At 44.7% G+C, this 72,089-nt stretch overlaps 1 protein-coding gene, 1 long non-coding RNA gene and 2 pseudogenes across 2 annotated transcripts; 2 read left to right on the forward strand and 2 right to left on the reverse strand.

The window, feature by feature from the left end:
• Positions 1–20,695: 20,695 nt before the first annotated feature.
• On the reverse strand, positions 20,696–29,337 carry LOC123169777 (uncharacterized). Its single transcript, XR_006484949.1, has 3 exons — positions 28,982–29,337; positions 28,569–28,702; positions 20,696–20,755 (listed from the first exon to the last, which is right to left on the reverse strand). It is a non-coding gene; the product is annotated as an uncharacterized lncRNA (long non-coding RNA).
• Positions 29,338–35,613: 6,276 nt separating this feature from the next.
• Positions 35,614–37,650, forward strand: LOC123163757 (benzyl alcohol O-benzoyltransferase-like). The gene is made up of 3 exons (XM_044581145.1): positions 35,614–35,826; positions 35,869–36,054; positions 36,721–37,650. Exons 1-3 carry the CDS (start codon positions 35,614–35,616, stop codon positions 37,648–37,650), a joined length of 1,329 nt encoding a protein of 442 aa, XP_044437080.1.
• Positions 37,651–38,375: 725 nt separating this feature from the next.
• Positions 38,376–43,866, forward strand: LOC123170594 (benzyl alcohol O-benzoyltransferase-like; annotated as a pseudogene).
• An 8,490-nt stretch (positions 43,867–52,356) lies between these two features.
• Positions 52,357–55,196, reverse strand: LOC123170595 (RING-H2 finger protein ATL39-like; annotated as a pseudogene).
• Positions 55,197–72,089: the final 16,893 nt, after the last annotated feature.

Raw genomic sequence — 72,089 nt, forward strand, 5'->3', positions numbered from 1 at the left:
TTGTGGAGAAGACAAAAAAGGAGAAGATAGTCTCACATCAACTAGGCGTATCAACGGGCTATGGAGATGCCCATTAATAGATATCAATGTGAGTGAGTAGGGATTGCCATGCAACGGATGCACTAGAGCTATAAATGTATGAAAGCTCAACAAAGGAAACTAAGTGGATGTGCATCCAACTTGCTTGCTCACGAAGACCTAGGGCGTTTTGAGGAAGCCCATCATTGGAATATACAAGCCAAGTTTTATAATGAAAAATTCCCACTAGTATATGAAAGTGACAACATAGGAGACTCTCTATCATGAAGATCATGGTGCTACTTTGAAGCACAAGTGTGGTAAATGGATAGTAGCATTGTCCCTTCTCTCTTTTTCTCTCATTTTTTTCTTTTTCTCTTTTTTTCCTTTTTTTATTTGGCCTTTCTCTTTTTTTATTTGGCCTTTCTCTTCTTCTTATTAAGTCGGAAGTCTCATCCCGACTTGTGGGGGAATCATAGTCTCCATCATCCTTTCCTCACTTGGGACAATGCTCTAATAATGAAGATCGTCACACTTTTATTTACTTACAACTCAAGGTTACAACTCGATACTTAGAACAAAATAGGACTCTATATGAATGCCTCCGGCGGTGTACCGGGATATGCAATGAATCAAGAGTGACATGTATGAAAGAATTATGAAGGTGGCTTTGCCACAAATACGATGTCAACTACATGATCATGCAAAAGCAATATGACAATGATGATGCGTGTCATAATAAACGGAACGGTGGAAAGTTGCATGGCAATATATCTCGGAATGGCTATGGAAATGCCATAATAGGTAGGTATGGTGGCTGTTTTGAGGAAGGTATATGGTGGGTGTATGGTACCGGTGAAAGTTGCGCGGCACAAGAGAGGCTAGCAATGGTGGAAGGGTGAGAGTGCGTATAATCCATGGACTCAACATTAGTCATAAAGAACTCATATACTTATTGCAAAAATCTACAAGTCATTGAAACAAAGTACTACGCGCATGCTCCTAGGGGGATAGATTGGTAGGAAAAGACCATCGCTCGTCCCTGACCGCCACTCATAAGGAAGACAATCAATAAATACATTATGCTCCAACTTCATCACAAAGCGGTTCACCATATGTGCATGCTACGGGAATCACAAACTTCAACACAAGTATTCCTCAAATTCATAATTACTCCACTAGCATGACTCTAATATCACCATCCTCATATCTCAAAACAATTATCAAGCATCAAATTGATCATAGCATCCAATTCACTTCCTATGATAGTTTTTATTATACCCAACTTGGATGCCCATCATTCTAGGACCAATTTTATAACCATAGCAAATACCATGCTGTTCTATAAGACTCTCAAAGTAATATAAGTGAAGCATGAGAGGTCAACAATTTCTACAAAATAAAGCCACCACCGTGCTCTAAAAGATATAAGTGAAGCACTAGAGCAAAAATTATCTAGCTCAAAGGATATAAGTGAAGCACATAGAGTATTCTAATAAATTCCAAATCAAGTGCGTCTCTCCCAAAGGGTGTGTACAGCAAGGATGATTGTGGTAAACTAAAAAGCAAAGACTCATATCATACAAGACGCTCCAAGCAAAACACATATCATGTGGTGAATGAAAATATAGCTCCAAGTAAAGTTACCGATAGACGAAGATGAAAGAGGGGATGCCTTCCGGGGCATCCCCAAGTTTAGGCTTTTGGTAATCCTTGAATATCTTGGGGTTCCATGGGCATCCCCAATCTTGGGCTCTTGCCACTCCTTATTCCATAGTCCATCAAATCTTTACCCAAAACTTGAAAACTTCATAACACAAAACTCAACAGGAAATCTCATAAGCTCCGTTAGTGCAAGAAAAAAAACAAACACATAAGGTACTGTAATGAACTCATTCTTTATTTATATTGGTGTTAAACATACTATATTCCAACTTCTCTATGGTTCATACCCCCCGATACTAGCCATAGATGCACCAAAATAAGCAAACAACACACGAAAAACAGAATCTGTCAAAAACAGAACAGTCTGTAGAAATCTGTAACTTTCGAATACTTCCGGCACTCTAAAAATGCTACCAAAATAGGAAGTCCTGGGAAATTTGTCTATTGATATACTGCAAAAATAATCAACGCAAAATCACATTTCAGGGATTTATTAAAATTATTCTCGTGCGCGCAAAAGTTTCTATTTTTCAGCAGAATCAAATTAACTATCACCGTAGGTTATCCTATAGGTTCTATTTGGCACAAACACTAATTAAAACATAAAACCACATCTAAACAGAAGCTAGATGAAATATTTATTACTAAACAGAAGCAAAAAGCAAGAAACAAAAATAAAATTGGGTTGCCTCCCAACAAGCGCTATCGTTTAACGCCCCGAGCTAGGCATAAAAGCGAGAATAGATCTAAGTATTGCCATAATAATAAGATTGATCACGAAAACTCATTTCATATTCCCTACGTTCAGCAGCAAGTTTTCTTTGAGGCAAGCAAAAGTAATCAAAAGGGCTAAATTTAATGGGACAGAAGTCCCCAAGATCAATCTCGGGAGGTATGGGTTCCTCCTTTGGCCCTTCATATTGCACAACCAATTCATCATTATAAGCATTCTTTTGACAGAACTTTATGAGCCTATATTCAAGAGAGTATCCTAACTCATTGTTTCGAATAGCAAAATCATTATTAAGTTCGGAAATTCTATCAACTAGAACAGTGGTAGGAACCTTTTTTCTATGGTTTTCATTAAAAGCAACATAGTCCAAAGATTGGAAATGCATTATCTCCTCTTGATCGAAGAGGATCGCCTCTATGGGAGGACGGCCAGCGTCCACCCTATAGTGCGCAAAAATTTCTTTGGCTTCTTTTATTATAAATCTGAACTTATGTGCCAAAAAGATAGTAGCTGCGCGCTTAACAGAAGAATGCTCAATAGAAAATTCTAGGAAAATCCTTTGTATGCAAGGATGCATGTGCATAAACTGTCTTTCAAGTTCAACTATAAGCATGGCAATAGCATCCGCAAGACTACTAGTTCTATGAAGAATAGAACTACCCATAGAAGGTAAAGCACCGGCACAAGTAAAGAAATCTTGAATAACCCCTTTTCCAATAATATTACCACTACCGATTCGAAACTTTTTAGTATGTAAGATAGGGGGTTCTTCAGCAGGAGAATCAGAATTCTCCATGTTATTATTATTGTCCATATCGACGATAATCTCCCCAATTTCATTCATAACGACAGAAGATGCGAGGAGCAAGTGAAAGAGGGAGGCGAACTGAAAAGACAGGGCGAATAAAACGGCAAGGGTGAAGTGGGGGAGAGGAAAACGAGAGGCAAATGACAAATAATGTAATGCGAGGGAGATGAGTTTGTGATGGGTACTTGGTATGTCTTGACTTGAGCGAAGACCTCCCCGGCAACGGCGCCAGAAATCCTTCTTGCTACCTCTTGAGCACTGCGTTGGTTTTCCCTTGAAGAGGAAAGGGTGATACAGCAATGTAGCATAAGTATTTCCCTCAGTTGTTGAGAACCAAGGTATCAATCCAATAGGAGGCTCCTCAAAAGTCCCACGCACCTACACAAACAAACAAGAACCTCGCAACCAACACGATAAAAGGGTTGTCAATCCCTTCACGGAAACTTGCGAAAGTGAGATCTAATAGAGATAATAAGATAAGATAAATATTTTTGGTATTTTTATGATATAGATTGGAAAGTAAAAGATGCAAATAAAAGATAGATGAAAGCTTGTATGATAAAAGATAGACCCGGGGGCCATAGGTTTCACTAGTGGCTTCTCTCAAGATAGCATAAGTATTACGGTGGGTGAACAAATTACTGTCGAGCAATTGATAGAACAGTGCATAGTTATGAGATTATCTAGGCATGATCATGTATATAGGCATCACGTCCGTGACAAGTAGATCGAAATGATTCTGCATCTACTATTATTACTCCACACATCGACCGACTCCTGCCTGCATCTAGAGTATTAAGTTCATAAGAATAGAGTAACGCATTAAGAAAGATGACATGATGTAGAGGGATAAACTCAAGAAATATGATATAAACCCCATCTTTTTATCCTCGATGGCAACAATACAATACGTGCCTTGCTGCCCCTGCTGTCACTGGGAAAGGACACCGCAAGATTGAACCCAAAGCTAAGCACTTCTCCCATTGCAAGAAAGATCAATCTAGTAGGCCAAACCAAACTGATAATTTGTAGAGACTTGCAAAGATAACCAATCACACATAAAAGAATTCAGAGAAGATTCAATTATTTCTCATAGATAAACTTGATCATAAACCCACAATTCATCGGATCTCAACAAACACACCGCAAAAAGAGTTACATCGAATAGATCTCCAAGAAGATCAAGGAGAACTTTGTATTGAGATTCAAAGAGAGAGAAGAAGCCATCTAGCTAATAACTATGGACCCGAAGGTCTGTGGTAAACTACTCACAAATCATCGGAGAGGCCTTGGAGATGATGTAGAGGCCCTTCGTGGTTGAAAGGCTCCAAGATGGGATCTCGCGGATACAGAAGGTTGCGGTGGTGGAATTAGGTTTTCGTGGTGCTCCTCAATGTTTTCAGGGTACGGGAGTATATATAGGCGAAGCAGGTAGGTTGGTTGAGCCACGAGGGGCCCACGAGCGTGGGGGGCGTGCCCACCCCCTTAGGGCGCGCCGGGCACCCTCGTGGCCACCTCGTTTGTTGCTTGACGTCCACTCCAAGTCTCCTTGTTTGCATTTGTTCCAAAAAGATCGCTCCCGAAGGTTTCATCCCGTTTGGACTCCGTTTGATATTCCTTTTCTTCGAAACACTGAAATAGGCAAAAAAACAGCAATTCGGGCTGGGCCTCCAGTTAGTAGGTTAGTCCCGAAAATGATATAAAAGTATAAAGTAAAGCCCACAAATATCCAAAACGGGTAATATAATAGCATGGAACAATCAAAAGTTATAGATACATTGAAGACGTATCAAGCTATAGTCAGATTCTTCTTCAGATGAGGAAACAACTTTTGCCTTCAGGGCACAGGTTCGGCCATAGTTCGGACCATAGATATCGCACTTCTCAGATAGCTGGAACTCATGTGTGTTCAGCCTCTCAAGTATGTCAGACAGATCGAGATCTTTGAAGTTAGGACGTTCTTGAATCATTAGGGCTAAGGTGTCAAACGAGCTGTCAAGTGATCTCAGAAGCTTCTTCACGATCTCATGCTTGGTGATTTCAGTGGCGCCGAGAGCACAAAGCTCATTGGTGATATCAGTCAAGCGATCGAACGTGAGCTGGACATTTTCATTGTCATTTATCTTGAAGTGGTTGAAGAGATTGCGAAGAACATCGGTTCTTGAGTCTCTCTGAGTTGAGACACATTCGTTGACCTCGGACGGCCAGTCCCAGACCAGCTTTGTAGTTTCCAGTGCACTCACACAGCCATACTGCCCTTTGGTCAGATGACCACAGATGATGTTCTTGGCGGTTGAGTCCAATTGCGCAAATCTCTTGACATCAGCAGTGGTGACGCCTTCATTGACTTTGGGAACGCCAGTCTTGATGACATACCAGAGATCAACATCAATGGCTTCAAGATGCATGCACATCTTGTTCTTCCAGTAGGGGTAGTGAGTGCCATCAAAGACGGGGCATGCAGCGGAGACCTTGATTATCCCGGCAGTCGACATAGTTAAAAACTCCAGGTGGTTAAACCGAATCACACAGAACAAGGGAGTACCTTGCTCTGATACCAATTGAAAGTGCTAGTTATCGACTAGAGGGGGGGCGTGAATAGGCAATTTTTAAGAAAGTCTTCAAAACACGTTGGCTTTGAAGACAAACAGGTAAACTGAACCTATATAGTAAGCAGCAGAATGAAGACTACACTAGGCAAGCATTAGTCAAGCATACAATACAGTGAAAGCACGAAGACTAACTGCAGCTAGGTAGACAGGATCAGTATGGAAGATAGTACGAAGCTAAACAGATATAACTCTTCACTCAATGAAGTCAAATGAATCAGGCAGGCAAGCAATGACTTCACGAAGACAAACTGTAAAGTAAGGAGAGAAGGGGATAGAACCGGTTGCTTGGTGAAGAAAAGGATTTCGTAGACCAGTTCCAGTTGCCGTCATAACTGTACGTCTGATTAGGGAGGCTGAGATTGAACTCAGAAGACTGTGTCTTCACCTTATTCCCCTTGAGCTAAGGACACGCAGTCCTCGCCCAATCACTCTGGTAAGTCTTCGAGGTAGACTTCCAAACCTTCACAAACTTCATTCACCGGCAATCCACAATGACTCTTGGACGCTCAGAACGCGACGCCTAACTGGCTGGAGGATTCACAGTCCTCAAGTGTAACAAGTATTTAGATCACGCGGACAGAAAGACTTCAGCGATGCCTAACACTCTTTGGCTCTGGGTGTTTTGGGCTTTGTCCTCGCAAGGATCTCTCTCTCAAATGCTTCGGAGGTGTGTTGCTCTCAAACGACAAAAGCCGTGTACTAACTCTAAGCAACCACCAATTTATGGTGTAGGGGGTGGGCTATTTATAGCCAGGAGGCAACCCGACCTGTTATGTCCGAAATGACCCTGGGTCACTAAGGAACTGACACGTGTCCAATGGTCAGATTTCAAACACACGCGGCAGCTTGGCTTGGGCTACAAGCAAAGCTGACTCATCCAAATCTGGATAAGGTTTTCTCTCATTGTCTTCGCTCGAAGACATAGGATTTGGTTGAGCATCACTTCAGTCACTCTGATTTTTTTCACTTGGACCCCACTTAACAGTACGGTGGTTCCTATGACTCAATAAAGAAGAAAGAAAACTACAAAACAGCTATGTCTTCACACTCCTTAGTCTTGAAGTGAATATCTTCACATGTCATAATCTTCGTCATGAATTTCTTCACGCACCACCATTATCTTCAATGTCTTCACATATTTTTAGGGGTCATCTCTGGTAGGTAAACCGAATCAATGAGGGACTACTACCTGTGCTATCCTGCAATTCTCACAAACACATTAGTCCGTCAACCACTTTTGTTGTCAATATTCCAAAACCAACTAGGGGTGGCACTAGATGCACTTACAGAGGATCACCCCCATAGCCCACAACGGTGCTAGACTCGGGTGAACCAACAAACTCAACTCACCCGCTTCGATATTTTATCTGAGAAAACGAAGGAAAAATAAACATGACAGGCCATGGGGTTTATGTGAGCATTAGTGTACATGATCTTTAAGCTAGACTACTCTCTGCCCTACCAATCCCCCCACAAAGATAACTCTAAACTACACACGCAAACAAACACTGCGGGAATATATGACAAACGTACTTTGGCACTTCAGTCATGGAGAGTGGGCAATGTCACGACCGGTTTTCCAATAAAACATTTATTGAGAAACCGATCCCTTTAACGGACCAGTAGAGAAGAATCCTTCTTACTGGTAGACAAATTCTTGATTACAGAAATATCCAGGAGTACTAAATACAATACAAGGTTGAGCGGAGGCTGCTCAACAATTTATTACAAGCACGCCGATATTATACATAAAGACGGATATGACACAAGGGGTATGGTGGCATAACTACTGACTCGCAAAAAAAAGTGGTGGTGGATATGTCATAGTGAAGTGGGTGACATGACTCCTAAATCTTACAGCCCATCGAGCGTCGGAGTGAGGCCCGAGGACTTTTATTGTGGGTGGCGGAAGCGTATATAATACAAGTGACCAATTCCAGGATCGCACAGGACTGACTGGGACTCCTCTAGGCGTCGGACTCGCTATCAAACTCATCATCCATGAGATCGCCTTCGTCAACATCTGGCCAAATCAACAAGCCAGGTGAGTACTATGAAAGTACTCGCAAGACAGTTTGGACATAAGATATAACAAATGCAAACATGATGCACATGAGCAGATTAATAGTGCGCACTCCAAAAATAAACTTGCACTGCATGGGAAATAAAAAGGAAGTCGGGCGGTAGTCCTCCCGAAAATCCCAATGTAATACTGAAGGCCAATCGAGTGTCTGAAATGACTCCTCGAAAGGGTACGAATAATTTAACAATGCCGCAGTCGGGCGTCAGGGCGACACCACATAAAGGGCTTATAATGGAATATAAACGACAGTGCGTGCCACAGTCGGACGTCTGAGCGACATCACATAAAGGGCTTATATCAGAAGTAAATAACAAGAGTGCCACAGTCGGACGTCTGAGTGACATCACATAAAGGGCTTATATCAGAAGTAAATAACAAGAGTGCCATAGTCGGACGTCTAAGCGACATCACATAAAGGGCTTATATCAAAAGTAAATAACAAGAGTGCCACAGTCGGACGTCTGAGTGACATCACATAAAGGGCTTATATTTCATAACTCGATATTCCAGTAGCTCATGAAGTTAAATCATCTCAAGGAAATACTCAGGTACGAAATAATAAAATGGTTAGTCCATCCACAAGAATAATATTCAACCGGGTTTACCACTCAAGCTTGTTCACCGGGGATTTCCACGGAGACTGACACAGGGACTGACACTGAGACTGATATGGATACTGTTTGGATACATTGACCCAGGTCCTTGACCATGGACACGATGACTCGGAAGGTTTTGACTCTGCAGAGTTTGTACTCTTAACCACAGCCAACGGATTTCAGTAGTCACAAGGGACTAGTTCCGTTTACGGTATTTTAGGAGAAACACATCTAACCAGTACACACCCATTCCACATTCCGATGCCAGGAATCACCCTAGGCAACGTTCAAGAAAAACCTTGAGACGGGGAGGCTACAACCTCGCGTAGCATGGGATCAAATTTATATCGCGCGCTCTAAGGGGTGCCCCCCTCTCGGTCCCAACCGGAAACACCCATGCCCCCCTGACCGGATGACTGGCTTTAATCCAAGGCCATGGAACCCTCATCCCGGCCCCTCTATTTGGTGTGTACAAGGAAAGAGGTTTGCAGCTTACTAAACCGTATTCTTTGCAGAAAACATGTGGCAGTACGAAAAGGGGACGAACGGTAACGTGGCTCGGTCCACGTTAACGTCGGAGTTTAACGGTTGACATAAGACTGGCATGCTACAACAATACCATCTTACTACCTCTCATGTCATCACATGATCAGGTCATCTCCCATCAAAAGATCACATCAAACTACGAAGCACACGGGTAGTTGCCCTGCATGCAACGAAACACTCACCGATGCTCATATGCCATGCACAAACTATTCAAGCAAACATGCAAAACACCCATCATATCAAAGGTTCAAACATGCTTGCCTGGTTCGGAGAAGTCGGAGTCTAGCTCGGCGAAGTTCGCGGCTCCGTCACCTCCTCCGGTTTCTACGGTATAAAGAAACCGTATACTAACGTGAATACCGTTGCGTGCATAAAAATTATTCCAAAATTATTCCAAATAAATACTATAAAAAAACTAGACAAAAATATAAGACTGACAAAAAAAAGAATCAATCAAAAAGCATCTTTTGTTAAAAAGATATAAGGGTTTTAGTCCAAGGACTAATCTGTGATGAAACAGAAAAGATCCAGGGGCTTGTTTGAAAAAGCAGAAAACGCTTCGGTACGAAATACGCCAGCCCAGAAGGAAAACACACTCAGCCCGAAGGCGCCTTCAGAAAACGATTCGAAGGAAAAGAAAGAGAGGCTGACGGGGGGTCCCACCCATCAGGTTCAAACTCCAACAGAGCTCGCCGGCGCCCGAAGGCTGCGGTGGTCGCCGGCGTTGATCCACGGCGAGGTAGGGTGATCGGAGGGTACCTACGGGTTCAGGGTGTCCTTCCGCGTCGGTGGGTGGTGGACTTGGCCGTCGGTGAGCACCACGTCGACGGCGACCTTATCTCCGGCGGACGGTGGTTCGGGCGAGGATGGAACTCTCTGGTGGGTGCTGCAAACTCCAAATTGGTGCGCGGGTTAGAGAGGTGGATGCACTAGAGGCTACTGGCATGAGTTGAGAGGCGGGGGTGCACACGGGAGCGAATCTTGCCGGATCCCGAAGCGGGTCGAGGCGGCCGGAGTTGGGGAAGAAGACTTCCTCGAGGCCTTCCCAGTGGTTTGGCGTGGTACTTGTGGGGTGTAGGGATGGTGCGTGTTCGAGTTCGAGCTCGGGACCTCCTTTTATAGGCGATCCGAGGAGGTGGCCGTGAACGGGATAACGCCGGCGAGCAATTACGGCGAGGCAGAGGTCGGGCAGTAGGTTTAGGCAGTTTGGCATCATCGTGGTGTTCCACTGGCACCGTTCCCCCGCTAAAACCTCGGCCGGATTGGGGTAATGCTCCGGTCCTCGATGGAACGGCCGTACGGGCACAACGGCGGCAGGGAGCGCGCTCCGTGCTTCCCAGTTCACGACGACGGCTCTGCAGCATGCACAGAGGAGGGGACGGCCACGCGGTGGCCTCTGGTGGCTTGGGCGGTGCTGGACGGCTACGTCCCTCGCTGCGCCTCTCTGGCAGCCGCAGCGGGCGCTGCTGCCGCCGCGCACGGGGCGATGCACCTCGGCCAGCTCGCCGCCGACGCCCGCAACCTTCCAAGTGAACGTGCGGCGTGGTGGATAAGAAGGAGGAACAGGGCGCAAGGTGCCACTGCAGCTACTGGCGAGATCGACGAAAGTCTCTGAAGAAAACGACATCGGCTACTGAAACTGTTTCTGAACTCTGAACTTTGGCAGTAACAGTGCCCTCCAGGTGTTCGACGATATGATTTGGGCACGAGGAAATTTTTTCTGGAGCTGGGACTTGGTGAGGTGACCTCTTGATGCATCCAGAGGCTGCCTGAATTTTCTCAGATTTTTAGGAGGAGAGAACAAATGAATTTCACCAAATTTTACAAATATGGCCCAAACTTGCAGCAAGCACATTTTGAAAATTTTGAACTGGAGACCAGTGGATCTTCCTGGATCTTGGTTGAGGGTTCTAAGGACTAGCCAGGGAAATTTGTTTGGAGGAAAAACTCAAAGGAGAACTAGTGGTTCCTTTGTAAATCTCCAAGGGTCAAAATAGAGGACAGAAAAGGTTTTTGATTAGGAATAAATGGAGATAAAATCATGGGGGAGTTTAACTTGCTGGATTTGAAGTTTATCTTGACACAAAGTGGGGAGATGGCTTTTGGGAGGGGGGTTTCCACTTAGGTCATGGCAAGAGGAAATTTTGAAAGGGAAAGGATCACTCCATATGCCATAGGGCTATTTTAAAAAGAAAAGATTTTCAAAAACTTTCCCAATGAAAAACATTTGTGTTGAGTCAACACAAGATGAAAAACCTCCAAGACCAAAGATCAAGTTTTGGATGAACTCAAGGAAAAATACTTGTCATAAAAGAAATTTTTTGAAAAGGAGAGTCCTTTAGAAGAAAAATTTAAATAACCTCCTTCAAATCAAATAAAGATTTTGATAAAGCCAAATAAAATTTTTGGGTGTCACAGGCAAGCGGCAAGCCTCACGGACTACGGGTTGTCAACCTACTTTTACTCTAAATCTAAGGATGTGGTACCAATTGTTGTTCCATATTAGAGGGGAGGCGACAAACTACTAATTATAGGGTAGGCATGGAGGCTAGCGGGTGCTAGCAAGAAACTGCAACGGTGCACAAGAGAAGTCGACACGACGAGGCAATACCAACTCAACATTCAAAGGATCGGTTACTCCCGACAATGTGTTACACCATGCCTCAAAAAAGTCAAGATGAGGCATCACGTCCCCTCCGTTTAATGTTTGGTACCCAATACTATATGGACTCCTTTAACAAGAGAATCGTTGGTCACAACTTGATTACAAGGGAAAGCTCAGAGACATTGTGGAGATCGAGGAAGATGAAAAATGTAGAGAGACGGGGAACAGAAGAACAACTAACACACGCCAACCAAGCCTAGGCTGAAGCCCTTTCCATCTGGGGTTTCGTATTCTGAGTGCAGGTCGCCTGCGACGAGCAACCTGGCGCGCACCCCCTTGCTCACTGGGCGTTCATATAGGCTGGCACATTTGCTGGTTTTCTTCTTTCGTTTTTTCTCTTTTTATTTTTTATTTTTTCTTTGCTCTTTTTAGTTTTTTACTTTTTTGTGAGTTTTCTTTTTCAAATTCCAAACATTCTTTTGTTCGTCGAATTCAACAAATGTTCATCAATGTAAAAAAAAATGTTTAGCAATTCATAGAAAAAACTTGACTACAATTTCTTGTGCTCATCGGATTAAAAAATGTACATCAGAATTCAAAATTTGTACATCGAATTAAAAAAACATCATATTCAAAATTTATTTATCTTTTAAAAAATGTTCATCAAACTCAAAATGTGTTCACCCATATTTCATAAAAAAGTTCTTGAATACAATTTTTTTAATCAAGTTGAAAATATGTTCATCGAATTCAAAATTTGTTCATGAAATACAAAAAATTATCGTTATTAAAAAATGCTCATCAAAAATTGTTCATCAAAATAAATTTTTTATCAAATTCAAAATTTGTTCATCCATTTTTTATAGATGTTCTTGAATACAAATTTTCTTCATCGAGTTCAAAAAATGTTCATCAAATTCAATGAAATACAAAAAATGTTCATAATTATTAAAGAATTGTTCATCATAATAAAAAATTTCATCAAAATACAAAAAATGTTCGTTCTTTTGAAATCGCGAACATTTTTGAATTCAATAACTGTTTTTGACAATTCACAATTCATTTCTTTTTGCAATTTTGAACATTTTTGTAATGCCGAATTATTTAATATCGAGTAAAAGAAAAAAATATAATGGAAAAGTAAAAATGAAAACGAGAAAAACTGGGGTGTCCCGCATATGGGTCGGCCAAATAAGGCGCGCGGGGGCGTGCGCATTCTCGGGTCTTGGGCGCACAGGTCGCCAAATAGGACCTCCGTTTCCATCCGACCACCCTCCTCCTCCGCTGTTTCTCCTATTAATAGTTTTTTTAGGGGTGAAACCAAGTTTATTCATCAAAGTCGTGGGGTGTGCCAAACCAAACGCGGCGACCAGGACCTCTCGGAAGTGAAAACTTGGCTAAGCTATGTGCTTCATAATTAACAACACGACTCTAAAAAAAGTTACAATAAAAGGTAGATGACTTAAGGTTTATTTCAGTGATAATTGCTCCATATGTCCCCTGTGCGCTCCTGTTGATATCCGATGCGACTTGCTGACAGTCCGAAGCCACAACAACGTTTTGGATGCCCAAGTCCTCTGCAAGAGAGAGAGCCTCCTGGCAAGCTACAACTTCTAGGGTGGCTGGATCAAGAACTCCTTCGACAACTAGTGCCGAATTCCCCTTATAGTTTCCCCCTCAACTCTTCAGTATGCCACTGCTGAGCCTCCTCTTCCTGCTAAACTCCAGCATCAACATGTATCTTACAAAATCCCAAGGGTGGTTTTTTTTGCCTTTGCTGAAAACGCTACAGTAAAACTACACTTGTAACCGAGCTTCTCTGATTGTCTCTAATGATGCCTAGGTCTTCGGTGAACCTGCCAATGAAACTTTGAGTTTCTTGAGGGCTCTGGAAGATAGACTCATGAATGGCCTTGTTTAGCAGGTCCATGAACAACTGCAAAATGGGCCTGCAGAACTCCAAATGCCCTCTCGACATCCTTTTTATCTGCTTCTTGTCTTTGGGCAATGTGATCCTTTTTCTGGCCAACTAGGTTTGATATGGTGCTAACAAAGGTAGCCCATGGAGGATATATACCGTCAACGAGATAGTAGCACATGTTGTACTCATGTCTATTGACAGTATAGTGGTAATGAGGAGCTTTTCCTTCAGTCAGCCTCGCAAAACAACGGCGATCATTGCACACATTGATGTCATTGTGACACCCGGGCAAGCCAAATTCAAAGATCCTGTGATGCAACTACTTCAAGAATGATGGTGGACTTCTTAACATGACCTTGATATTGCCCTTGTAGAGCCTTGCCTTCAAACATTCAGGCTGCATTTTGTCTAGTGCATACTGTGATTGCTTACCTAACATAAACTCCTTGGTGTCATGTTAATCTCTAGGTTAAGTAGTGAACACTTTACACCTTTGTACACAAGTGGGATTGGACGGGAACTGTACAACCTTGAAACCGACTGACTATTCAAACTGTCATTTGTTGGAACAACGCAGAGAAGGCACCTCCTAGAGCAGAGCAGGTGGAGCGGCAGTTGATCCCTTCCGTTGTAGGAGAAGCTCCTTCGAGAGAAGAATTGGCATCCCCTTTTTGTTGGAGAAAAAAATTGTCATGTTAATTATCTGTAATCCAGTGCAAAAAAGTGTGTAGAACACAAAGTAGTAGATCTTAGAAATCCCTTCAGAATTACAAAGCGAGGCGGAAAACGATGACAACAGAAACTATTTTCTCGAGGCGAAAAAGTGTGTGACACATACCACGCATGCACACTAAACACCGCATGCATGCACACAAGCAGACTGGGAGTGTACACGCATGCACGTAACGTAAGCACATCATGCAAGCGTGCAGACAAGCACAAGCATAACACCTACGAACATAAAATTTCAAAAAAGAAAAGGCACGCAGCATGCGACACATGCAAGCAGCAACCATAGACACAATATAATAGGATTCTCTCTCTGTAAAAAAAATATAAAAGCGTTTAGATCACCTACGATCATCTTGTCTGTCTTAATTGGCTAGGGCTGGGGTTCGAATCCCGCAGAAAAGTTTTAGTTCCCCTTGTTAGCTGATGCTTAGTTGGTTGGACGTGTGGCGGAAATTGGTTGTTGGTTGCTGCTTAGTTGGTTGTCAGCTGATGCTTATTTCTATAGTACTCCCTCTGTAATGAATACTCCCTCCGTTCGGAATTACTTGTCACAAAAATGGATGTATCTATAACTAAAATACATCTAGATACATTTATTTCTTGGACGAGTAATTTCAAACGGAGGGAGTACTATATAGTGTACCTGGCCGGACTAAAATTATAAATCAAAGGACCATGATACAACGTGAACTATTTATTGAGTCCGTGGATGGTTGAAAATGCTGCAATTCAAAGTACAGTACCTGCTACAGTACACCAAAGGTACTGTTATTTACTAGGGTCATAGAAAGAATGTAAATGTTGATCTGCTTGCGGCTGTCATCCATCTGTGCACATACGCGTACCTGGACTGGCCAGCTGCTCCGTAGATGGCACATACACTGACAGCTGAGTCGTGAAACTGGCAGCGATGCTCTGCAGGGTGTGCACCAACCACAGGCACTTTAACATGTATGGCTAAGAAAGAAGTTAAAGCAATAATGCTTGCAACTTGATAGTTGTTTTTGAAAGGTTTCGGTTGAGATTGTTTAAGATGGATGTAGTGCAAGTACGAGTTTCAAGTATGCAAACCTTGCTAGTACCCGTGTAATATTAACTAGTGGTGTGGTGGGAGTTGACAGTTGGCTTCTGCGCAGTTAGCTGGTGGTTTAGCTGATTAGATAAAGTTGGTTGTTAATGTAGTCAAATGTTGGTTGTGGCTCGGTGGCTAAGAGGTGTATTTAACTTTGTCGCGACAAAAAAAAGGCAGTGTGTAAAACTGTGTGATGGGGGGTTGTCTTTCTCTTAAGAGGTTTCTTGTTTCAAAACATCAATGTCGGTGATGTGGTAGTTAGGGATGCTGCTTTCAGGGTAGTTTTCCTCACAAAGCATCTCGAAATCATCACTAGTTGTTCTTGTAGATTCGTCTAGGTTCTTCTCTGCCAACGATCTTAATGGGTCAAGAACTTCGAACCTCTCTTGTCCCTGATATTCACGTTTTTTTGCGAGGTCCTGATATTAACGTTGAATAGCCAGTAGTGGTTTGGCGCACTCTTGACGCCTTCGACTAGCAACTATATAACTAATATCATGACCTAAAGAATTTGTGGCATTAGATAGGGCATCATGACTATACTTTTCCCCCACTCTTCCTATCTAAAAAAGAAAAAAATGTACACGCTAAGAAAATGAATATCATGTCTTTGAGGTCAAGGTGCATACTCTAGCTGAATTTTGCCAGACTTCTTCACCGATAGTTTCAAACTTTTGCATTTTTGTCTATATTTTCAACATATAACAAAAGATGGTTTTCATATTTAGTCTCGTTCTCAAAGCACTTTGTTTATGTGTTTGCTGACCCTAACTCTCAGTACCATGATAACCTTCCTTGATGAGGCTAGCAACTTCTTCAAGATGGCATTTATGCCTACTTTGATGACCCTATCATTTATCATGCGCCCAGACGTCATTGAGTCTGCTAATTCCTTTAGGGTGACAAAGAAGCCATCATAGTTTATAATATGTGTGCTAACAAATAAATAGGTAAAAGAGGATGGATCACATTACATATGGGTTACACTCTGCAAAGTCCTTTGATATGACTTGCACAAATATAACTTCTATACTCAATAAAAATTTCATGTTACTTGCCACAATACATGTTTTACATGCAATATACTACCTTTAAGTTATTTTCTAGGAATTTGCATAATTTTTTAACTGATTTAATATTTTCTATAATTTAAATGACTGCACTTAATGACTTAACTATAGCAAACTGGCCCCAAAAAATGTCAAATTTTGACAGGTCACATGTAATGGTTTGTTTTGAGTGTGAACATAGTTTCAAATCTGATTCGTTCCTTCTCAAAATCTAGTTTCTGCCTTGTAGTTGGTCTCTTTTGTAAGTAGTCTACATGATATTTTTTCCTAATATTCTGAAATTTGTGCCACACCCTTTAGGGATGATACCATGATACCTTGCCAAGTTACATAATTTTCAAGCTTCATTTGAATTTCTAAGAATTAAAATGCCAATGACCACCATGTTGGTGCCCGAGTCTCGGTCACCTTGTGTCCGGAACTCCTCTCATTTCCTTACATAAGTCCTAAACATACATTAAACACTGCCTATAAGATTTTCAACCTAATTATGGTGATTATTCATGTAGCGTGTAGTTTAAATTTGAATCATATATATTAAATGCCTAGAAATGCACTTAATAGATTAAATATAGAAAACATGCACGGGTAAATGCATATTTGACATGATACGTGTAATGGCATGTGCTGAGTGTGGAAAACATTTGAAGGACAACGGAGAAGAATCAGTCGCTTTGTAAATAGCCCATACTCGCTCCCTCCTGAAACCTAGTTTTTTTCATAGATGATCGGTCTTGTAAGAAGTATATGTGAAAAATTTTGTCGAATATCTAAAAAAATTACCATAGGCTCCATGGGTGAAATATTGACACCATGCCAAGTTTGGTGCTTTTTGAATTACTGTGAATTTTGATAATTAAGTAACCATTGAGCTATATGTTGGTGGTTGAGCCTTTTCCCCTATTGTTTGGCACTCTGTTTATTGACTTTTGTGTGGCCCAAATATAGACTAAAGAACGACAATAAGATTTTCAACCAATTTCGTAGTCATTTTTTAATTGTATCAATTAAATGCCTGAAAGTACACTTAATGGCTCAAATATATAAAAAAATACATGTCATATATAATGTTGTATGCTGAGTGTGAAAAAGGTTTGAAGGTACCTTTTTCCGGAAAGCAACAGTAACTTCACATCCAAACCTAACCCAAGAAGAAGGAAGAAATAAGAGAAGAAAACAAACCAAAGAAAACTGTGAAATAGAAAACAAGAGAGAGAGAGAGAAAAAGAACATTTTTGCTAAGTCTCAGTCGACTGAGACTTGGCTAAGTCTCAGTCAATGCTATACTCGTTCGGTCTTGCGTGAAGATCCATGTAAAAATTTCTATTTAATTTTTTTCTCATATGCTATGTCATTTGACTGAGACTTGATTAAATCTTAGTCAACTGAGACCTAGCCACACCGAAAAAAGAAACACTTGTTTGCCAAGTGCTTGTAAGAAGACACACGGCAAAAAAGTGACTGCACCGTCGCCCTTCAGTCCAACCGTGGTAACGGCAAACACGTTTCACTTTGTTTACCTAACTAGGGGTTGGGGCGCCACCTTGTGGCGCCTCCTAAAAGGAAGTTGGGCGGTGCCAGGTTGGCAGCCGCCCATTTCAGTTGGTTTTTTGCAATCTTGGTAATACATGAAAATGGCATATTATAAAAAGTTGCACTATAATTTTTTGGAAGAGCAAAATAAATGACACTGAAATACAATGAGATCGCATCTCCAACGTGGATCAGCAAGAGGATATCACCAACACGTTCGTGGACATTAGTCAAGAGTCGGTCATTCAATGCAATTTACCAAAAGAAAATAGGACACCTATTCATAATAAAAACTAAAAACCAAAGAAAAAACAAGACACCGATCAAGGTCGATGACCCCGCGCCGGAGCCGCCGGCCTCGTCATTGTTGGCGGCCAAATGTGTGACTTCTATGCCTCGTCATCGTGTCGCTTCTATGCCTCGTCATCCTCAGCCTCAACCTTGATCCCCTTGGGTTGTGGATTATTCTCAAACACTATATCCTACGAAGAACAATGGAAGAAATATAAGCAATTGTGCACTTGAGGGGCTAGCCGTGGAAGTTTATGATGATGGAGGAGATGTAATCTTTGCTCCTTCTATTCACAGGCTGAAGCTCTACTAGCAGTGGATGTTTACGGTGACGCAGGAGATGCCGTCTTTGCTCCTCGTGTTCACCGGCTGATCCGCCAAATGCTTCACAGCTGCCTGTATGTCCCTGATGTCATTGATCTTCGTCAGATAAAATCTGTCCATCTAACTGTAAAGATTGATAGTCCACCTTACTATCTAGCAAGATATTTTCAGCCCTTTCGAAAGGAAACAAACCATTTGCAGTTGACTGTTCATACAAATACATACCCATGATTATTAAGATAACATGTACACAATATTTTTTCTAACCAACAAGCAAATTTCCACGACAAGCAAGGAAGGCAAGCACCAAATAGTGCATGAATCATATCAGGAGGAGAGGAGAGGGACCAAACAACAGCCACTTACCTTTTATGTAGCAAGAGAAAAAGGAACCAGGGTCAAGAATCTCTTTCAGCGGCGTCGCCCAGAGCGCAGCCGGTGGCGACAGCGCGCTCCGCCTAGCTCCTCCCATCGACGGCTCGAATCCGGGGAGGAGAGGAGCACCTGCATCATATAGACCAGGAACGAGGAGTCAAGCTGGAAGGTTCTTATCGAGCATGGGCACTGCTGGTCGGCCTTCCTTCTCGGGTTCTTCATGCCAGACCTAGGCACGGCGTAGGAGGACGCCGATGCATCTGCCGACGAGGAAGGCCATGTAGATGACGAGCAGCGCGAGGAAAAAGAGATGAAGAGGAGGCAGGCGGTGAGGGCCCAAGGTCGAAGTCCTCCCGGCCCCAAGATCCGTAGCAGCATCGCCTCAACTGGTAAGCCACCACCTAGCCGTCCGCCCTCCTCCAGTGAGGCCGCCCCCAAGCCCTACATCTCCTCCTGCCCACCTTCTCTAGCAGCCCTCCCTACATCCGTCGTCTCTCCATCTTCCCCACCCCCCACACCGCGCGGCCAGCCGATCTGGCGGAGTCGTGCCTCTCCCGCTGGAGGCGGTGGCGGAAGATCTCGTGGAAGATGAAACGAGAGAGAGAGGAGAGCGTGGAAAGTGGAGATCGAGTGAGGAAGAGGAGAACCTAGCGTGCGTTGCTCTAGCCAATACATATGCTTTTTTTTACAGCCATGTGGAAACTAGTACAGACTACAGCCCCATCGGTGAACCATGGGAGGAAGAGAAAAGCAAGCAACAGTCGATCATCTTCAAGACAGGAAGAAACCTGATCATAAACTGGAAGAAAAATTGGGACAGCAGAACCCTCACCTCATAATGGACCTTGTGTTTCTTGTCTCTCATGCAGGTTCTGCAGAATAAGATTGTACAACAAATGAGCAGAATCTATAAGCATTGTCTCTTCAGATTATTTGTAATGGCAGCATAACACTTGGTTCAAGCAAACGATTGGTGCTGCTGCTAGTCCTATTTTTTCAGGAGCAGAGCAAATTGTACAGCAAATAAATCACCCATATATACAAGTATGGAACGAATTATACTAAGCTATGATATAACTCCCAAACATAGTGACATTTCAGGACCAGAGCAAATTGTCCAACAAATAAATCATCCAATACAAGTATGTAATGAATTATACTAAGTTACTCTATCATACACCTCATATTTGAACCAGGCATGTGTGTGCAATATACAAATTATCTGTCATAAACTTCAAACACGACAAGTTGCCCTTACTCATGACTGGTCAAAACATCAAATAAATGGGTGTAAATTAAGCTACCTCAAGCTCCACACCATGATCTGAAAACCAGTGCATATAACATGACATGTAGTAAGCAACTCAATCATTTTCATGGTTGCTGGTCAAAATGGTACACACATTAATTGCCACCATTTCATTCAGACAATCAACAGAAAACCAAATCACTGACACAAAACAGACAGGTACAACATGTGTTCCTAGCATACAGGCATTACACGACGGCTAGGCCACAATTCCAGTGCAGATTATGCAATCAAAAGGCAAGACAGTATGCGGCGTACACGTACCGATGGCTCGAGATGGTGCCCGTTGGCCTGCCGCCGGAGATCTTGACCTACAAACAGCCATTCACACTGACTGGAGGAACACCAAAGCAGCAGTTTGCAGCCCAATGGGAATCAAGGTATTGGTATGGTATCTTCCATTCATAAGAACTTGCCTTTCTGATAAATGACCACCACGTTGATGTTGCATCTCAGGTTCTCCTGCAGCAGAGAAGGATCTTCACAATGCACCACATAAAAATTCAGAAAGAGTAGAACATCAGAAATAGAAATTTTACTAAATGGAAGTTAGAGAGATAAATGACAGTTCATGTGGCGACTTCTTAATTCTCTCCAAATCCCCACTACCGTAATCAACGAATCATCACTAAATCCATCAAAACTAATAGAGGCATTATTCAATAGCACAAAAGCATGTTTCTGCTGTGCTACAAGATTCAGAAAGGTAAAAGATAAATAATATTCGGTACCGTCGTAGTCGTATACCAACAAGAAATGCATCACACAGCCACACAAGATTTACCTGTTCTTTTCCCTTGCTTTGCCTTGTAGTGGAAACAAACCAAACATATGTTGTCAAAGAAACTGTCAACATCGCCACAATGTCTTGATGGCCATGTCAGGATCACATCCTAGATTATTTTTTTCTATTTTCTTTCACTGTTTTATGTGGTAGCTCCATTGGTTCCTTAGTTTGTTCTCTTCAGAGAAGTATGCCAGATGATCATCGTGAAAAAGGTACAGCCATCCAGGTTCCCACCTTTATATTTCAGTACAACGTAGACTGTTTTTTACTGTCAATTAAGTGGTTAAACCTTTATATTTCAGTACAGCGTAGACTGTTTTTTACTGCTAATTAGTGGTTAACTATCATTACTTTGTTCTATATTAAGTTCCATGTGCATTTTACACAACATTTATCTTCCAAGAGATCTCTTCAGTTCGAGCAAGCATAAAACAAGGTTGCGCCTATCACTTCTCATTAGATGCGAAGCTACTTCCTGTTGGGGGGTCACGCTTATAAGGTAAAGATGTGTGTTCATCCTAATTATGCCAACTTGTAAGCTCTGTGAGTGTAGAGGTAGCTCAGGATTTTTATAGTTTTATTTTATTGAGATTCAGGAACTAAACATAAGAAGTAGGAAAACTCACACATTGCCATGTCGCATAGAAATGTCCGTCTAGCCTGAAAGCCCTAGCAATTGTGAGAACATAACGAACCTAAATCTCTTCACTCGCTTAGCACCAATTTAAAACCATAGTGGGAACTTGAAGAAACACAATAGCATGCCTTCGACAGGATTACTACGCACTCCAAATCCGAAACGCTACATCTAAATAATTCTAACCAATAGTGGTACTCCAATTAGCAACTAACGATCTGGAATGACAGCCGAATCAAACAGGGGGAGATGGTAGAGCTGTTAGGTTGATCTCTTTCCGTGTGGGCCCAACGGCCCACCGGGCCCCTGATCCGCGCCCTGATCGGGGGCGCCCAACCACAATATGGTTGACGGGCCCCTGTCACGCAGCGCTACATAAAAAGGTGGGGGCCGGCGGCACGCAGTACGAGGTTCACCGCGTTGCCAGTCTCCCACCGAAAACCCCGACCCGATCTAGGTCTAGCGCTGACAGTGACGGGAAGCTCCGCCGCCGCCACTGCCTACACATCGCCGCCACCTCCACCTTGCCCACTCTCCGCCATCGCCGTGCGCCCCAGCACCACGATGGCCTCCTCGAGTTCATCCTCTGCTGCACAAGGTAGGTGGTTTACCGGATTTAATCTAGCCTAGTGATCCAGAGGGTCTATCAATGGTATCAGGCCATCTTGGCTAGATCATTTTCGGTAAAAAGATGAAAAGAGAAAGAAAAAGAACTCTCTCCCCTCCCCAAAGAACCCTATCAGGGCAGAGAAAGGCAAACAAAAGAACAGCGCAAAGATCACCGGGAGAGGCCCTCGGGCTCGCCGGCAAAGTGCGCCGCCACACCGGCCGCGCCAGTTCCTCTCGATCCGAACGGGCATCGGCAAGCCGAGCCGTTCGGACGAAGAACAACCCCGCAAGGGGCAAAGTGTACCGCGGCCAATCCGTTCGACGGCGGCGCGCTCACCACAGAGGGGAACGCGCAGCCGGCGAAGGGAATGGCAACGGCACCGCCGCTCGAAGCTCCGCCGTCGTCGTTTACTGCGAGGAGGAGCGGGCGGTGGAAAAGGACAGTGGGGGAAAGAGAAGGGGGCTCGCGCGCGGCTCGCGCGGTGCGGTGGCTTCACGCCGCCGCCGCCGGCCGGCGGAGCCTCAACCCCGCTTCACAGCTTGGCCGCGTTTCTCTCTCGCTCTCTCTGTCACAGAGAAGGAGGGGGTAAAGGGAGAAACAGAGGGAGGAAAAGGAGGAGGCTCGCGTGGCGCGGTGGCCCGACGCGGTCGCCGGCGGCCGGCGTGGTTTTTCCGCGCGGCCGGCGACGTCCTGTGCGGGACAGAGGCGAGCGGCGCGTCGAGACAGAGAGCGGGGGCGCGCGAGGAGAGAACGCGAATGGGGCTAGGGTTCGGGAGGATCGGTCGGCGCTGGTTTTGATCCAGCGAGATCCGCGCTGGACCGTCGGATCGTCACGGACGGCTGTGATCCAAACCCTAGCTGGCCATGGGCCCTCTAGGCCGAAAGTGGCAGGAGGCCGGCGGCAGCGGCGCGCGCATAGGCGCTGGGCCGAGGCCAAAGGCGCGGGCAGCGCGCAGGCCAAGCCGTGGGCCGGTTTTTCCCGCTACGGGCCGCGCGCGCTGGTTTCTGTTGCCGCTAATTTTTGTGCCTTTACAGAGAAAAGAAAATGTCCAGAAAAAGAAATGTTCATGAATTTTATAAAGAAAATTAAAAAGTTCATAATTTTTTATTCTGTCAAAAGAAAAAGTTTCTGTAAAGAGTAAAAGTTCGTGAATTTTTATTTATGATTTTCCGCTGCGTAAATAATTAATGCTCTTTTACAAAGAAAATAAAAGTTTCCATAGTATTAAGTTTTTTAAGAGCATGTTAAAGTGATTATTAAAAGTGAATATGATTATGTTATTTTTATGACCAACGTTGTTAATAACATGATCATGTTTTATTTAAAGGTGCATTTATTTCTAATTTTTGCCCAACGGTAATATAGATTTAATTGCATAGACAGTTATATGTTTAATTTGACCAACGTTAGATTAATACATATGATTGTTATATTGATGTCATTTAAATTGTAATTTCAGGAGGCTTTCATTTGATGAGTTGCCTAAAAGAAGTTCCAACACTCAGAGGTGACAACCACACTGAGTGGAGGAAGAAAGTTGAACTGGCGTTTGTTTGTGCTGATCTTGACTGGGTTGTGGAGAAACCACAGCCGGTCAGACCCACAGAGCCAGTAAGAGAGGCTACTGACGATGATGCTGCATGGGCTAAAAAGAGAGGGGACTATGCTCCTTTGGAGCAGTCCTACCTCATAGATAATCAAAAGTGGGTCAATGCAAATAAAAAATGCATGGCCTTTATAAAGAACACCATTGAGAGCGCCATTGTGGGCTCCATTGCAGAGTGCACTTCCGCAGGGGAGTTGCTCTCAAAGATAAAGAGCCAGTTCACTGGCTCTTCAAAGATATATGCCACCCAGGTGTTAGAGCAACTGGTGACAGAAAAATACAGAGGTGGCAGTCATGGCATAAGAGAGCACATCCTCAGGATGAGCAATATGGCTGCAAAGCTCAAACCAATGGATGCGGATCTGGAGATCAAACCAGCGCTCCTGGTCCACCTTGTCATGGCTTCATTGCCAAGGAGTTTGAAGCTTTTGTAGTGAACTATAATATGTCACCTGGAACATGGGACGTAGAAAAGACAATAGCAATGTGTGTTCAAGAAGAGGAGAGACTAAAAGCCGCACATGGTGGTACACTCAACTATGTGCATGGTCACAAAAGAAAGAATTATAATCTAAACAACAAAAGTTCTCCTTCAAAGCCACAAGGAAAAGTTTCCTATCAGCATCAGCGTCAGCAACAGCCTTTCTCAGTGGACAAAGACACTTGTCTCCACTGTAAGAAGACCGGGCATTACAAGAAAGACTGTCCCGTTTGGCTAAAGTCGATCATGGCAAAAAGAGGTAACAGTATAGTTTCATTTGTAAATGAATCCCTGTATTCACAGTTTTCAAAATCCACTTGGTGGATTGACTCTGGAGCAACTGTTCATGTTGCAAATTCTTTACAGGGATTCCATTCGACGCGGACTACGCTAAGAAGCGAAAGACGCATTGAAGTGGCGAACGGAATCGAAGCAGAAGTTGAAGCTGTCGGTGATATCTCCTTGGAGTTAGCTGATGGATTCAATCTTCTACTTAGAGATGTTTTATTTGTTCCATCATGTAATAGAAACTTAATAAGTGTTTCTTGCTTGGACAAAGATAATTATGAGTGTTATTTTGGACATGGCAAGTGTGCCATTTGGTTAAATAATGCTTATGTGGGTGATGCTTTACTACATGATGAGCTTTATTTGTTATCACTTCGTGAAAAAGTTTATTCCGTTTGCAATGTGAAAGAACATGTTTCTGCGTCGAATAAAGAACAAAAGAAAAGAAAAAGAACATTTGACTCATCGAAATTATGGCACTGTCGCTTGGGCCATATTTCGAAGGGGAGAATAGAAAGATTAGTCAAAAGTGAAATTCTTCCTCCGTTAGAATTTTCAGACTTAGAACAATGCATAGATTGCATTAAAGGAAAGTACGTAAAACAAATCAAAAAAGGTGCAATCCATAGCACAGGCACACTAGAAATCATTCACACTGATATTTGTGGACCATTTCCGGTGAAAAGTGTGGATGGATATGACTCGTTCATAACATTCACAGATGATTACTCTCGCTATGGTTATATTTATCCAATCAAAGAAAGATCGGAAGCGTTGGATAAATTTAAAATATTCAAAGCTGAAGTTGAAAATCAGCACGATAAAAGAATAAAGATAGTAAGGTCCGACCGTGGGGGAGAGTACTACGGTCGACACACTCCATATGGCCAAGTCCCTGGACCTTTTGCGAAGTTCTTGCAGGAGACTGGCATAGTAGCCCAGTATTCAATGCCGGGCGAGCCTCAGCAAAATGGAGTAGCTGAAAGGCGCAACCGTACCCTTATGGATATGGTGCGCAGCATGATGAGTTATTCCAACTTGCCATTGGGATTATGGATGGAGGCGCTTAAAACCGCCATTCACATTCTCAATAGAGTACCAAGCAAGTCGGTGCCCAAAACACCGTACGAGCTATGGACAGGAAGGATGCCCTCCCTACAACACTTCAGGGTGTGGGGGTGCCCTGCTGAGGCCAAAATGTTTAATCCAAACATTGCAAAGTTAGATCCCAAAACAGTAAGTTGCCACTTCATTGGCTATCCAGACAGATCAAAAGGTTTTCGTTTCTACTGCCCTGACAGATATACAAAGTTTGTAGAAACGAGACATGCAGTCTTCTTAGAGGACGAAATGATGAGGGGGAGCTTGGTAGCTCGGAAAATTGATCTTGAGGAGAAGAGGGTGCATGCACCTAATCCGATGATTCAGGAGCCATTTTTCTCACTACCAGTTGCAACTCCACCCATGACAGCTGTGGGGAAAGACCCGGAACCTGTCCGTCAGGAGCCGACTGAACCCGTTGTTGAGCATGAAAGGGAGGTGCAACAGCAAAATTTAGAAGAAGTGCCAGAAGTTGAGGCACAAAATGTGCCAGAAACTGAGGCCCTTAGAAGGTCTACAAGACCAAGAAAGTCAGCTATTTCAACTGACTTTAAAGTTTATAACACAGAAATGGTTCATATGGAAAAAGATCCCACCTCATATGAAGAAGCCATGAGAAGCCCTCATTCATCGATGTGGATGAAGGCAATGGAAGATGAGATGAAATCGATGAGTTCCAAAGATGTTTGGGACTTAGAGGAAATTCCCAAAGGAGCCAAAACAGTAGGCTGTAAATGGGTCTACAAAATTAAGTATGACTCTAAAGGGAATATAGAAAAGTATAAAGCACGACTCGTGGCAAAAGGATTTACACAAAGAGAAGGGATAGATTACAATGAGACATTTTCTCCAGTCTCATGTAAGGATTCCTTCAGAATCATAATGGCATTAGTTGCTCATTTTGATTTAGAGTTACATCAAATGGATGTTAAGACGGCATTTCTGAATGGTGATTTAAAAGAAAAGGTCTACATGAAACAACCCAAGGGTTTTATCATGGAAGGCAAGGAAAATATGGGGTGCCGCCTGAAGAAATCCATTTATGGATTAAGACAAGCCTCTCGGCAGTGGTACCTAAAGTTTAATCAAACGATTAAAAGTTTTGGATTTAAAGAAAATATTAAGGATAATTGCATTTATGCAATGTTTAAAAGTGGGAAATATATTTTCCTAATCTTGTATGTGGATGATATCCTGCTTGCTAGTAGTGATGTTAGTCTACTACAAGAAACAAAGAAATACTTATCCTCAAATTTTGACATAACAGATCTTGGTGAAGCATCATATGTTTTGGGCATAGAAATTCACCCAGATAGGAACAATGGAGTCTTAGGACTATCTCAGCAAGCATATTTAGAAAAGGTTCTTAAAAAGTATAATATGCATGCGAGTAAAGCCATACCTGCTCCAATAGTTAAGGGCGATAGTTTTGGGAAATTTCAATGTCCCAAGAACCAGTATGAGATCGATCAAATGAAAGCAGTACCATATGCTTCGGCAGTTGGCAGCTTACAGTATGCACAAGTGTGCACTCGCCCTGACTTAGCTTTTATCACCGGGGTACTCGGTAGATATCAAGAGAATCCAGGCCTAGAGCACTGGAAGATGGTAAAGAAAGCATTGCGTTATGCGCAAGGCACGAAGGACTACATGCTAATATACAGGAGAAGTGATGCCCTAGAGATAAAAGGGTATTCAGACGCAGATTTTGCGGGGGACAGAGATGATAGAAAATCCACGTCAGGATACATATTCACCCTCGCTGGGGGAGCTATTTCGTGGAAAAGCTCCAAACAGTCGATAGTTGCATCATCCACGATGTATGCAGAATTCATAGCATGCTTTGAAGCCACGGGGCAGGCGATATGGCTAAAGAAATTTGTACCCGACTTGAAAGTGGTAGATTGTATTCACAAACCACTAAAGATGTACTGTGACAACCAGCCCGCAGTATTTTACGCTCACAACAACAAGTCGAGTAATGCTGCCAAAACAATATAGATAAGGTATTATGTTGTGAAAGATAAAATCCAGGATAAAACTATAAGTCTCGAGCATATAAGGACAAAGGATATGCTTGCGGATCCACTAACGAAAGGCTTACCACCCAATGTGTTCAAGGAACACTTAGCCGGCATGGGTTTAAGGGAAAGCCTTATGATTCCTGGATAGGCCCAAAAGGAACAGAATTTGTTTCTGAACATAAAGTATGTTGTAGCTGTATGATTCTAACGGCAATTAAGCCGTGACGATGAAACATGCTCTATGTACCAATATGTGATGAAACAGATAAACTAGAAAGTGTAAAGTTAAAAGTAAAGTTGAGATCAAGGGGGAGAATGTTAGGTTGATCTCTTTCCGTGTGGGCCCAACGGCCCACCGGGCCCCTGATCCGCGCACTGATCGGGGGCGCCCAACCACAATATGGTTGACGGGCCCCTGTCACGCAGCGCTACATAAAGAGGTGGGGGCCGGCGGCACGGAGTACGAGGTTCACCGCGTTGCCAGTCTCCCACCGAAAACCCTGACCCGATCTAGGTCTAGCGCTGACAGTGACGGGAAGCTCCGCCGCCGCCACTGCCTACACATCGCCGCCACCTCCACCTTGCCCACTCTCCGCCATCGCCGTGCGCCCCAGCACCACGATGGCCTCCTCGAGTTCATCCTCTGCTGCACAAGGTAGGTGGTTTACCGGATTTAATCTAGCCTAGTGATCCAGAGGGTCTATCAAGAGCCACCGGGAAGAGAAGAGGGGCAAGAGCACCTTGATCGCGGATGCCGTGCTTGTCGTCCGTGCGTGGAGCAGCCCGTGGTCATCAGCCGCGCGACTGCAATCGCGGTGCAGGGCGAGCTAGAGGCCGTGCTTGGTCGCAGCCAGCTCGAGGCCTTAACAGCGACCTGCGTGACCGCATCAGGAAGTAAAGCAAATCGGACCTTCATGAGTAACAACAACACAACACCCAAATCAAATCGAATCGAAGCAAGGGCAGAAAAGAGAGATGCGAGAGGCGTCAGAGGGAACGGCATCCTGATGTAGCTCGGCATCTCCCGCTCTTTCATGGTGCGGTCCTGGATGTCTTATGAAGGCGGAAGTATTAATTAATTCTCATTCAAACATAGCTAATAACATCACAGTATATAGTATTCAAAGCACAGGAGCATCTGTTGGGACATTACCTCAAACACCTGTTGCGCATCTAGAACTGGGGCTCGATTCCCGGCCTTGAGATCCATATGCAAATCTTCTTATTGTACGAGCCGCTCAGCAGGAACCCCTCCTTCATCGTGCTCCACGCCAGTCCATACCTCCACGCCGTCCTCCCCAAGGCGGTAGACATGCACCCGGCGCTGTTGACCTCGCCCTTATGCGGCGCTGAGTGACCGATGGACACGGACGGGGCGGCGCGGCCCTCGGCGGCAGCCGCCACGGCCAGGCACGGCAGGAGCTAGAGCACGGCGTCGACGAGCATGAGGTGGTTGGGGGAGTCATCAGAGGTGTGGGTGCCGAGGACGAGGCTGTGGGAGCGGGTGGAGGCCGGCGACTCTGAGAGGAGCCACTGGAAGGTGAGCGAGGGCAAAACGAGCGGCTGGGACATGACGAGGTCGTAGAGCACGGGCGCGCTCTTCTTCCAGTCCGGGTACTCCATCTCCATCGTGGCGGCGGGGGCGACGAATCCTCTGCTAGCCATGGAAGAGCAACTCTTCCTCCTCTCTGTTAGACTAAGTATATATTAGATATACGTGTTGTAACACAATTTGTATTTGTACGATTCCCTCTTATAAATATATGACAGCCGTACCCATCAAGGGTATCGAGCATTGTTCCAAACCCTAATACGTCTAACATGGTATCAGACGACGCGTTCGATCTGCGTCACGCTTCCGCCGCCTCTGCTGCCGTCGCGCCGGCCCCCGCCGCCGCGCCGCCTCTCTCCACTCTGGCGATGGAGTCGCCGTTCTGGCGTCGCCTCCACTTGCCTGGGCCCGATCTACTGCGACGGGATCACAACCTCCTGAGCCACAGCGATCGCCCGCCATGCTGCCGCCGCCTCGGTCGCCTGCTGTGCTTCCGATCGCGGCCACCCCGATCCAGTCGCGGGGCGCGCCTCCACCACCGGCCTCCTACGGCGCCAATGGGCAGCCGGCCTACGGTGGTCCTCCAGCCCCAGCCCCGTACCACGATGCGCCGCTGGCCTCGGGGCCCTATGGCGCTCCCATCCAGGCGCCATATGGCGGCCCGTACCCGGCGCCCTACCTCGCGCCGTCGGCTGCGTCGTATGCGCCGTATGCTGCTCCCGCCCCGACGTCCTACGCCGCTGCCCAGATGTACGCCGCTCCTCCTGCGCTCCCGTATGGTGCGCACTCCCCGGCGGCTTATGGCCATCATCAACAACCATCGGCCGATGCACTAATCCCATATAGTGCTGTCCTGCCGCCTGGTCCGCCGCCTGATCTGCCGCTCTCCGCGCCGATGGCCGAACCAGGGCCTTTTCACTTCGCCCATCTAGTGACGGTGAAGCTTTCTGCTGATAACTATCTCCTGTGGCGCGCTCAAGTGTTGCCGCTGATGCGTAGCCACTACCTTGAAGGATATGTTGATGGCTCCCTGCCGTGCCCTCCGGCTATGGTTCCGGTACCCTCGTCCCATGGTGGCTCTGTCATGGTCCCCAACCCTGCTCATCGTCGGTGGACTGCTCAAGATCAAGCCATCCTGGGTGCTATTCAGTCGTCGCTCACTCCATCCGTGGCTGGCATGGTCGTCTTTGCCGCGACGTCGAGGGATGCATGGGCCACGCTCGACTCCAGCTTTTCCTCGCAATCGCTGGCCCGTTCCTCTGCCATTCGTAACCAGCTGGGTGAGGTCAAGAAAAATGACCTCTCCGTCACGGCCTTCTTCAACAAGGTCAAAAGTTTGGCTGATACACTGTCGTCTATTGGGAAGCCTCTTCGTGATGAGGAGTTTACTTCGTTCATTCTAAATGGGCTTGATGAGGACTATGATTCTCTCGTTGAAAACATTAATGGACGTGACACACCGATGCCGCCTCGCGATCTCTATGCACGCCTTCTCAACACCGAACAGAGGCTCGCTGCTCGCCGCTCCGTTGGCGTCTACACGGAGGGCCCTTCTGCGAACGCTGCTCTCCGCGGGGGCGCCCGCGGTGCCAAGCAGAAGGCGCCGCCGACCTCAGGCAACCAGCCCCGTCCGCCCGCTCCACCTCCGACGGCTGGCCGCAAGCGGCTCCACTGCGAGGCATGTGGTGGTGGGGTTGAGTGTCAACTCTGCGGCATCGAGGGGCACTTGGCGTCTCGCTGCCATCGTCGCTTTAAACGAGATTTTCTTGGCATTGGGAACAATGGGAAGGGCAATGAGAAGCAAGCTGCTCTCGCTACACCGGATCCCGGGTTCACTCCTTCATACTCGGTGGATCCTGCCTGGTACATGGATATAGGCGCTACGGACCATTTGACGAGTCAGCTTGACAAGCTGGCCACTCGCCAGCCCTACACCGGTCACGATCAGGTCCGCACGGCCAATGGATCAGGTATGCCCATCTCACATGTTGGTCAAGCATCTCTTCTTTCACGTACCACTAAAACCTTGCATCTGCTTGATGTCCTTCGTGTTCCCTCAGTCACACGTAGTTTACTCTCGGTTCCTAAATTAACTCGTGACAACAATGTGTTTGTTGAGTTTCACCCTTTCCATTTTTTTGTTAAGGACTGGGACACGAGGGACGTTCTTCTTAGTGGTCGAGCTCGCGACGGCTTATACGCACTTGATATGCCACGAGTCTCTCAAGTTTTCAGTGGTGTTCGGGTGTCGTCGTCGCAGTGGCACTCTCGCCTTGGCCACCCCGCTACTCCCATTGTGCGCCATGTGCTTCATCGCCATCATCTTCCTGTTGAGTCGAGTAATAAGGAGTTTCTAGTGTGTGATGCTTGTCAACAAGGCAAGAGTCATCAGTTGCCTTTTTCTGTATCAAGTCGTGTTGTCACGGCTCCTCTTGAGCTTGTGTTTTCAGACGTGTGGGGCTATGCCCAAACTTCTGTTAGTGGTCACAACTATTATGTCAGTTTCATCGATGCTTTCAGTCGCTTTACTTGGATTTATCTTATTAAGCGCAAATCTGATGTGTTTCATGTCTTTATGCAATTTCAAGCACATGTTGAACGATTGCTTAAGCACAAAATTATCCATGTCCAGTCAGACTGGGGGGGTGAGTATCGTAACCTTAACACCTTCTTTCAGAAGCTTGGCATCTCACACCACGTGTCTTGTCCTCATACACATCAGCAGAACAGTGCAGCTGAGCGCAAACACCGTCACATAGTTGAAACTAGCCTGACACTTCTTGCACATGCCTCTGTCCCGTTTCGGTTCTGGAGCGATGCTTTTGTTACTGCCTGTTTTTTGATAAACAGGATTCCCACACGACGCCTTCACATGAAGTCTCCACTCGAAGTGTTGCTTAATGAAACTCCAGATTACTCCCTCCTCAAAGTGTTCGGCTGTGCGTGTTGGCCGCATCTTCGTTCGTACAATAAGCATAAACTTGAGTATCGATCTAAACAATGTGTGTTTCTTGGGTACAGTCCTCTCCACAAAGGTTACAAGTGTCTTCACATCCCGTCAAATCGTGTTTACATTTCTCGTGATGTTGTGTTCGATGAGACTGTCTTCCCGTTTTCCACACTCACATCACCCACCAATGCTCCCGTCACTGAGTTGCACTCTTTTCCAGTTTTGCCTGATCAATTTGTGGATGCTGCATATTCTCCTCTGTTGTTGCCTAACCATGGTGCAGGGACTGGACGAGGCGCTCGACTTGAGCTTCTGGATGATGATATGGCCACAACTGCGCCAGTTGCTGCCACGCTGGATGAGGCGCTCGACGAGGCTGCCCCCGCCACTACCCCGCTTGACCCCGACGTCGATCACGCGTGCATGCCCCATGCACGAGGATCCGACGGGGTGACCAAGTCGCCGGGGCCAGCGGCCTCGCTGTCGCCTGGACCGGCCGAACCTGCGGAGCTGTCGCCTGGGCCGTCTGGACCCGCGGCGCTCTCCCCTGAGCCGGAGGCCTCGCAGGTCACCGAGTCTTCATCGCCTGGTCCGTCGACGCCGATCACGCCCGGTCTGTCTTCGCCGACCCTGACCGTGCCACCGGATGCGCCCGTTGACTCACCCGCCGGTGTGTCCTCCTCGCCACTGATGAATAGTGGCTCCTCTGGTATGGCAGCTCCAGCGCCACCTCCGCCTGTCGTCCTGCGTCCCCATACTCGCAGCAAAAGTGGCATCTTCCAACCGATGAAGCGCACTGACGGCACTGTCGCCTGGCTTGCAGCCTGTGTGGCACATGCTGAGGCTGACCCAACGACTGAACCACGACATTTTCGAGCGGCGCTTGGCATCCCGCATTGGCGTGCTGCGATGGAGCAGGAGATTCATGCCTTTCAAAGAAACAACACTTGGCGTCTTGTTCCACCTCCATCTGGTGTTAATATCATTGACTCTAAATGGGTATTCAAGGTGAAGAAACATGCTGATGGCTCCATTGAGAGGTACAAGACGCCTGGTTGCCAAGGGGTTCAAACAACGGTATGGCATTGATTATGAAGACACATTCAGTCCTGTTATTAAACCAACTACTATTCGTGTTCTTCTCTCTTTGGCTGTTACTCGCGGATGGTCGCTTCGACAGCTTGATGTTGAGAATGCCTTTCTCCATGGAGTTCTGGAAGAAGAGGTTTATATGCGTCAGCCGCCAGGTTTTGTTGACCCTGCTCAGCCACATCATTTATGTCGTCTTGTCAAAGCTCTCTACGGTTTGAAGCAGGCCCCGCGTGCATGGCATGCCCGTCTTGGCGCTGCTCTTCGTGCGCATGGGTTTGTTCCTTCTACAGCAGACACGTCTCTGTTTATTCTACAGCGACCTGAGGTGACTATGTACATTCTGGTATATGTTGATGACATCATCCTTGTCAGTTCGTCTGCTTCTGCTACAGACCGGCTTGTGTCCTCTCTTGGTGCTGAGTTTGCTGTTAAGGATCTTGGGAGACTGCATTATTTTCTGGGCCTAGAGGTTCTTCATTCTGATGGTGGCTTGACTCTTACTCAGAAGAAGTACTCTCAGGATCTCCTGCGTCGTGCCGGTATGTTGCAGTGCAAGTCTGCTACGACTCCCATGTCTGCTACAGACAAACTGACAGCTCTTGCTGGTGACTTGCTTGCTCCTGAGGATGCCACAGAGTACCGCAGCATTGTGGGTGGACTGCAGTACTTGCTCATTACTCGATCAGACATATCATTTGCAGTTAACCGTGTGTGCCAGTATCTTCATGCACCACGTGATTCTCACTGGTCAGCTGTTAAGCGCATCTTGCGCTATGTTCGTCACACTGGGTCATATGGTCTCCATCTTCAGCCTGCGCGTTCTGGACTGATCTCAGCATTCTCTGATGCCGACTGGGCTGGTTGTCCTGATGATCGGCGATCCACGGGGGACATGCTGTGTTCTTTGGGCCTAACTTGATCGCCTGGCAAGCTCGCAAGCAAGCTACGGTGTCCCGGAGTAGTACCGAAGCTGAGTACAAAGCTGTTGCTAATGCCACAGCTAAGATCATGTGGGTGCAGTCATTGCTTCGAGAGTTGAAGGTCTCCCCAACTCAGCCGCCTGTTCTTTGGTGTGATAACATCGATGCAACATACCTTTCGTCCAATCCAGTATTTCATGCCCGAACGAAGCACATCGAAGTTGACTATCATTTTGTGAGTGAACGTGTTGCTCAGAAGCTCCTTCAGATTAAGTTTATTTCTTCTAAGGATCAGCTTGCTGATATTTTCACTAAACCCTTGCCCTTGCCTTCTTTTGAAGGATGTCGTCGCAATCTTAACCTTCTGAGTGTTTCAGGACATAGTTAAGATTGAGGGAGGGTGTTAGACTAAGTATATATTAGATATACGTGTTGTAACACAACTTGTATTTGTACGGTTCCCTCTTATAAATATATGACAGCCGTACCCACCAAGGGTATCGAGCATTGTTCCAAACCCTAATACGTCTAACACTCTCTGAGGCGAGACGAGGCGGGCGGAGCAGGATTGGGTGGCGGCGGCGGCGGCAGCAACCCTAGCCGGCACTCGGGGTGGGAAGAACGAGCCCCTTTCGTTCGGCCTCCACCGCTTTTCTCTTGTCTTTTAATTTTCCTTGCACCCAGCCGCTTCTCTCCTTTTCACCTCCGCACAGTAATAAGGGACACGTGGATTACCTCCTCGCTAACCCCATCTGCGCACGTTAATGTTTTTAATGCCTCTTACTGTCAGAAGACACTTCTCTTTACCTAGTGGTCATTTTTTACACTCGGCTCAGGTGGTCTTTCTCGAGTGTTTTTCGTGGGCACTCGGTTGAGGTTGCTGCTTGCCGAGTGCACAAACATAACGCACTCGATGATTTTTGTAGGACTAATACAAGGTTGTCAGAATCGCGATACGATCCAAACTAACCCCTCTGATTTTACGATTTTAATCTCTAAAATCTACATTTCTATGATCTTGATAGTGAAGATTCTACAATTTGCAATCCTACCATCAAAGCTCCGATCCGATTCAGAATCACGATTACATAAATTTGAATCGGGGTTTAGCACAGGATGTTAAGTTGCTGTGTTTGCATGCGGCTGTTTGGTACGGACATACTCACTATATATATATATATACCTACAGATAGCAGCAGCTGATCGATCAGACATGTGTGTATTGTCACCTTCCTTTTTACGTCCTCATACATACTCACACGTGCATAGGCATGGCCAGCTCGTCAGCGTTGGCGTTCACCGTGAGGAGGAAGCCTGCGGTGCTGGTGCCGCCCGCGGCACCTTCGCCGCGGGACCTGAAGAGGCTCTCCGACATCGACGACCAGGACGGGCTCCGCTTCCAAGTCCCCATCAGCCACTTCTTCCGGCAACACGACGGCGAGGACGACGACCCGGCGCCTGTACTACGCGGTGCCATAGCGGCGGTGCTCGTGCACTACTACCCGTTCGTGGGGCGGCTGAGGGAGCTCGAGGGCCGCAAGCTCGCCATCGACTGCACCGGCAAGGGCGTGCTGTTCGTCGAGGCTGACGCCGACGTCCGCCTTGACCAGTTTGATGCGGCCCTAGGGCCGTCCTTCCCGTGCCTCGACGACCTCCTATTCGATGTCCCCGGCTCCTCTGGTATCCTCGACTGCCCGCTCCTCCTTTTCCAGGTATGCTTTCGTCAACTTTCTGTTGGAACTCGCCCACATAATCGATCACATCAAATCAGGATGAACGCGTGCACACAAAAACTTTGGCCAAGGGCACGTGTCGTGCCCCTTCTTTTTATTCCTTTTTCTGTTTTCTCTACACGATACAACTTTCACGCAGCCCTGGTATATATATATATATATATATATATATATATATATATATATATATATATATATATATATATATATATATATATATATGCAGCCTCCAGGACCAATGCCTAGCCGACCCAAACTAGCTAGTCCTACTCGAACACAATCACCAAACTCCTAACCGGACTCAACCATGTTACTTTCCTAATCTAATGACCGGCAACGCTGATCACAATTACTAACTCTACTAGGACTCTAGCCTATTACTCCACGGCAACCTGCCTAGTTATTTTCTAAATTAACATGGACACCAAAAGCTGACTTACACGTTTGACTTTTGGATACGTACTAAGACAAGATTACTGCTAACACTTTCGACTTTGGTAAACCTCAAAAAAACAGTCGAGACTTTTCATAAAAGATGCACTGGATTATAAACGGAAAAAATGCACTTTTCAGAACCGGCGGAGACTTTAATAACCATCTAAAATGTACCCTAACTATATAACGTGTTGTCCCGCATGCATGCAGGTGACACGGCTCGCTTGCGGCGGCTTCGTCATGGCTGTGAGGATACAGCACACGATGGCAGATGGGCTGGGGATGGTGCAGCTCCTAGGTGCTATCGCAGAGCTGGCTCGGGGTGCGCCGGCGCCAACAGTGCGACCGGTGTGGGGGCGCGAGCTGCTGCAGGCGCCGCTGCTGCTGAACGATGATGTACTACTCCCATCACGCTTTGCGCACCGTGAGTACGATAATGTGATGGACATTAATGGCGCCATTGTGCCCTTTGAATTCATGGTGCACCGCTTCTTCATTGGGTGGCGGGAGATCTACGCCATCCGATCCCATCTCCCATTGGCTCTCAGTCGCGACGCTACCAACTTTGAGGTCATCATGGGGTGCCTGTGGAGGTGCCGCACGGCAGCTCTGGCCCCCAGCGCTGATGAGGAAATGAGGATGATCTGTACCGTCAACATCCGTGGCAAAAAAAACACTATCATCCCCGTCGGCTACTATGGCAATGCCTTCGCGACCCCCGTCGCCATCTCCACTGCCGGTGACTTGCTCGCCAACCCTGTGAGCTACGCCGTGGAGCTGGTGATGAAGGCGAAGCGGGAGGTGGATGTGGAGTACATCCTCTCCGTGGCAGCGCTCATGGCACAACGCGGACGACCACACTTTGCGGTGGCGCACGGCTACCTCGTCTCGGACGTGACCAAGTTTGGATTCTGTGACCTTGACTTCGGCTGGGGCAAGCCAGTGTATGCCGGTCCAGCGGAGGGTGGAGTCGTCGCCATACCAGGCGTCGCCAGCTTCTTCATTGCTTTAAGGAACGCGATGGGCGAGGAGGGTATCGCAGTCCCGGTGTGCATGCCCGGCCACACCATGGACAAGTTCGTTAACGAGATGGGCAAGCTCATGCGCCCGGAATTGACTGACACGTTTTCCAAGATGTGATCTGCCATCTGAGTTGAATCGTCATCTGCTATCACGGTTTCAATTGACCATCAAAGCTTGTACCTGAAATCTCGACCGGCTAGAGGCTTCTGCGTTTAGTCACTTTTTTCTTTACCAAACGATGTGAGCATGATTTAAATAATTAATAAAGATAGCTATGATGACCTCCCCCTCAAATTTTTTGAGAATACTATATATCTAGGGTGGTGCTGCGCGTCGGCCGGCGAATCTTTTAAAAAGATCCGCCCGCTTGATGGCCGTTTGATCTTGCGTTATCCAACGACCCACCTCCGTCCTCACTACTGCAACAAAGACCATGTTGCAGAAGTCTTTGTAACAAAGCTCGTGTTGCAGAAACATTTGTAATATAGTTCTTTTTTCCAGCTTCATCTTTTTGCAACAGAGATGATGTTGTAGGAAGAACTTCTGCAACATGGATGATGTTGCAGAATTTATTTTGTAACGAAAGGATGTCGCAGCGCACCGCTGTTGTTGCCGTTGCCGATTTGCAACTCCGCCGTTGTTGCAGAAACTCATCGCGCGTGCGTCCGCACGGCTTGACGGGCATGGGCGGCTTCTGCTACGCGAGGTCGATCTGACGGTGTCGCAGAACTTCTGTGACGGGGACCTCCGGTCTGGATCACGCCGCGGCGGAGGTGGCATGGCTCTTTCCATTGACACCTGGGTGGCTTTCACAGCGACCACTCGGGCCCAGCCGCCCCGCCATGGTCGGGAGGCCACTGCCAGCGGAGGTTGTGTCGTCCTCGTTGCCCTCCCTGACGCGGTTCCTTCCTGGTGGGCCTGCAAAGGACCGCTTGTTGCGGTATGCCTTTTGAAACTGGTGCCTAATTGCAAGAATATAGTATGTGGCTAGCGTTTCAGTGAAGATAAGGACGAGGGAGAGATGCGGTGCATGGGCCCATAATGACGAGTGGAAGACATAGGACGTGGTGGACGTCGGACAAAAGATCGGCCAGTTGAGCACCAGCTTTTCCCATACATCTTTATCAACACCCATATATAGTGTGAGAATAACTTGCGTGGTCATCCATTGGATCTACTTCATGTAACGGCTGAGAATTGGCAAACCCAAGAGTTGTAGCCATCAGAGCAATTCTTGTGTTGTGCCAGATCCTTCCACGTGGTCTTAGCCTGCTTGGCGTGGACCCCCTAAAGCTTTCCACACATATTTATTTTATTTCCATGTCATGTTTTAATGTTGAGTCTGAACAAGCAACAATAAAGAGATTGGCCCATATCACATGAGCACAATTAAAAAATATATTAGGGGTGTGGAAAAAAAGCCGCGACAAAGAAAAAACATTGTAAACTAATGATAACCCAAGAGTAGGGGATCAGGTGAGATTTATATTCTCTCAAGTTCTATCAACCACTGATACAACTCTACGTGCAATGTTTTCTTTACCTAGATACAAGAAATAAACTACTTTGTAGGTGTAATGGGATATATTTACATGATAATAAAGAACGTGGAAATAAAAGTGAAATAAAATAAATATAGCGATTGTGGAAAAGTGGTGGTTGGATGTGCGGAATTTTCTCTATGAAATTTATAACTAAACAGATAACCGTCATTGCTGTTTTATGTGTGGGAAAGGCCTCTACTATCCCTTTCTGAGAATTTTATGCACTTACCATTGGAACTATTAGTAAGTATCTGCAACTACTAATGAGTTCATTAAGGTAAGCCCAACCCTAGCATTAAGATAAAGTTGGTCCATGTTCATCCCATATGCAACGACTCGCGAACTGGGGTTGAGGTTTCTATCACTCCGGCAATCCCGCATAAGATAAATTTATCACATATTGCAACACCCTAAAGCGTAATCCATATATGTGTGTGCTTATATGATGAGCACCAAAGGACAACAAAAAATAAAATAAAACATGTCACTCTAACCTATCATGATCACCAAATAACCTATAGGACAAAAAGAAATTACTCACACATAATAGCGATGAGGCAATACATTGGATAAAATATATAGCATCAAGAACCATATTCATGTAGAGGGTTACAACGGGATGCGGGAGAGTGGGCCGATGAATAAAGAGGGAGGAAGGTGAGGCAGGTGTTGATGAAGACAACGAAGTTGATGGAGATGGTCGCCATGACGATGGTTCCCCTAGCGGCTCTCTGGCACCACTGGGAGAGAGGGGGGAGAGGGCCTCCTGCTTCTTCTACTTTTCCTTGGCCTTCCCCCAAGATTGGAGAAGGATTGCCCTACTGGTCCTTGGCCGCCATGGCTCCGCTTCCAAGTCCCCATCATCCACTTCTTCCGGCAACACGACGGCCAGGACGACGACCCTGCGCCTGTACTACGCGGCGCCATAGCGGCGGTGCTCGTGCAATACTACCCATTCACGGGGTGGCTGAGGGAGCTCGAGGGCCGCAAGCTCGCCGTCGACTGCACCGGCGAGGGCGTGCTGTTCATTGAGGCTGACGCCAACGTCCGCCTTGACCAGTTTGATGCGGCCCTGGGTCGCCCTTCCCGTGCCTCAACGAGCTCCTATTCGATGTCCCCGGCTCCTCTAGTATCCTCGACTGCCCGCTCCTCCTTTTCCAGGTATGCTTTCGTCAACTTTCGACTTTGGTAAACCTCAAAAAAACAGTCGAGACTTTTCACAAAAAATGCACTGGATTATAAACGGAAAAAATGCACTTTTCAGAACCGGCTGAGACTTTTAATAACCATCTAAAATCTTATATCTTATCTTATATTTACTAATTGGAGGCACCTTTCAAGCCTTCTCATTAATCCACATCATCAAAAATAATTACACCGTTGGATTATAGAATTTACTCTAAGATAAGAGAAGAACTTACATAACACAGATGGTCCAAAAAAACATCTGACACGTTCAATGTTGGTGAAGGAAAATAAGAAAATCACCCTTGGTTCCTTAAAAAAGGTTAGACTCCTTCAATAAAAACTCCACGGATAAAAAAGGAAAAAAATAGCAGATTGTCTGTCAACTTACGTGACACAGATGGTCCAACATCTGACACGTTTAACATTTTTTTAGATGGACACATTCAATCTTTTTTTTTTGAGAACAGATAAATTCAACGTTGGTGAAAGAAGATAAGGAAAGCATCATTTTTTTCTCATAAATATGGTTAGACTCCTTCCATAAAATTCCACGGATGAAAAGGAAAAAAAATAGCAGATTGCATCTGACACGTTCAACTGTAGCGTCGGTTCCTTTTCTAAGTATAGCCTCCTTCCTTTTCAAACAAAATGGATAGTCTCCTTCCATATAGACTCAACGGGTGAAAAGGAAAGAAATAACAGATTGCATTTGACACGTTTAGTTTTGATGAAACAAAAGGAAAGCATCAATGGTTCCTTAGAAAACGCTAGCCTCCTTTCCATAAAAACTCCATTGAAGAAAAAGAAAGAAAAAACAGATCCGTTTGATGACCTTGAAATTCGGTCAATAAATTATTTCCCTGATTGAAAAAGGAAAAAAAACATTCACGCAAAAATAAGTCTCACCCTCGACCCCTGGCCGCTGAAACTTATAGATAACATATAGATCGTCCAGTCGAAAAAAAATCTAACACCTAATGTTGGTGAGACAAAAAAAGGAAAGCATTCATCTGTTCCTTTTATGGAGGCATCCTTCAATAAAAACTCCACTGATAAAAAAGAATAAAAACATATCCAATTGATATCCATTGAAAGTACATAAAAAATTCTTTGGCCGATTGAGAAAGGAAGAAAGTCACGCAAGAAAGGAAAAAAAATCACTCCCTCAAAAAAATAGGAAGGTAAAACATCTCTAACTATTCTTCTTTGCTTCAAGTTCCGACCAGATTGCAATCTAACGATGGTAATGATCGATGCAGCATACGATGAGGTGTACCAATGGTGGTCCAACTACGCTGCCCACTAGAAAACCTACAGCGGACGAAAAACATAGCGATTTATCTGTCCGATGTCATCGTGTTCATCGTTCGTTCTGCAATTCCGCAGGCAAGTAAAACATATACTTGAATTTGTTGAATGTTCTACTTGATTTTTAGCATGTTAGGGTTATGAAAAAACGCAAAAAATTATCGTGATACCAAGCGTCCGACAAAGACAAAATTTTCTATATACATGTCTATTTATGAGCACACTTCACTTTATTATGTTGTAGAGTGGACCAGATTCAGCTGCATCCAATGTCACCATTTGCAAGGTAGTGGTGTAGTGATGCATATGTTTTGAATCATCTGAAGCATCGATTAGTATTATGCAATTTTTTTACATATATACTACTTTGCCTGATATGCATGCAAGTCATGAATTACATGGATTCACATGATTCATTGGAGGTGTAGATTGCTAATACTTATATGCATGTCTTTTTTGTGCTTATAACAAAGAGAAAATTTAGCTACTAAAATATATTTATATACATATAAATTACTGTATTAACAAAAAAAGAATCTGGATGTATCTTGCGGCACAAGATCTCATGTAAACACATGAGTTTCTATGCACTATACTACAAGATTGTATAGTATGGATAGAAAATTCAAAATTTCAAGGCTCATGCAAATATATTGATTTGCAAAAATTTGTTGGTAGAGACAAGAATTTCTAATCTGAATAATCTATGGTGCTTATAGTATAGACGTTCCACTTTTTAAAATACGTGTATTATTTGCTACAATATCATACAGTATGTTGATAGAAAGTCGTGCATGCATGTGTCCATTATGTGTATAGAAACAAAGTCTATAATTCTACTGTGCTTCTGTGGAAAAAAGAAAAATGCATGTATTTTTTTGGTTGAGTAAGAAAGGAAGGTACATGCTACAATAGGGCACTTGATCTTTAATACCTTTTAGAAACCTATAGGTCACGAGTACATGATACATGCAAGAACTTTTGTGTTTGCAACTGTGTTCTATACAAACATAACACATATACCCTTATGTAACCATCATAAAGTAACACATCCATATTTCCACATATCTTCTGTAAATCTGAGGTCATTCGCCATCACACATCGGTAGTATTTATACCGTTGTGACACAGTTGGACTTAAACAATCTAATCACAAAACAGGCAAAGCAATGTAACCTCATTAGACCCTATATGCATGAGTAATAATAATAACCTATATAAACATATTCAAATTATTGTATGACATTTCTAATTTTTGGAAACATTGTTATATCTAATATTATAATTTCTAGCCCGTGCAAATGCACGGGTTGACGACTAGTGTACCCTAACTATATAACGTGTCGTCCCCCATGCATGCAGGTGACACGGCTCGCTTGCGGCGGTTTCGTCATGGCTGTGAGGATACATCACACGATGGCAGATGGGCTGGGGATGGTGCAGCTCCTAGGTGCTATCGCAGAGCTGGCTCGGGGTGCGCCGGCGCCAACAGTGCGACCGGTGTGGGGGCGCGAGCTGCTGCAGGCGCCGCCGCTGCTGAACGATGATGTACTACTCCCACCACGCTTTGCGCACCGTGAGTACGATAATGTGATGGACATTAATGGCGCCATTGTGCCCTTTGAATTCATGGTGCACTGCTTCTTCATTGGGTGGCGGGAGATCTCCGCCATCTGATCCCACCTCCCATTGGCTCTCGGTCGCGAAGCTACCAACTTCGAGGTCATCACGGGGTGCCTGTGGAGGTGCCGCACGGCAGCTCTGGCCCCCGGCCCTGACGAGGAAATGAGGATGATCTGTACCGTCAACATCCGTGGGAAAAAAAAAACACTATCATCCCCGTCGGCTACTATGGCAATGCCTTCGCGACCCCGTCGCCATCTTCACTGCCGGTGACTTGCTCGCCAACCCTGTGAGCTACGCCGTGGAGCTGGTGATGAAGGCGAAGCGGGAGGTGGATGTGGAGTACATCCTCTCCGTGGCAGCGCTCATGGCACAACGCGGACGACCACACTTTGCGGTGGCGCGCGGCTACCTCGTCTCGGACGTGACCAAGTTTGGATTCCGTGACCTTAACTTCGGCTGGGGCAAGCCAGTGTATGCTGGTCCGGCGGAAGGCGGAGTCGTCGCCATACCAGGCGTCGCCAGCTTCTTCATTGCTTTACGGAACGCCATGGGCGAGGAGGGTATCGCAGTCCCGGTGTGCATGCCCGGCCACACCATGGACAAGTTCGTTAACGAGATGGGCAAGCTCATGCGCCCGGCATTGGCTGACATGTTTTCCAAGATGTGATCTGCCATCTGAGTTGAATCGTCATCTGCTATCACGGTTTCAATTGACCATCAAAGCTTGTACCTGAAATCTCGACCGGCTAGATGCTTCTGCGTTTAGTCACTTTTTTCTTTACCAAATGATGTGAGCATGATTTAAATAATTAATAAAGATAGCCATGATGACCTTCCCCTCAAAAAAATTCGAATACTATATATCTAGGGTTGTGCTGCGTGTCGGTCGACGAATCTTTTAAAAAGATCCGCCCGCTCGATGGCCGTTAGATCTTGCGTTATCCAACGATCCACCTCCGTCCTCACTACTGCAACAAAGACCATGTTGCAGAAGTCTTTGTAACAAAGCTCGTGTTGCGGAAACATTTGTAATATAGTTCTTTTTTCCAGCTTCATCTTTTTACAACAGAGATGTTGTTGTAGGAAGAACTTCTGCAACATGGATGATGTTGCAGAATTTATTTTGTAACGAAAAGATGTCGTAGCGCACTGTTGTTGTTGCCATCGTCGATTTGCAACTCCGCCGTTGTTGCAGAAACTCATCGCGCGTGCGTCCGCACGGCTTGGCGAGCATGGGCGGCTTCTGCTACATGAGGTCGATCTGACGGTGTCGCAGAAACTTCTATGACGGGGACCTCAGGTCTGGATCACGCCGCGGCAGAGGTGGCATGGCTCTTACCGTTGATACCTGGGTGGCTTCCACAGCGACCACTCGGGCCCAGCCGCCCCCCATGGTCAGGAGGCCACTGCCAGCGGAGGTTGTGTCGTCCTCGTTGCCCTCCCTGATGCGGTTCCTTCCTGGTGGGCCTGCAACGGACCGCTTGTTGCGGTATTCCTTTTGAAACTGTATGTGGCTAGCGTTTCAGTGAAGATAAGGACGAGGGAGAGATGCGGTGCATGGGCCCATAATGACGAGTGGAAGACATAGGACTTGGCGGACGCCAGACAAGAGATCGGTCAGTTGAGCACCAGCTTTTCCCATATATCTGTATCAACACCCATATATAGTGTGGGAATAACTTGCGTTGTCATCCATTGGATCTACTTCATGTAACGGCTGAGAATTGGCAAACCCAAGAGTTGTAGCCGTCAGATCTATTCTTATGTTGTACCAGATCCTTCCACGTGGGCATGGCCTGCTTGGCGTGGACCCCCTAAAGCTTTCCACACATATTCATTTTATTTCCTTGCCATGTTTTAATGTTCAGTCTCAACAAGCAGCAATAAGGAGATTGGCCCATATCACAGGAGCACAATTACAAAATATATTAGGGGTGAGGAAAAAAGCCGCGACAAAGAAAAAAAACATTGTAAACTAATGATAACCCAAGAGTAGGGGATCAGTTATAGCCTTTTCGATAAGTAAGACTGTCGAACCCAACGAGAAGTTAAAGGTGAGATTTATATTCTCTCAAGTTCTATCAACCACTGATACAACTCTACGTGCAATGTTTTCGTTACCTAGATATAAGAAATAAACTACTTTGTAGGTGTAATGGGATATATTTGCATGATAATAAAGAACGTGGAAATAAAAGTGAAATAAAATAAATATAGCGATTGTTGAAAAAAGTGGTGGTTGGATGTGCGAAATTTTCCCTATGAAATTGATAACTAAACAGATAACCACCATTGCAGTTTTATGTGTGGGAAAGGCCTCTGCTATCCCTTTCTGACAATTTTATGCACTTATCACTGGAACTATAGTAAGTATCCGCAACTACTAGTGAGTTCATAAAGGTAAGCCCAACCCTAGCATTAAACACATTAATAGTCGCGTAAAGAGCGTCCTCTGGGCTATGCCACGTCGGATTTACTGTGCTCGTCGATTGGGCAAGTCGGAGCGCGTGGGGCATAGCCAAGAGAAAGCTTACGAGGGAAGGGAAAGAAGGCTGGGCGCGAAAGTGCCTTTCTGCTCCCGAGCTCATTTGAGCTCGGTGAACAGTAAAATAAAAAAAAATTCAAAAAAATCCAAAATTTTTCGGGAGAAACATTGACAAAAGTTCTAAGTGCTTGCAAAAATTCATCATGAAATCACATTCCTGTAAGGCGTGGCAAAAAAAACAAATTCAGTGCTCCAAAATGCTTTTGAAAGTAGCATTTTCAGAGTACCGATTTTGTTTTTTTTTTGCCATGCCTTCTAGAAATGTGATTTCATGACGAATTTTTGCAAGCACTTAAAACTTTTGTCAATGTTTCTCCCAAAAAATATTTTGGATTTTTTTGAATTTTTTTGATTTAGTTTTGATTTTACTGTTCACCCGAGCTCAATGAGCTCGGGTGCAGAAACTCCGCGTCCGGCTTTGCGCGTCTTTTTTCTTCCTGCACGTGGTCACAGGGATTGAGTACCCATGAAGGCAACCCACGGTTCGTTTCCCCAGTCCCCTCGATACACCCGCCCCTCTCTCTTCCACCAATAATCCTACACCTACGAACATACGCAAGGCTACGTAACCTTCTAAACTAATCTAAACATGCCCCCCCCTATTTTCAGGGGGTGGGCCCCTCCCTTCCCTAAACACCAATCATAATTCTCCACCCTGACTTCTATATCTATATCTATACTACTATTAATCTATATCTATACTTCTATATCTATATCTATACTATTATTAAAAAAGCAAACATAAGTTTACCAAAAGCCACATTACAAATTGTACACAGGATAATCAGGACCCTTCGATTAAACCGACTTAAACGTATCCTACTGCTCATATTGCATCAATAGTCTGCCATCCAGATCAATGTTCCAGATTGAATGTTCTGCCCGAGCAGACGCCGGGTCTGCCAATCCTGCGAGCGCTCCACGTCCCCGATCCCCGCGGCAACTCCCTGATTTTTGGGTCGATCCACGCGAAAAGTCCTTCCTAGGCCCCAAGAAGCCGCCCCTCCCCCCTGCGATCCGCTCCGAGCCGACCCTCCCTCCGGTCGCCGCGGTCCTGCAAGCCGCCGCCGAGCTCATCTGCTGGTCAGGCACGCCCAGAGCCCTCCTCCTCCCTTCTCTCTTCCTCCTCTCACCTCTCTCCCTCTCTCTGTTCCCACTGCAGGACGCCATGGCCATGGACTAAAGATCCTCCCGGAACTTCCCTCGCGACTGCCGGCCCTCGTCCCGACCAGATGGACGAGACGGCGACGGCCGGATCTGCCCCACCACCATCCGATTCCACCTCCCCAGGCAGCCCCGCCGCCCCCTCCCAGCCGCCGCTTTCGAAACCGCCGATGCACAGCCGATTCACCGCCATTGTTCCTCGTCACACCAGGTACTACCGGCGGTGCCACAAGTCCTCTTCACACGATAGGTACAGACTTGGCTAACTGATTGGTGCTGATGCGGTTCATCTACATTGTTTCTTGATTTACGCTTCTTATTACCATTTGCTAACTTAACGACCTCTACCTCTCATGTTGCTTCTGAAGATCTTTTATATGTCATGTCGACAATGGTTTTGGATAAAATCCAAGCAGGCTGCATGTGAGTTGAATCAAGGTAATGATGTACTGAAGGATAAACTCTCCCCATGTTGTTTCTGGATATGTTATTTTTCAGTGAATTACTACTGAAGCATTGATTTAAGACTATTCTTGGTCATGTAAGAAAACTGAGATTTATTTTGGCCATGTGATTTCCATAAACATATCCTGTGAATGTTTTCATAGAAAGTTTCCCTCGTATCAAAATGCTTTATTTCTTCTACATAGGAAGTAGGTAGAATATGCAACCTTCAAAGCGTAGGTTTGTGAATTTTATGCCAGGTGAGCCTCTTTCATTTCAGTGCTTGAGTCCTAATATTTCATTTCTCTGAGCTTTTTAGTCCATATATTGTTCTGTATTCTGAGCTCTTGAACATTTGCCTGCACAAAAATGATGAGTCCTAATATTTCATTTCTCTGAGCATTTGCCTGCACAAAAATGATCTATAACAATTCTTTTCTAAGCCCAGAGATGGTTGTACACATCATATTTATTCAATCCTAAATTAGGACTATGCTCTGAATTACTCCCGTAGTGCATTTTACATCCCCCTTACATATATATTTGCTTAGTGTATATATGCCAATTGCATAATCCAATACATGCTTCTCTGAATTTCTACAAGCTAAGTTCAGTACATGCTTCTCTAAATTTCTACAAGCTAAGTTCAGCACATCTTTCATCAATTGCAGAACCTACGTGCCAAGAATACTAATTTTAGGAGCATCGCATAGATTATATACTGACAAGTTCTTATCAACATTGTACTATGCCCCTTGCAGATGTATCAGCATAGATGATTTTATACTCCAAGGCTCCTGCTAGAGTTCCACAACACAAATCCTTATTTCTGGTCCAAGATGCAAAATAATTTTTGAAGAAATTTATAATTTGGTAAAAGTATTTACACATTGTGTATACTCTGCTTTACGTAATCAGATTCTCAAAGGTGTGTTAACATCAAAGGTGAAGACTAAATGTTCTGCACTTGTGTCTGAGTAATCTGTAGTTGGCAGCAAGGTTTTTCTTAACAGTGTTCAGTAAACTTACCCGTGTTGTATATACAATATATACAGTTCCATTAAACTTGCTTCTATGATATTTTTTTGTAAAAATACATTTGCGGCATCATTTGCAAATCGCATACTACCATATATTAAATAAGAACGGGTAGTTTATCACATGTCCGCTGGATAACATGGGTTCTTATTTGAGAGTTGCATGTAGTTTAATGCATATATGTTTCTTCAAAAAGGTCAGTGGGGATATAGAGGACGCCAAAATGGACAACGCGTTGGCATCGACTTTGTCGAGCTCCCCGGGACAGATCATGACCTGGTGACCTCCGCCGTTGAGGGCACCGTCTATCTCCAGAGCCCTATTGATCTCATAACCCTCGCCGCCGCCGCCGCCACCGCCACAGGTCAGCAAACATGCACGCCATACCCTTCCCTGCTTATGTATGTATACATGTGAGGTTGATTGTTTGTTACGTGTTCCGGAGTGTGAGATTTCGAAATGGCGGCTGCTCTTACAGGAGCGGTGTCACCCTTCGAGCAGAGCTAAAAAGAGTGATACTATTCTTTGGTCAGGTTATGTTTGGTAGTTGCTACGGATTATTATTTTGAGGAAATATGGAACTCAATATCTTTTATGTTTTTTTTTCTGAATTTGCAGCCGCTAAGTTTCTGAAGCTTGATCGACATCTTTTTAAGCAATAGTGGTAATTGTGAGTGGCCCGATACCGATATCCACCTTGCATCCTGCTATTTCTTTCTATCTGATTTCGCTCAAATTGAGCAGTTTGACAGAGTAGGTGTTGGGTAGTAGTTTTGATCAATTCAGGATATTGTCTGAAATAATCCTATTTGGACTTATCTCCAATTTTATGTTGTGGATTGAAGAAAAAGTAGCCATGGTTTACAAGTCCCCTCTAAAACAAGTAAACCTACTGTTGCCAAAATTTCAAACCAACTGAGCAAGCAGATAGCAATGATTGCATAGCAATCAGGGCCTGCCTCAGTCGTTTGACATATGACATCACATAGACGTTGTTTACAAGTCCAAGAACACTCTACAAAAACCAGTTACCCAAACTTACCATGAGCTTGTTAATTAATACTAGGATTCTTATGCATGTCTACTGTTGTTTAGGAAGCTCAGGACATGATGGTTCCGTTTTGGACGAAAAAGAAAAATAGTACCAACGTGTTAATCTAATGCTTAGCTGATTAACTGTACATAAAAATTGTTTATCCCTGTTTGCGCAACATGGAAGTACACATGGTTATTGGTCAGTGACCTTCTAGGCATATGTATAAATTTTCTGTGTTCTGAATTTTTAGCCCTTATGTTCTTGTAGGTTATGCTTTATTAGGGCATATAACTTACTTGTACTTCCATTGCTCTACAATTTTCTTTTTCCTCACATTATTTCAGTAGTCCATTTTAGAGCATGTCAAATAGAGCAGATTATTTAGTGGTAAAATCTTCTCTCCAAAGTCTGCTGCTGGTCATGCTCTTTCGACAGTCGGTACATATTTTCTCTGCAGTTAATCAGCTTCACCTATGCTAGATGCTCCTGTGCATGAAATCCGTGTAAATTTTTGTGAAGTTTGGATATTCGAGGAGCTGTGGCAAAAAAGATAAATTTTGAAAGTCTGAGAAACTTTAAAAATCGTACTATTCACGCCTGATTTTGTCTTTTTTGCCACGAGCTTCTCGAATGTCCAAACTTCATAAAATTTTGCATGGAATTCACGCATAGGAGCATCTTAAACCACAAAAAAGTTGGAATTTTTGAAATTTTTCTATTTTAAGTCAATGTACTGTTCACCGGGCTCAGATCATCTGAGCCCGGGCTTTGGGTTGAATTATCGGTTTAGCATGCCTTCTTTATTGGTAAGGAAACATAAGATGTATCTGAATTTTAGTTGAGTAAATGAGTATGAGTATAAATAAATTCAAACACGAAGCAAAAGCTTTGTTGTTTCATTGATTAAGCAGAAGATTGTCCAATTAATCACGGAAAACCAGACGAAAACCAAAACAAAAGGGCCACGCCAACTCTCGACAGCATGCCGCTAGGGGACTCGCTCCACCAAACAAGCCGCTCTTCCATCACCGCCGAAGTCATGAGGAACTCTCCTGTGACGACGAGGAGACATGTATTTCACATGCCTGCAATAGTTGCAACCCACATGGCATGAGGTCCATAGCGTCAAAGTTGTAAAACTCTCGAGGTTGCCTCCCCGATGTCCACTGCTCCAACACGCCTTGCACACTCAGCCGGTACCGCTTCTCAGGTCGTTGCCCTGACATGCCTCTACAGAGACGTGTGTTGCACGTGCATGCTTACTAGTTTACGTAAACGTTCGTAGCTATTCTACGTAAGTCTAGCATTGCCGCTCTTCCACTTCTCTTGCCTTCCCCACCAAGGCTCCTCGATTCTGGCGAGATGCGGCTCGAGATCCGGCCGGTGAAGAGAGAGCGAGCTGCCGCGGGCGTCCTCACCACAGCACAAAGGGAACACAGATCTTCTTGGCTGTGGGACCCGACGTCTGGGCGAATAGTAAACCCGCGGCTGCTGTGGCGGTGCGGCCAACGACCGTGAACTACGGGGAGGACGACCAGCCGCCCCCTGTCCGTGAAGGATGTCGTCCGGGCCTCCTGGACACTCCTCGCACAAGGCCAGGGGAGCAGCGTCGGTTGGATCCAGGAGGAGCACTGGTGTGGGATCCGCCGCGGCTAGGTATGCCCATCTCCGTCGCCTTCCTCTGGATCCACTGCCCCTCTTTGTTTCTGCTTATTGTTCCTTCTCATATGATCACAGCCTGCGCTCAAGGGCCTCCTCTTCTCGACAAGACGGCCGCCGGCAAGGACAGCTAGAAGTCCGTCGAGAAGCTCTTCGATGAGATGAGCGCTGACGGCCGCCTACATCAGAACTTCGCCAAGTGCATCGATAGGTAAGTATGATGAACCGGCCGTTCTTGTTTGCCTTCTGCTGCCACAATCTTGATGCTCTCTGATAGTATGATGGCTACTACTTTGACGGTGCGGCAGCAAGGCGCACGAACCGAGGCCGGCCCAGAACCGGCGCTGAATCAATTGTCGCTGACGTCGAGCTCCCGGACCGTCGGGATCGACAACAGCATCGCCGGCAGCCTGCCCGCGAAAGCGTCACCCCGGAGGACGACCGAGGTGAGCGCTGAGGTCGAGGACGTCGTCCGGGACGGCGCCGTTGAGGTTCATACCGGCGAGGTCGAGAGTGGTTACCGCACCCCGCGTGTTGTAGCGCACACCCTTCCAGCCACAGCTCCAGCCCCGGAGCTTCCCCAGGGGTCACGAGCGAGGCCCTGATGGGCGGCAGCACCGCCGCCTCGGCATTGGACAGTGTGGCGCAGCACAAGAGCGACAAGCCGGAGAAAAGAAGCATGTAGTGCTCCTCCTTCGATTCTCCACTACTCCCTGGTCAGCTAGCTTTCATTTGTATGAATCGTGAGTTTGTTGCATTTTCAGTTGACTGCAGCGCAAGTTGACGGCTCTTAATTACAAAATTCAGGCAACGATCACATCCTCTTAGTTATTATCAGATCTTGCAAGGCTAGATATTACTCGGGCTTGTTGCTCAAGAATCTACGCGGACAGGAGTAGTACAAAATTTATATGTACCTACTTTCAAGTAAGTTTTGTTCTTCATTATCTTTTTCCTATTATTCTGAATCTGCAGTGTACTCTTAGTTTCTCAGTAGTATGTGCTTAGTTTGAGACAAACAATTAACTCAGGCTGCAAGGAATGATGTAATATAAGGAGAAAATAAGATATGTGCTAGTGCTACTATGTAAATTGTAATTGGACAGATAGCCCATCTGCAGATGGGTCAATCTTTCCTTTGAAATTCATGTCCTTGCATTTGAAAGAATTTTGATTTGAAGCACAAGTCTCCCTGCCATATGTCTTTGTGAGAAAATATTTTTTTAATAAAAAAAAACTTCAGTTTGGGTTGCACCGCAATTCCTAACAATTCAATGAAGGTCTGACTTTGTTTTATCCTTTTCTGTTGCTTCATCTGCAGTGGGTTCCAAGATATATTTCATAACTATTAATAGCGGCTGGGAGGAGGTAGCCGATGGGGTTCCGCAACCGTACAGGGGCAAGGGCGTCGATCTCCCTCCTGCTCCCAATTGCCGCTGCGGCCACCATCGACTAGATCTTCACCTCCTCCAGTACGCTCACTCTTTCCCTCTCTGCGGCACTTGGACTCCTACACTCATGCCTACCATATGTTTGTTGAAATCTTCCTGCGACTGGTCCTGTACAATATGGAGATGTAAGACTTACCTTGAAGATGTTGAAGTTGTAGTAAGTCGTTCAGATGTAATTCGATCCGTATTCTTTTCCTGAATGCTGTTGAATTACATAATATCGTTGGAAGTACTATGTTTGAACGCATTGTTAGATGTATTATATTTCGTGGTAGATGTGGGATTCGGCGTTAGATCGATACTTTTTTCGGACAAATTACCTAATTATGTTTCTAGCTTATGCTTATAATGTTCTTCTCTTTGCGATTCACCTGATCACATCCTATTTTACCGGGTTACTGTCCCAATTTTCCTTGATTTTTTTTTTGTCCTTCCTCTTAGCCTTTGGCCATTGCAGGCTACATATATATAGAATTGGTTGTCTCCAGTAGTAGCATTTAATTTATTGTGGTCAGGAGCAAGTGATGAAGGCCTTGATGTGCAAGATCTTGAACTTTATATGCTGGCCGGAGTGTTAGGTTTAATCTTGAATGTATCTGCATTTCTTAGTTTCCTTCCGTTCTGAATGTAGTTCAGGTGTGTGGTACAAGGCTTACCAGAATATATGTGCAGACAATTACCAGAGTTTTTGGGTGGTTTGTGCACATTCTCAAGAAAGGGAGGATGCCTGAAGTCCAACAAAGGCCCTTGGAGTGACCCTTAAATTATGAAGGTAGTTTTTTTTTTCTTTCTGAATCCGCCGCTGCTCTCTTACTGTATTATATTCCTTAGGCCAACTCCACCGCGCGACCTCAAACGGACGTCCGTTTTGTCCGGATTCTGTCCGTTTGGGTAGGGCAATGGGGTCGTGCCCGGGCAGTTTCCGGGATGCGGTGGCAGCGCGCGGACGCATCCCGGGCGCATCTTGTCCGTGTGGACATTTCTTTGCAAGTCCTTAAACTTTTTTTATCATTCATTTTTGGTACATGACAATACATCATCACATTTTGACTAGTAAAGCAAGGCCAAAGAAAACAAGAACCACAAGAATACATTTGAGAAGATACCCAACTTCCATAACTGCTCCTTTGAGTTGTGTTTGGGCCTTCTCGATGCATTCATTGTTGATCTGTAGAGGAGGCTCGACGTTGCACCCTCCTTTCTTCTTCAAGCCAGAAGTCGATGTTGCTTCCTCACACGTAGTATCGTGCCTAGCCTCTAATCTAGCAACAAGTGCACTTGTCTAATCTACAGCCTCTAGGCTAGCTAAAAGTGCACGAACATGTACTAAATTTCGCTCTATCAATATATTGATGTACTCTTCTTCCCAATACCAAAACTTCCATCCATTCTACACAATAAAACTTAAAGTTAGCACAACTAGTCTAATCCGAGAGTACAAACCGAAGCTAAAAAGAGCACATACCCCATCGTTTAAGCACTTGATGAACACCCATCCGGGATGCTCCGGCGCTGTAGACACGCGGCGCACGACCATCCTTGGGCAGTGGTCGCACTTGATGAGGGGCAACGGTGCGCCGACGAGCTTTTGGGCAAGCACCGAGCCCGGCCGGCCGCCATTCGTGTATCTGCCGGCGGACCACCGACGGTGCAGATCCGAGCGGCTAGAGGACGAGCCACTGCCTGCATGTGGCTTTGCGGCCCTGCCAGGGCCTTCCGGCGAGGTGCCCGGCCAGTCCATTGCGCGGCCCAGCCTCCCACAGCCGGGCGAGCTCAAGACCGACCGGATCCGCCCCAAATCCGGCCGGCGGGTGCGCAAACCAGGTGGCCGTGCTTGGGTAGCTCGGCGGCGACGAGGGGAAGGGGCTGAGCGAGCGCGCCCGAGTTGCACGGCTGCAATGGTAGCGGCGGCGGCGGCGGCGAGGGGAAGAGTGGAGAAGAGTGGAGTGGAGTGCGGCCGGAGGGAGGGAGGGGGCAGATAGAAAAAGGCCCGTCCTGTGCCACCGACGGGCGGGCCAGGGGAGGACACACGCAGACGGCCGGCGCGTCCGCGTGGCGTCCGTTTCACCCCAAAAGCGGCGCAAACTTGGGCCGCGGATGGGTCGAAAGCGGAAACAAAACAGACAAAAGTCCGTTTGCTCCCGTGCACTGGGCCGCCCGGTTTGTCCATTTTACCCCAAACGAACGGGTCCGGACAGGATGGGGTCGCGCGGTGGAGTAGGCCTTACGGTACAACAGGATATCTGACTTGCGGCACATGGGGCAGGTGCAGTGCGCGCGCAGCCAGGCGTGGACGCAGTCGGCGTGGAACAGATGCGCGCACTTGGGGAGCCGACGCAGCTTCTCGCCGGCCTCCACCTGCCCGAGGCACACCGCGCAGTCCATGGGCGCTGCCTCCGCGTCGGTCCGCTCGTACATGATCGCTGCGTCGCTCATGCCGGCCTCCTGGTCGTCCGCACCCGCGTCCGCGCCGCGCTGACGGTGGCAAAGGCGGCGGCGGCTGCAAGCGTAGGAGACGGCAAGGTAGAGGAGGAGGGTGAGGATGGCGATGGCGAAGGAGAGTCCCGTGAGCATGAGCCGCGAGCGGGTGCTGCTGTACCTGGAGCTGTCTGCGACGGCGAGGTCCACGAAAACACCCATGATGTGTCCGGCGCGCCCATGGTGAAAGGTGAGAATGGGGTCGGAAGCTGTGGTCTGTGGATCTGTGTTTGTTTACGTCGTGGTGCTGGTGCTGGGGCAAAGTGGCGCCGATGCCGTATTTGAAGGTGGCGGCCGTACGTACCGTATATGATCAGTGAGCTCTACTCGCGTCGCTCATCAGGTGCCTCCCGATCGAGATATTTGCGGGGGACAAGGGCACGCGCCTCCCTCCGTAGACGTTTGCATTGTGGTGGTGAGACCTGTGCATTCATCGTACCTACTATTCTCGATGGATGGTCGACATGATCAAAGAGTTACTCCTACCCCCGAAAGAAATAAAAGTGTTACTCCTACTTTGATATTTATGTTGTTGCTAGAGTAGTACTACGTACTTAACCACGTGACACATGTGGTAAGCAATCCAAACTATTTATTTATTTATTTATGAAGAGTAGTACTACGTACTTGCTGTTTGGGCCGGCTAGAAACTGGACCCTGCCCTGACGCTGTGTGTCAGTGCATCTCACTTCAATGCAAAACGTCCTCAATGCAGACAGCTTGGCTTGTATACTCGCTACTACTCCCTCCGTTCCTAAATATAACAGGGCTGTGGCGTAAGATTTGCTAGCAGGGCTGTTCGTGCGAGCCCATGGGAAACAAAAGCCCGTAAACATCAAGCCAGCCCATATAACTGTTCGCAGTAGGTTTCCAGGGTTCGTCTTCCAGTTTCGATCGCCGCCGCCGCTCTCTTCTCAACGCCGCCGCTATCTCTTCCGCTGCCAGGAAACGGCATCCACTAATACACATGAAACAGCAGCATTCATTGCCCTTTAATACCCCGCCCTCCATTACCTTGCAAATGCAACCGTCCGCAGTGCCACAGCCCACCCTTCACCGGGCAGACGACGCCGCCGCCCATGCTTCCCCCAACCAGCCGTCGCTACTAATCCTTCCGCCGTCACCACCGTCGGATCCCCGGTGAGCCGTCGCTGAACAGATGTGCAGTGCCACCCGCTTCGACGAAGGATTCCTCCGCCACGCCCGACGCTCTCCCAGCACAGCGCCACGACCGACGTTGCCCATGGCCAGCCGCCATAGGTAACCCCAACATCGCCATGCCCGACTGTTCCCCTGCCAGCTACCGCCGCTAGACCTTCCGCTGCTTGCCAGATTCGTTAACTCCATCTTATTCGTTCATCTTCGTGCTGCCGTTTTTATTGCTGCACATCAGGTGTCTCTGAATTTTTCTACCCTCAACATACTTTTGAATTTCAGGTCATGCTAGGGATGAAAAGGTGCTCAGCATATTAGATCTTTTGCTGCTCTAATTGGCTGCTTCACGGGTCGTATGCTAATGTGACAGTCTAGGCTTTCAAGTTTTATGGTACATGACTTATAGATTGCCAATTGTTTCTTTTATTGGCTGATATTACCAATTGTTTATTCTGACTTGACCTTATGTTTTTGAATTTCTAAGATTGCGCTCAGGATCCAAAGGTAGATATTTCCCTTCATAGGTCGGTTGCTGTTCGGATTCGGATTAGATTTATTGCTAGGTACGTCTCTTCCTGCTAGCATTGGTACACAAGCAGTCAAGCACTCATCTCTGAATTTAATTATTTACACTTAATGAGCATATGTACGTTCCTTCCCTTCCTTATTTGTTTTAAATCTACCATGTTTGGTTGTTGGCACTTGATGAATCAACCGAAGATTCTCGTGACAAGATCTTACAATACTCACCAATATGCATGCATGATCTATTCTGACACCTCTATTTTTGTTAACGGCAGGTGCTTGAGACAATAGAATGGCCCATGGATCCAACATCCTCCTTCCTTCCTCCTACTTACGATTGTGTTGTTCAGTAAGCAAATAGTATAATTGACTATTAACAAGAACTGATAGGCAAAGCACTCTACATCTTGAGTGGAATATAGTTGACAAGGGTCTAAATTTTTGTCTGATGCATCCTAGAAAGCTTCCTAGGACTCTCATGTCATTGCAGGTCGAAAGTCGAAGACATGCATCAGAGTATTAATTAAGGCATTGCAAAGAGATCATCGTGCAATTTGGTGTTTTGTAGATTCACCATAACAGGCTGATATCCAAGCAATTACATTGGCTACTTGCATTGACACTGTAATACAAATCAAACATCTTCTCTCACTGTCAAACATTGGTTGAAGCTATGGACAGTCAAGATTCACTCTACTACTTGCCTTCCCCTTTCATTTCCATACGACCTCTGTAACCATTTTGCTCGCAAGTGAGCAGGTCGTCGTTCCTTGCACAAGATTTAGTTGTCGTATGCGTCGTATATCTCTTATAATTGCATATAGATTTGTTTGGATGGCTCATGAAGTCATGATTCTGTAGTTCATTTAGATTGATTTTAGACACTGATTCTTCTTTTACCTTCTTATAATTACTATTTGTTTTGATTTGACTAGCAATACCGACATCTTATGGCTGCTTTAATCTAATAATCGCTTCGCCTCATGTTCTACATATCTTTGTTTTGTCATGTCGACATGGTATTCGTTCAAATCTCAAACATGATGCAGGTGAGGCGAACCAATGTAATAATTATATAATGTAGTCAAGGCTAATCCCATTCCTATCATGCTTCTACATATGCTATTTTTTTGGTCAATTACTTTTGAATCTGTGATGTAAAGACTGTTGCCGATCAAATAGGAAATCTATAAAAATTGGCAGGGCGATTTCTGTAACCATTCCTGTTACTATTCATAAAATGTTACAGATGCCCCTCTTTCTCATTGTCAAATTGTTTTCTATACATATAAATTTACTAGAATATGAAGTGTTCAAAGCAAAGCTTTTTGAAATTTATGTCAGGTTAGTCTCTTTTGGTCTTCACTATTATTTTCTATGTTTTATATTATAGCTGCATTTTACCTGCGCTCCCTTTATCACCAATGCCATCTTACTCATTTCCTGTGTTACCATCTTATCCAATATCATGTTCAATCCATAACGAAATATCATAGTAGTTTCTGATATATTTTTCCTATTGTTGGCTGGTCTTACAACATCGAGAGGTGATGCGAAGAAGAATACACATATGTATCTATCTCATGGTAATAACTGCAGAATGTCATACAAACAAAAAAGACATGGTATGCAACAACCAAAGAGCAATCTAACACACCATTCGAGTAATGTGTTGGCGAGAGGCCTTATGTAGGTGTGTGTTTTCACGTAACAAGCTATCCCAGTTATCCTATAAATTTGTATTATTTTCCTGCTGATTTTGTTAGCTTGATTTCCCGCAGCAACGCGCGGGGTATCATCTAGTTTTTCTCCGCATGTAGCCCAAAGTGAAATCTTTAAAAAGTTTTATATTTAGGAACAAAGGGAGTATTACTCACCAGTTGATTGCCATCAATGCATTCCAACTCCGGCTCCTCCAGATTCAGAATGCAGCGGCGGTGGTCGGCCGTCGGCAGGCGGGATGGCCTACCAGGGCCTGCTTGTGTTTTTCTCACCGTAGCGGGCTTCTTGGCATTGTGCAGTGACACCTGTGTTCTCTTTTTTTTCTCTCTCTCATATGTTCGGCGTGCGTTCAACGCCACGCAGTGCAGCGAGGCTAGCTCTCCTGCACGCGTGAGAACAATGGGACCGGCCGCACACAAGTGTTGCAGAGCTTGGCTTTCACGTGGGACCTCTATACTCTTGAGTGATTCTTGGTCATGTATATGAATCCGCGGATAAAAGAAATAGAGCTAATGTTGGCGCGGCTTCAGATACATTGATGTCTTCCTATGCATATACTGTATGGTGTGTTGCTCAATGCCCGTTACCTCTGGTTGTAATCTCTCTTATAGTCATTTACAAATACTATTATCTTGTTCTTCTAAATACTACAATGTTATCAAAGCCTTGTGCCTATGCACTAAAGGGGTACCTTTAATTAGTCCCCACCTGAAAGTGCCACTATCCCTGGGTGGTTTTGGTAATTCCTAACAACATATAGCTCATTGCTAATGTCATTTCAAGATAAATATTTCAGGAAAGCTCAATGATTGGCATGTCATGGATGAGAAAAGTGGATCCCTTAAAATGCTAAGGACAAAAGGATTGGCTCAACCTCGAAGCACAAGACTCTACATTTTCTATTTTAGTGATCCAAGATCACATTGAGTCTATAGAAAAAGCCAATACTATTAAGGAGGGATGAGGTGTTGCTTAATGGCTTGCTTGCTCAAAGTGCTTAGTGATATGCTCCAAAGCCCTCAACTACTTTCTCATACCCACATATGACCTAAACCAAAAGTCCAACTCGGCCCCACCGATTCTTCCTATCCGGCGCCACCGAGTTCAGATGTCATAGCCACTTCCACAAACCCTAGGCAAATCGATCTCACCGATAGGGATCTCGGTCTCACCAAGATGGGATTGTAATCTCTCTGTTTCCCTTCGTGACGTTTCGGTCCAACCGAGATGAGCGATCGGTCCCACCAAGATTGCAATGCAAACTCTCTGTTTCCCTTTCGTAACATTTTGGTCTAACCGAGATGAGCGAATCGGTCCCACCGAGTTTTCATGACCAACCCTCTCAGTGTCCATTACCAAAATCGGTCTCACCGAGTTTGAGTAATCGGTCTCACCGAGATTACGTTATGCCCTAACCCTAACCACATCGGTCCTACCGAGTTGCATGTCAGTCCCACCGAAAACCCTAACGGTCACATTATTTGCTAAATCGGTCTGACCAAGTTTGACGATTCGGTCCCACCGAGATTGGTAAGTTGTGTGTAACGATTAGATTTTGTGTGGAGGCTATATATACCCCTCCACCCACTCTTCATTCGTAGAGAGAGCCATTAGAACATGCCTACACTTCCAACCTACATTTTCTGAGAGAGAACCACCTACTAATGTGTTGAGACCAAGATATTCCATTCCTACCATATGAATTTTGATCTCTAGCCTTCCCCAAGTTGCTTTCCACTCAAATCTTCTTTCCACCAAATCCAAATCCTGTGAGAGAGAGTTGAGTGTTGGGGAGACTATCATTTGAAGCACAAGAGCAAGGAGTTCATCATCAACACACAATTTGTTACTTCTTGGAGAGTGGTGTCTCCTAGATTGGCTAGGTGTCACTTGGGATCCTCCGACAAGATTGTGGAGTTGAACCAAGTAGTTTGTAAGGGCAAGGAGATCGCCTACTACGTGAAGATTTACCCCTAGTGAGGCAAGTCCTTCGTGGGCGACGGCCATGGTGGGATAGACAAGGTTGCTTCTTCGTGGACGCTTCGTGGGTGGAGCCCTCCGTGGACTCGCGCAGCCGTTACCCTTCGTGGGTTGAGTCTCCATCAACGTGGATGTACGATAGCACCACCTATCGGAACCATGACAAAAACATCCGTGTCTTCTATTGCGTTTGCACTCTCCAAACCCTTCCCTTTACATTCTTGCAAGTTGCATGCTTTACTTTCCGCTACTCATATACTCTTTGCATGCTTTCTTGAATTGTGTTAAGATTGCTTGACTTATGCAAAGTTGCTAAAATCTGCCAAGAACTAAAATTGGGAAAAGGATAGATTTTTATTTGGTCAAGTAGTCTAATCACCCCCCTCTAGACATACTTTCGATCCTACAAGTGGTATCAGAGCTTTGGTCTCCATTTGCTTTGATTTCCATAGCTTTTGGTAGTCATAGCCTTGGTTTCACAACCTAGGAGAGTATGGCGTCTAGCGAGGGAAATTACCACCGTAGAGGTCCTTACTTTGATGGTACTAATTTTGCTAGTTGGAAGCATAAGATGGAAATGCATATTCTTGGACATAACCCCGTCGTTTGGGCTATTGTGTGTATTGGCTTGCAAGGTGAATTCTTTGATGGAAGGGAACCGAACCGTGAAGCTACCGCGGAAGAGTTGAAGATGTTGCAATACAATGCTCAAGCTTGTGATATCCTCTTCAATGGATTGTGCCCCGAAGAATTCAACAAAATCAGCCGTCTTGAGAATGCAAAGGAAATTTGGGATACTTTGATTGATATGCACGAAGGTACCGACTCCGTCAAGGAATCCAAATTGCATGTGCTTCAAAGTCAACTTGACAAGTTCAAAATGAAGGATGGTGAAGGTGTTGCTGAAATGTACTCTAGGCTTACTCTTATCACAAATGAGATTGCCGGCTTAGGAAGTGAAGAGATGACCGACAAATTCATCATCAAGAAGATCCTAGGAGCTTTGGACGGAAAATATGATACCATGTGCACATTGATCCAAATGATGCCCAATTACAAAGATCTCAAGCCAACGGAAGTCATTGGAAGAATTGTTGCTCATGAGATGTCACTCAAGGCTAAGGAGGAGCTTCATAACAAGTCAAGTGGTGCTTACAAAGCCTCATGTGAAGCTCCCACATCATCAAGTGAGAAACAAACCTTCAATGAAGAATTGAGCCTAATGGTGAAGAACTTCAACATGTTCTACAAGAGTAGAAGCAAGGAAAGAAGTTCCAAGTCAAGGTCGTACAATGACAAAAGATCTTCTAGTCGTGAGCGTAATTGCTACAATTGTGGAAGACCCGGACACTATTCCAATGAGTGTACGGCACCCTACAAAATAAGGGAAGATTCTCCAAAAAGAAGAAGTAGAAGAGAAGAATCACCATCAAGAGAAAGAAGGAGTAGAGATGATCGTTATGAACGAAGAACATCCCGGAGAAGCAAGGATTCGGAAAGGAAGGACAAGTCATCAAGGAGATACACAAAACGAAGACATCAAGCTCATGTTGGTGAATGGGTGTCCGGCTCCGACTCCGACAATCACTCCGAGAGAAGTTATCAGTCCGACTCCGAATATACTCAAGATGAAGGTGTTGCCGGTCTAGCACTTGTGTCAACCAACTCCTACGACATATTTGATTCACCAAATGAAGGACTTGGAAGATGCTTCATGGCTAAAGGCCCAAAGGTATCACACCCCGAGTATATTGATTTCAATAGTGGTGAAGATGACTTGTTAGGTGATGATGATTTACTTATTGACAACTCTAGTGATGAATACTATGATGAAACGTCAATTAATCATGCTAATCAAGATAAAACGAATGACAATGATAAGGAGAAGATTGAGCTCCTAACTATAGAACTAAACACTCTAAAGTTAGCTCATGAAACTATCTTAGGAGACCATCGAGAACTTTTAAGGACACATGAGAAGTTACGCTTTGAAAAGCTCAACCTTGAGCAAGAACATGAGTTTTTAAAAGCAATCAATGATGATCTTCGCAAGAAAAGTTCTTCTTACATTGCCAAGCATTTACTCTTATCTACTTACATGCCTCAAGTCAAGTCTAATAACTAGAACAAGAAAGATTCTTCCTCTAGTAGTAACAATAATCATGCTAAATCCAATGTTGTTGCTTCTAGTAGTTCTCTTGATTCCACTAACGATTCTCTTAGCCAAGTTACACTTGAGCAACAAAATAGTTTATTGAAGGGAATTATAGAGAAAGATGTTTACAAGAGCCTTGCCGGGAGTAAGAAATTCGAGGAAATTGTACGCAAGCAAGGAAGGCACCGGAAGAACCAAGGTGTTGGTTTTGAACGAAAGTTCAATGCCAATGGAGTTGAGTAGTGATGTCTACTACGCAACCTTCTTCTTGTAGACGTTGTTGGGCCTGCAAATGCACAGGTTTGTAGGACAGTAGCAAATTTCCCTCAAGTGGATGACCTAAGGTTTATCAATCCGTAGGAGGCGTAGGTTGAAGATGGTCTCTCTCAAGCAACCCTGCAACCAAATAACAAAGAGTCCCTTGTGTCCCCAACACACCCAATACAATGGTAAATTGTATAGGTGCACTAGTTCGGCAAAGAGATGGTGATACAAGTGCAATATGAATGGTGGATATAAGTTTTTGTAATCTGAAAGTATAAAAACAGCAAGGTAACTAATAATGAAAGTGAGCGTAAATGGTATTGCAATGAGTTGAAACAAGGCCTAGGGTTCATAGTTTCACTAGTGCAAGTTCTCTCAACAATAATAACATAGTTGGATCACATAACTATCCCTCAACATGCAACAAAGAGTCACTCCAAAGTCACTAATAGCGGAGAACAAACGAAGAGATTATGGTAGGGTACGAAACCACCTCAAAGTTATTCTTTCCAATCAATCCGTTGGGCTATTCCTATAAGTGTCAGAAACAGCCCTAGAGTTCGTACTAGAATAACACCTTAAGAGACAAATCAACCAAAACCCTAATGTCACCTAGATACTCCAATGTCACCTCAAGTATCCGTGGGCATGATTATACGATATGCATCACACAATCTCAGATTCATCTATTCAACCAACACATAGAACCTCAAAGAGTGCCCCAAAGTTTCCACCGGAGAATCACGACGAAAACGAGTGCCAACCCCTATGCATAGGTTCATGGGCGGAACCCGCAAGTTGGTCACCAAAACATACATCAAGTGGCACATGATATCCCATTGTCACCACAGATAATCACAGCAAGACATACATCAAGTGTTCTCAAGTCTTTAAAGACTCAATCCGACAAAATACTTCAAAGGGGAAACTCAATCCATTACAAGAGAGAAGAGGGGGAGGAGAAACATAAGATCCAACTATAATAGCAAAGCTCCCGATACATCAAGATCGTGCCAAATCAAGAACACGAGAGAGAGAGATCAAACACATAGCTACTGGTACATACCCTCAGCCCCGAGGGTGAACTACTCCCTCCTCGTCATGGAGAGCGCCGGGATGATGAAGATGGCCACCGGTGATGGGATCCCCCTCCGGCAGGGTGCCGGAACGGGCTCCCGAGAGGTTTTCGGTGTCTACAGAGGCTTGCGGCGGCGGAACTCCAGATCTATCTTCTGTTCTGGAAGTTTTAGGGTACAAGAGTATATATGGGTGCAGGGGGTACGTCGGAGGAGCTACGGGGGCCCCACGAGGCAGGGGGCGCGCCCAGGGGGCGAGGGGTGGGCGCCCCCCCCCTCGTGGGCAGCCCGTATCTCCCCTGACATGCACTCCAAGTTCCCTGGGTTGCTTTCCTTCCAAAAATAACTTCTCCAGTTGATTTCGTTCCATTTTGACCCCGTCTGATATTCCTTTTCCTCGAAACACTGAAATAGGCATAAAACAGCAAATCTGGGCTGGGCCTCCGGTTAATAGGTTAGTCCCAAAAATAATATAAAAGTGGATAATAAAGCCCAATATTGCCTAAAACAGTAGATAAAGTAGCATGGAGCAATCAAAAATTATAGATACGTTGGAGACGTATCAAGCATCCCCAAGCTTAATTCCTGCTCGTCCTCGAGTAGGTAAATGATAAAAAAGAATTTTTGATGCGGAGTGATACTTTGGCATAATTTCAGTGTAATTCTTCTTACTTGTGATATGAATATTCAGATCCGAAAGATTCAAGACAAAGTTCATATTGACATAAAAATAATAATACTTCAAGCATACTAATCAAAGCAATCATGTCTTCTCAAAATAACATGGCCAAAGAAAGTTATCCCTACAAAATCATATAGTCTGGCTATGCTCCATCTCCCCACACAAAATATTTAAATCATGCACAACCCCGATGACAAGCCAAGCAATTGTTTCATACTTATGACATTCTCAAACTTTTTCAATCTTCACGCAATACATGAGCGTGAGCCATGGATATAGCACTATATGTGGAATAGAATGGTGGTTGTGGAGAAGACAAAAAGAGGGAAGATAGTCTCACATCAACTAGGCGTATCAACGGGCTATGGAGATGCCCATTAATAGATATCAATGTGAGTGAGTAGGGATTGCCATGCAACGGATGCACTAGAGCTATAAGTATATGAAAGCTCAACAAAAGAAACTAAGTGGGTGTGCATCCAACTCGCTTGCTCACGAAGACCTAGGGCATTTTGAGGAAGCCCATCATTGGAATATACAAGCCAAGTTCTATAATGAAAAATTCCCACTAGTGTATGAAAGTGAAAAAATGAGAGACTCTCTATCATGAAGATCTTGGTGCTACTTTGAAGCACAAGTGTGGTAAAAGGATAGTAACATTGTCCCTTCTCTCTTTTTCTCTCATTTTTTTATTTTTTATTTTTTTATTTGGGCCTTTTCTCTCTTTTTTATGGCCTCTTTTCTTTTCTTTTTTTTTCGTCCGGAGTCTCATCCCGACTTGTGGGGGAATCATAGTCTCCATCATCCTTTCCTCACTGGGACAATGCTCTAATAATGATGATCATCACACTTTTATTTTTCTTACATCTCAGCAATCAACTCGATACTTAGAACAAAATATGACTCTATGGGAATGCCTCCGGCGGTGTACCGGGATATGCAATGAATCATGAGTGACATGTATGAAAGAATTATGAATGGTGGCTTTGCCACAAATACAATGTCGACTACATGATCATGCTAGCAATATGACAATGATGGAGCGTGTCATAATAAACGGAACGGTGGAAAGTTGCATGGCAATATATCTCGGAATGGCTATGGAAATGCCATGATAGGTAGGTATGGTGGCTGTTTTGAGGAAGATATATGGTGGGTGTATGATACCGGCGAAAAGTGCGCGGTATTAGAGGGGCTAGCAATGGTGGAAGGATGGGAAAAAGTGCGTATAATCCATGGACTCAACATTAGTCATAAACAACTCATATACTTATTGCAAAAATCTAGAAGTTATCAAAGCAAAGTATTATGCGCATGCTCCTAGGGGGATAGATTGGTAGATAAAGACCATCGCTCGTCCCCGACCGCCACTCATAAGGAAGACAATCAATAAATAAATCATGCTCCGAGTTCATCACATAACGGTTCACCATACGTGCATGCTACGGGAATCAAAAACTTCAACACAAGTATTCTTTGAATTCACAACTACTTAACTAGCATGACTCTAATATCACCATCTTCATATCTCAAAACAATTATCAAGCATCAAACTTATCTTAGTATTCAACGCACTCGAAAGAAAGTTTCACATATCTTGTATGCTTAGCATATTAGGATTAAGAACATTACCATGCTATTTAAGACTCTCAAAATAATATGAGTGAAGCATGAGAGTTCATTAGTTTCTTTAAAACAAATCCACCACCGTGCTCTAAAAGATTACTAGAGCAAAAATTATCACGCTCAAAAGATATAAGTGAAGCACTATGAGCAAATGACAAACTACTCCGAAAGATATAAGTGAAGATCAATGAGTAGCTAAATAATTATGCAACTATGCGAAGACTCTCTCTCATTTAAGAATTTCAGATCTTGATACTTTATTCAAACAGCAAGCAAAGCTAAAGAAAATTACAATGCAAGGATAGCATAACTCATCTGAAGAAGCAAAAACTTAGGCTCAACCGATACTAACCGATAGTTGTTGAAGAAGAAAGGTGGGATGCCTACCGGGGCATCCCCAAGCTTAGATGCTTGAGACTTCTTGAAATATTATCTTGGGGTGCCTTGGGCATCCCCAAGCTTGAACTTTTGTGTCTCCTTAATTCCTCTCATATCATGGTTTCTCTTTTTATCAAAAAGCTTCATCCACACCAAACTCAACAAGAACTCGTGAGATAGGTTAGTATAAACCAATGCAAAACCTTATCAATTTCTACTGTAAAAATCACTAAGATTATTATTCAACATTGCATACTAAATGCCTCTGCATATTTAACACTCCTATCATCAAATAGAATCATTAAACTAGCAAACATATGCAAACAATGCAAACATAACAGCAATCTGCCAAAACAGTATAGTCTGTAAAGAATGCAAGATTCATCATACTTCCCTAACTCCAAAAATTATGAAAGAAAATTCCCACTGTAGTAAATTTATCAGAGATTATTATTCAAAAGGTTTCAACATTATATCATGCTCTGACTTTTCTGAGGAATTTTTGCAACAGCGGTAAACTTTCTGTTTTCAAACAGCAACAAGTATACTTGCAAAATAAGCATAGTAAAGGCTATCCTTGACATTTTTATTGAAAATAAATATGCAAAACATTATTCTAAATAACAGCAAGCAAATACTAACAAAATAAAATGACGCTCCAAGCAAAACACATATCATGTGGTGAATAAAAATATAGCTCCAAGTAAAGTTACCGATGGACGAAGACGAAAGAGGGGATGCCTTCCGGGGCATCCCCAAGCTTAGGCTCTTGGTTATCCTTGAATATTACCTTGGGGTGCCTTGGGCATCCCCAAGCTTAGGACCTTGCCACTCCTTATTCAACATTGCATACTAAATGACTCTGCATATTTAATACTCCTATCATCAAATAGAATCATTAAACAAGCAAACAAATGCAAACAATGCAAACATAACAGCAATCTGCCAAAACAGTATTGTCTGTAAAGAATGCAAGATTCATCATACTTTCCTAACTCCAAAAATTATAAAATAAAATTACCAATGTAGTAAATTTATCAGAGCTTATTATGAAAAAGGTTTCAACATTTTATCACATTCTGACTTTTCTAAGGAATTTTTGCAACAGCGGTAAACTTTCTGTTTTGAAACAGCAACATGTATACTAGCAAAATAAGCATGGTAGAGGCTATCCTTGACATTTTTATTGAAAATATAGATGCAAAATATTATTCTAAATAACAGCAAGCAAATACTAACACAAGAAAATGACGCTCCAAGCAAAACACATATCATGTGGTGAATAAAAATATAGCTCCAAGTAAAGTTAACGATGAACGAAGACGAAAGAGGGGATGCCTTCCGGGGCATCCCCAAGCTTAGGCTCTTGGTTATCCTTGAATATTACCTTGGGGTGCCTTGGGAATCCCCAAGCTTAGGATCTTGCCACTCCTTATTCCATAGTCCATCGAAGCTTTACCCAAAACTTGAAAACTTCACAACACAAAACTTAACAGAAAACTCGTGAGCTCCGTTAGCGAAAGAAAACAAAACACCACTTCAAGTTACTGTAATGAACTCATTATTTATTTATATTGGTGTTAAACCTACTGTATTCCAACTTCTCTATGGTTTGTAAACTATTTTACTAGCCATAGAGTCATCAAAATAAGCAAACAACACAATGAAAACAGAATCTGTCAAAAACAGAACAGTCTGTAGTAATCTGTAACTAACGCAAACTTCTGGAACTCCAAAAATTCTAAAATAAATTTGTGGACCGGAGGAATTTGTCTAGTAATCATCTGCAAAAAGAATCAACTAAATAGCACTCTCCAGTAAAAAGTTGAAGCTAATCCCGTGAGCGCTAAAGTTTCTGTTTTTTACAGCATGATCATAAAGACTTCACCCATGTCTTCCCAAAGGTTCTACTTGGCACAAACACTAATTAAAACACAAAACCACATCTAAACAGAAGCTAGATGTATTATTTATTACTAAACAGAACCAAAAAGCAAGAAACTAAAATAAAATTGGGTTGCCTCCCAACAAGCGCTATCGTTTAACGCCCCTAGCTAGGCATGATGATGACAATGATGCTCATGTAAAGGATAAGAATTGAAACATAAAGGGAGCATCATGAAGAATATGACTAGCACATTTATGTCTAACCCACTTCCTATGCATAGGGATTTTGTGAGCAAACAACTTATGGGAACAATAATCATCTTGCATAGGAAGGTAAAACAAGCATAACTTCAAAACTTTAAGCACATAGAGAGGAAACTTAACATTATTGCAATTCGTACAAGCATATGTTCCTCCCTCATAATAATTTTCAGTAGCATCATGAATGAATTCAACAATATAACCAGCACCTAAAGCATTCTTTTCATGATCTACAAGCATAGAATTTTTACTACCCTCCACATAAACAAAATTCTTCTCATGAATAGTAGTGGGAGCAAACTCAACAAAGTAACTATCATGTGATTGAAAATTAAGATCAGGATGACAAGTTTCATGGTTATCATTATTCTTTAAAGCATACGTGTCATCACAATAATCATCATAGATAGGAGGCATGCTTTCATCATAGTAAATTTGCTCATTAAAGCTTGGGGGACAAAAAATATCATCTTCATCAAACATAGCTTCCCCAAGCTTGTGGCTTTGCATATCATTAGCATCATGGATATTCAAGGAATTCATACTAACAACATTGCAATCATGCTCATCATTCACATATTTTATGCCAAGAATTCTATGTAATTCTTCTTCTAGTACTTGAGCACAATTTTCCTTCCCATCATTTTCACGAAACACATTAAAAAGATGAAGCATATGAGACAAACCCAATTCCATTTTTTTGTAGTTTTCTTTTATAATAAAAACTAGTGCTAAAACAAGAAACAAAAAGATTCGATTGCAAGATCTAAAGATATACCTTCACTTACCTAGCCTCCCCGGCAACGGCGCCAGAAAAGAGCTGGATGTCTACTACGCAACCTTCTTCTTGTAGACGTTGTTGGGCCTGCAAGTGCACAGGTTTGTAGGACAGTAGCAAATTTCCCTCAAGTGGATGACCTAAGGTTTATCAATCCGTAGGAGGCGTAGGTTGAAGATGGTCTCTCTCAAGCAACCCTGCAACCAAATAACAAAGAGTCCCTTGTGTCCCCAACACACCCAATACAATGGTAAATTGTATAGGTGCACTAGTTCGGCAAAGAGATGGTGATACAAGTGCAATATGAATGGTGGATATAAGTTTTTGTAATCTGAAAGTATAAAAACAGCAAGGTAACTAATAATGAAAGTGAGCGTAAATGGTATTGCAATGAGTTGAAACAAGGCCTAGGGTTCATACTTTCACTAGTGCAAGTTCTCTCAACAATAATAACATAGTTGGATCACATAACTATCCCTCAACATGCAACAAAGAGTCACTCCAAAGTCACTAATAGCGGAGAACAAACGAAGAGATTATGGTAGGGTACGAAACCACCTCAAAGTTATTCTTTCCAATCAATCCGTTGGGCTATTCCTATAAGTGTCAGAAACAGCCCTAGAGTTCGTACTAGAATAACACCTTAAGAGACAAATCAACCAAAACCCTAATGTCACCTAGATACTCCAATGTCACCTCAAGTATCCGTGGGCATGATTATACGATATGCATCACACAATCTCAGATTCATCTATTCAACCAACACATAGAACCTCAAAGAGTGCCCCAAAGTTTCCACCGGAGAATCACGACGAAAACGAGTGCCAACCCCTATGCATAGGTTCATGGGCGGAACCCGCAAGTTGGTCACCAAAACATACATCAAGTGGCACATGATATCCCATTGTCACCACAGATAATCACAGCAAGACATACATCAAGTGTTCTCAAGTCTTTAAAGACTCAATCCGACAAAATACTTCAAAGGGGAAACTCAATCCATTACAAGAGAGAAGAGGGGGAGGAGAAACATAAGATCCAACTATAATAGCAAAGCTCGCGATACATCAAGATCGTGCCAAATCAAGAAACACGAGAGAGAGAGATCAAACACATAGCTACTGGTACATACCCTCAGCCCCGAGGGTGAACTACTCCCTCCTCGTCATGGAGAGCGCCGGGATGATGAAGATGGCCACCGGTGATGGGATCCCCCTCCGGCAGGGTGCCGGAACGGGCTCCCGAGAGGTTTTCGGTGTCTACAGAGGCTTGCGGCGGCGGAACTCCAGATCTATCTTCTGTTCTGGAAGTTTTAGGGTACAAGAGTATATATGGGTGCAGGGGGTACGTCGGAGGAGCTACGGGGGCCCCACGAGGCAGGGGGCGCGCCCAGGGGGCGAGGGGTGGGCGCGCCCCCCACCCTTGTGGGCAGCCCGTATCTCCCCTGACATGCACTCCAAGTTCCCTGGGTTGCTTTCCTTCCAAAAATAACTTCTCCAGTTGATTTCGTTCCGTTTTGACTCCGTCTGATATTCCTTTTCCTCGAAACACTGAAATAGACATAAAACAGCAAATCTGGGCTGGGCCTCTGGTTAATAGGTTAGTCCCAAAAATAATATAAAAGTGGATAATAAAGCCCAATATTGCCTAAAACAGTAGATAAAGTAGCTTGGAGCAATCAAAAATTATAGATACGTTGGAGACGTATCAAGTAGGAAGAAGATCAATACCCCAAGACGAAGTTTGTTCCTCAACAAGAGAAGTATGATCCTACTTCTTTAAAAGGGACACAAGCTCAAGATGATCTTCCACCACAAGACCACAAGCAAAAAGGCAAGGACAAGCTTCAAGAGGAGATTGATGCATTTGAAGAAGCTCCTAAGGCCTTAGTCAAGTGGGTTCCCAAGACTACATCAAGTTCTACTTCATCGAGTACAACTACAACTCCAAGGATTCCCATCAAGATGATGTGGATCCCGAAGAAGAAGAACTAGAGAGTTCTTGAGGGTGACTCCGCCAACATATTTCACTCTTATCATTTTGGCAAGGACAAGTGCAATCAACTTCCACATCTTGCACTAGTTCAAGGAGTCACAAACCCTCTTGTTGGTAAGACAAGGGACAAGGTAACCTAATGCTTTCATGGACATCATCTTGTGTGTGCATCACTCTATGTCTATGGATATCCTTGTTTGTTCCTTGTGGAACTAGCCCGTGTAGGTATTGAAAGTGCAACTCACTCCAAAGGATTGCTCCAAATGATCTACATCAACAGTGAGCATCCACATCTTCAACACCTACATGAAGTCATCATTGACAAAACCCAAGGTTGGTTCATCCCTCTTAGGGGGGATATCACATCTAGGGGGAGATTTACTCTAAGAATTGAGTTAAAGCAACTCTAATGGTGTGAACACGACAATGCTTTATGTAAAAGTGGTAACCCCACTTGTGCTTAAAACGATGAGTATGACCTATGATCAAATGTTCTCATTTGACTCCTAAGTCAATATACTCATATATAGATGACCTAGTCATCGCCAATTGCTTGATAGATGCTAGAAGTGTTTGTGCATGCTTTGTCAC

Source organism: Triticum aestivum, chromosome 7D (assembly GCF_018294505.1).
Source record: "Triticum aestivum cultivar Chinese Spring chromosome 7D, IWGSC CS RefSeq v2.1, whole genome shotgun sequence".
In the NCBI taxonomy this organism is placed as follows: domain Eukaryota; kingdom Viridiplantae; phylum Streptophyta; class Magnoliopsida; order Poales; family Poaceae; genus Triticum; species Triticum aestivum.

What these genes read in the sequence shown, in the direction of transcription:
- LOC123163757 (XM_044581145.1), top strand. Translation starts at nt 35,614, where the DNA reads ATGGCCAGCTCGTCAGCGTTGGCGTTCACCGTGAGGAGGAAGCCTGCG. An exon ending in TACGCGGTGCCATAGCGGCG is followed by an intron (nt 35,827 to 35,868) that starts GTGCTCGTGCAC and finishes CGGCTGAGGGAG; the next exon opens with CTCGAGGGCCGCAAGCTCGC. An exon ending in GCCCGCTCCTCCTTTTCCAG is followed by an intron (nt 36,055 to 36,720) that starts GTATGCTTTCGT and finishes GCATGCATGCAG; the next exon opens with GTGACACGGCTCGCTTGCGG.